The following is a 52,520-nucleotide window of genomic DNA, read 5'->3' as shown; positions in this document are numbered from 1 at the left end:
CATGCCAGCCACGTCTCTGCTCCAAGGCATCCCAACCATGTCAGCCACGTCTTTGCGCCAAGGCATGCCAACCATGCCAGCCGCACCGCATGTGCCAATGGCATGCCGTGCCAGCCACACCTCCGCGCCAAGGGATGCCAACCATGCCAGCCGCGCCACTGTGCCAATGGAAAACCATTCCAGCCATGTCGGCCCCGCTACATGTCGCTAGCTACCAAAACGATGGGTTGCAACAATCAACGACCACCCTTCCATCTGAGATGCAGATCTTAGTCGTCCAAGGTCGTCAGCCAACGCATGGTAACCTTTATCCTAACGCCAAAACCCTAGTTTTTTCCATGCCTAAACCGCACCAAGACATGCCGACCATGCAACATGTGCCAATGGCATGCCTTGCCAGCCACCTTGCCGCGCCTAAACCATACCATGTCGGCCTTCCCCTAACGGCTGCCAAAACGAAGGCGTGCGACAATGAACGACCACCCTTCCATCTTGGATGCAAATCTTAGTCGTCCAAGGTCACCAACCAACGAATGGTAATCTTTGGCCCAACGCCTAAATCCTAGATTAGGCCACGCCTAAACCGCGCCAAGGCATGCCGACCATGCCACATGTGCCAATGGCATATCGTGACAGCTACCTTGCTGCGCCTAAACCTTACCATGTCGGCCTTCCCTTCACGGCTTCCAAAACGAAGGCTTGCAAAAATCGACGACCACATTTTCATCTAAGACGCAAATCTTAGCCGTCCAAGGTTACCAGCTAACGCAGGGAAACCTTTTGGCTCGACGCCAAGCCCTAGTTTTGGTCGCGCCCAAACAAGGCCAAAACCCTAGATTTTGGCCAAGCCTAAACTAGGCCATATTAAATCCATGCCGGCCATGCTTTCATGCCACTGGATACCAAATGAAGGATTGCAATAATCAACGGCTACCCTTCCTCTCAAGATTCAAAATCTCGACCGTCAAAGGTCACCCCCGAGCCGGCAAGTCTCCCAATCTCAACTTGCCAAAAAACAGCAACATGTTACATGTTTTCCACGAAAACACTCGAGACATCAACACATGTCACAAACTGGGGGATGCTCATTGGGTATTAGTTTTGCGGTTTACAGCGTATGGCGTACACTACGCCCGTTACAAGACAGTGTCATAAGGACGAGGCGGTTAGTAAATACAGGGAGTAATGGTAAAACGCTTTCTTTTATGGAACATAAATTCCAGGCGTTACCGGTTACCACCTCCTCCCATTTACTCATATGTTTTCCATTTCTTACGAGACCAAAGTACGTTTCACTTCGACTTGTATAAATAGGTCTTACCTATTTCCACCGAACAACAAGTTCAGGTCAGGAGGATACAACACTCAGAAAATATTTTATAGCTTTCCATATGTTATCTTCCCACTCTCTAATACAAGTCGTGAAACAACTACTCTTCCAGAATCAACTATTATGGTCTCAACACTCTCTTCGCTTCCCTCCCCAAAATCAACCCTTCTCCTTCACTTTCTGACCGAAGCAAGTCTGGAACGGCCATTTATTGGTTTAGTCCGGATTTGTACAGATTGATCTCTCGAATCTAAAGTACTCCCTTGCAGTACATTGTTTAGGGTTTAAACTCGTTTCTCACCCACACACCCGAAATTACCAAAATCAGCAGAAATTGTTTTCACCCTCAGACAATTGGCGACCATAGTGGGAGATTGATCTTTCGGTTACAATGTCAATTTTCAATCCTCGATCTCATATTTCGACCCAGACGTCAGGATGGTATAATCCAAACGACCCGCCCAGGGATCGACGACTCAGTTACCAGACAGCACGGTTACCAGTCATGACACGACAAGGGATGACTGGGGACTTTCCACAGTCACGACGATGTTTCCCACAAAACTCGGTCTTACACCCGGGAGATTCCTTTTCATCAGAAGATCCGAAAAACCGAGGAAGTCTTGCTAGACAAAATACATGGTCTACAACTTTAAATCTTCATGGGGGAGATAAAAAAACGATAGCCATATTTTTCCCGTGTTTCATGCTTTCTACTATAGCACAACATTCACAATTCCATGACTTCCCTGGGGTACTCATGCCACTTATATTCATAACCAAAAACATCAATATTCTAAAACAGTTCATTCCAAATATTAATCCAAAACCCTCAGGGGTAATACTTGTCTATCAACCCAAAAATCCAGAAAATCAAAACCATAAACCAAGCGCTTTATTTTCCTTTCAAAAAAAAATAGTCACCTACCCGTACGTGCCTACTTTGTATAATAATGATTATACGTCACTATTCATGAGGTAGCCGACGTTACTACGGTGATATTCGAAGATGAATTGTTTATGCCGAAGTGTTTCTACAAGTTTATGAAAGGCATACCCACGGCTAGGGTTTACACCAGTTCAGAAGAACAATATTTCTACAGATTTATGGAAGTCATACCTATGGCTAGGGTTTGCACCAACACAAGAAAACAAGAAAAAAAATTGAAAGAGAAACGTTGTAGTACATAGCTGGAATATGTTTTCCCACTTTATTGCTACCGTGCTACCGCTAACACCAGGATTTGAGAACAAAGATACGAGATACAAAGGAGAGCCAACCCCTTTCATACGCATAACACCAGGATGTGAGAACAAAGATATGAGCTACGTATGGAAAGAGGCAACTAACAAGTCCGTGCCACGCCAAGCCAGCACCGTGCCAAGCCAACAGTCTGCCCCATGCCCAGCTGACAGTCCGCGCCATACCAAATCCAAGCCAGCGTTCATGCCAAGCCAGCGTCCACGCCAAGCTAGCGCCCATTCCAAGTCGATCCAGTGCTAATAAATTGCATCTTTCCAGCACCATCAGCTTGCATCCTTCCATCGCTAACATCTTTCATCTTTACAATAGCTTGCATCTTTCCAGCGCCAGCTGCTTGCATCCTTTCCAGTGCTAACAACTTGCATCTTTACAGAAGCTTGCATCTTCCCTGCGCCAGCAGCTTGCATCCTTCCAGCATTGCTCTTTAATGCCCAGTAGAAGGGAATTAGAAATCTAATTTAATTACACGAAAATATCAGGAATGACTTGTCCAAAATCGAAGCAAAGAAAAATCAGCAACCCCCCTGAGTTCACAAAGACTCTTTTACCTGTCAGGAGATGCATGATTTCTGGTGACTTCGCCCGCAAAATCTTGCAGTCTATGATGAAACATTTATGTGAGATTCTATATTTCCCCAAGGCGCAATGTGAAGGCATATTTGCATCCCTCAACCGCACTGCATCAGGGAAGCAGCTGTTTCCAACCAGAAAAGACTTTACCAAACCCCAACCTCTCCTGGAAAACACGATTGATAGGTGAAACTGGTGACTCCTGACCATTGTTCGCTTGAAGGGTGTCCAGTTTGACAACACACTGATTAACGCAGCCGCTCCGCTTCAACATCCTCCAGCAGCTACTCCGCTTCAACGATCACTCCGACAGCCGCTCCGTTTCAGCGTTCTCTCCATAAGCTTCTCCAGGATCCGAAGACGAGGCTTCAGCGTTCGTCTTCTTAAGTTTCAACATCTTATCCAAAAGCCGAAGCTGGTTCAACGATATTTCTTCCTGCAAAGCATGAAACAGGGGAAAAATATGGCTATCGGTTTTTTATCTCCCCTGTGAAGATTTGAATTAGTAGACCATGTATTTTTTCTAGCAAGACTTACTCGGTTTTTCGGATCTCCTGATGAAAAGGAATCTCCCGGGTGTAAGACCGAGTTTTATGGGAAGCACCACCGGGTCGTGTCATGACTGGTAACCGGGCCTTCTGGTAACTGAGTCGTCGATCCATGGGAGGGTCGTTTGGATTCTACCGTCTTGACGTCTGGGTCGAAATATGAGATCGAGTATTGAAATTTGACAATGTAACCGAAAGATCCATCTCCCACTGTGGTCGCCAATTGTTTGAGGGTGAAAACGGTTTCTGCTGATTTCGGTAATTTCGGGTGTGTGGGTGAGAAACGAGTCTAAACCCTAAACAATGTACTACAAGGGAGTACTTTAGATTCAGGAGATCAATCTGTACAAATCCGGCCTAAACCAAGAAATGACCGTTCCAGGCTTGCTTCGGTCACAAAAAGGAGGAGAAGGGTTGGTTTTCGGGAGGGAAGCTAAGAGAGTATTGAGACCAGAATAGTTGATCATGGAAGAGTAGTTGTTTTGTGACTTGGATCAGAAAGTGGGAAGCTAACAGATGGGAAAGCTAGTAAACGTTTTCAGAGTGTTGTATGCTCCTGACCAGAACTTGTTGTTCGGTGGAAATAGGTAAGACCTATTTATACAAGTCGAAGTGAAACGTACTATGGTCTCGTAAGAAATGGAAAACAGATGAGTAAGTGGGAGGAGGTGGTAACCGGTAACGCCTGTAATTGATGTTCCATAAAACAAAGTGTTTTATCATTACTCCCTATATTTACTAACCGCCTCATCCTTATGACACTATCTTGTGACGGGCGTAGTATACGCCGCACGCTGTAAACCGCCAAACCAATACCCAATGAGCATCCCCCGGTTTGTGACATGTGTTGATGTCTCGAGTGTTTTCGTGGAAAACATGTAGCATGTTGCTGTTGTTTGGCAAGTTGAGATTGGAAGACTTGACGGCTCGGTGGTGACCTTTGACGGTCGAGATTTTGCATCTTGAGAGGAAGGGTATCCGTTGATTATTGAAAACCTTCGTTTGGTATCTAATGGCATGAAAGAATGGACGACATGACTTTAATTTGGCCTAGTTTAGGCGTGGCCAAAAGCTATGGTTTTGGAATTGTTTGGGCGCGACCAAAACTAGGGATTGGCGTCGAGCCAAAAGATTGCCTTGCATTAGATGGTAACCTTGGACAGCTAAGATCTGCGTCTTAGATGGAAATGTGGCCGATAATTGTTGCAATCCTTCGTTTTGGAAGCCGTGAAGGGAAGGCCAGCGTGGTGTGGTTTAGGCGCAGCAAGGTGGCATGGTCGGCATGCCTTGGCGCGGTTTAGGCGTGGGCAAAACTAGGGTTTTGGCGTTGGGCCAAAGGTTACCATGTGTTGGTTGGTGACCTTAGAAGTTTAAGATTTGCATCTAAGATGGAAGGGTGGTCGTTGATTATCACACGCCTTCTTTTTGGCAGCCGTGAGGGGAAGGCCGGCATGGTATGGTTTAGGCGCGGCAAGGTGGATGGCAAGGCATGCCATTGGCACATGTGGCATGGTCGGAATGCCTTGATGCGATTTAGGTGTGGCCAAAACTAGGGCTTTGGCGTTGGGACAAAGGTTACCATGCATTGGCTGGCGACCTTGGACGGCTAAGATATGCATCTAAGATGGAAGTGTGGTCGTTGATTATCGCACACCTTCGTTTTAGAAACCGTAAAGAGAAGGCCGACAAGGTATATGGTTTAAGCGCGACATGGTGGCTGGCACGGCATGCCATTGGAACATGTGGCATGGTCGGCATGCCTTGCAGCGATTTAGGCGTGGCCAAAACTAGGGTTTTGGCGTTGGGCCAAAGGTTACCATTCGTTGGCTGGCGACCTTGGACGGCTAAGATCTGCATCTAATATGGAAGGTTGGTCGTTGATTGTCGCACGCCTTCGTTTTGGCAGCCGTGAGGGGAAGGCCGACATGGTATGGTTTAGGCGCGGAAAGGTGGCTGGCACGACATGCCATTGGCACATGTGGCATGGTCGGCATGCCTTGGCGCGGTTTAGGCATGGCCAAAACTAGGGTTTTGGCGTTCGGCCAAATGTTACCATGCGTTGGCTGGCGACCTTGGATGGCTAAGATCTGCATCTCAGGTGGAAGGGTGGCGGTTGATTGTTGCAACCCTTCGTTTTGGCAGCCAGCGGCATGTAGCGGGGTCGTCATGGCTTTGGCATGAAATCGTGGCTAGCATGGTTTGCCATTGGCACGGTGGCACGGCTGGCATGGTTGGCATGCCTTGGCGCGGAGGTGTGGCTGGCACAGCATGCCATTGGCACATGTGCTGCGGCTGGCATGCCTTGGCACGGAGATGTGGCTGGAACGGCATGCCATTGGCACATGCGGCTGACATGGTTGGCATGCCTTGGCGCGGAGACGTGGCTGGCATGGTTTTCCATTGGCACGGTGGTGCGGCTGGCATGGTTGGCATGGCTTGGCGCGGAGATATGGCTGGCACGGCATGTCATTGGCACATGCGGCTGGCATGCCTTGGCGAGGAGACGTGGCTGGCATGGTTTGCCATTGGCACGGTGGTGTAAGAATTTAGGGTTTGGTGTACAAAGGTGATGTCACTCAATACTAAGGGTTTTACCGTGGAACATGACACATATATATGTAAAAAAAAAGGTATTCTGGTAATTCTTACGTAGGCGTGTTGAATAATTCAATAAATGCGCTAGTGGTCCTAGTGACGTCATGTCAGATGTAAGGTTTTACGATTTTAACCCTAAGCTAAAAACCACCATCAACAGGATGACATCTTATAGATCCCTTATTTTCGGAATCACTGTGCATTACAATCGCTCATGTACATTCACTCAGCTTCGCACATTTTACACTTCGCACAGATCTTCACACTTTACTCATGATTATGATGACATCATCAAATACATCACCTTCATTTTACTATAAGCGATGATATTCGCTTAGATTTCATGACCTTTACTTCGCATACATAATGAATGTGCGATATTTCAATCCTACATTCTGCCTCTTCTCATTTCGTTATTTTTATATAGTGAACGATATGAGAAATCTCCATCCTAAAGTATCGCACATGTTCAACTTTCGTATGTTGCTTTGCCGACACATTTTCGGAATTTGAGTTTTCTTAATTTACGCGTGTTTTCTTGACTAATCATTATATGACACGTCCTTATAATCGCTTCTTCCTATCCATTTACTCTTCGCATTAAATGAGATAAAACTCGAAAATCGAGAGTGAATCTTCTTCGTGATCTTTTTATATATCTTTTTTCGTCTTCTTCTTTTTTCTTTTTACTTCCTCTTTCTTTTTCACCTGTTACTGCAATTTTCATCATCATCCATTCTTTTTTACAGTCATTCATCTCTTCCTTATCTTTTTTATCTTTTTTGATCATAATCTTACTGATTTGATCTTGATCAAGAATTTTTTACTTTTAAACCCATCATTCTCATTCTTATAATGGCTCCTGCTGGCAAAAAGATGGAGATAGAATTCACCAGACTCAAGAAAGAATTTGATACTAGAGGTTATTCGCTTTCCCTTCCTTCTGATTATGATTATTCATCCAAACTCAATCTCGAGTTAATAAATTTTGAACAATGGACTAATCAGAAGATTATCGTATCGTTAGGGCATCTTCTGAATAATCTTCTTATCCCACTGTATAATCCAGAAATTCTTTTGTTCAATGGAATTCTGGATGATGATCGATTCGCACGGGGAATATTTCAGTTAAGTGGTGATGCAATTAGACTAGCTTTGGAGTATTCACGTCGCGCAACAGGATTAGGAACTTCTTATGCTTATGAGGTGTGAAATGAATTGTTCCGCGACAAAGCTATCAACCCTGTTGATTATACTCTTGATAATTTCTTCAAACATTACTATGCTGCGATCATGAATAATGAATCAACCAAGTGGGCCATTCGCTTAAGAAGAAAACATGGCATTTCTGAAGACGAGAAGATTAGGCGAGATGTAGATTGGAATGAAAAATCCAATAGTACTGCTCGCCGGTCTAATGACACATGCTGGATTAATTTCCCTGTAGTCTTAGAAGGTCCTTTTGTGTCAGGCAGAGCTGCTGATGGTAGAGATCTTCCCTTGCCTGAGAAACTTTCTGCTTATCAGCCTTGGAAATTGTTTATGTCCGAAGATGAGAATAAGAAAGCGGTATGAGATCTTCGCAGAAGTATTCTAAACTTCGCATGACTTTGTTTTCTTTTATTCTTATTTTCCTACCCCTTCAATTCTAGGTTGTTAGGTCAAAGACCATGGCTAAGAGGACCAAGATTTCGCACGATGCATCATCTTTGCAGAATATCGAGGTAAGGAACATTCTTTCTAATTTTAACAATATTATTTCCTTTATTCCTTATCTTGGTTATTCGCGCAGGTTGAAACTTTGGGAGTTATAACTATGGGTAACGCTAAGAATCAACCCAAGAAACCTGTGTCTAAATCTTCATCCAGGAAACGTAAAGAACTTGACCCTTCTTCAAGTCCTGAATCCGAAGATGGTGATTTTCTTGTTTCTGAAGATCCATCGACCTCCTCCTCCATGAAAGATTTATCCAGTCTTTTCTCTGATACCATGTAAGCTATTAATAATGATGAATTACAATGGACCTTTGAAATGGTTTCTAAATTCTGCGATGCTCCCATTTTGGATGATCCATCTCTTCGCGGAGCTGCTTCTGCAATAAACCCAAGTTTCCAATATGCACTAGGTTCTATGGTAATAATCATTCTTTGCATTTACTTTAATATTATTTTTATTCTTTCTCATAGTTATATAATGCTCTCCTTATATATTCGCATGTATCTCATTTATCTTATGTAGTTTCCTCAGATTACCAAAGGAAGCTTCTCAAGCTGAAGGGAGAAAATACCAAACTTAAGGCTGAAATACTTCCAACTCAGAACGTATTCGTGAAATCCGAGAAAGAAATGATGAACTCATTGGTACGTAATTTTAATTATTGTCGTTCTCTTTGCTTTATATGATAATTGACACTTCTTATTTTTCGGTTTTCGCAGACATTTATAACCTTTCTGATGAGGCATCTAATTTTCCCGACGAGGAAATTATTTTAGAACACCTCAATTCTTCTTTAAACAATTACCCCACTAAAGGAATTGAGAATCTTAGTTTGGAATAATTAAGACCGAAGTACACTGCTCTTAGGATGGATCATAGACCTCTATTGACTACACTCATTAACTTCAGACGTCGTCTTCATGAGAATAAAGAAACATTTCAAATTTTGGAGGCAAGGAAGAACAAACTCATTAGTGAAAATATGAGGTTGCTCTCAAGGGTGCGAAGGCACTAGGAAAAATTCCAAGAATCTATCCTTAAAGTTCAAGTTGAACGTGACTTAGCTTTGAGCGAAAAGAACGTACTCGTTGAAGAAAGAGATTTAATTCGTTCTCAACTTCTTATATAAAGTGAAGCTGAGTTTATTTAGGATGCTAGGGTTCTGAATGATGCTAGGAAGGGTTTAGCCGTAAATGTGAGCCTTGAATCTGAACATTCTGCACTGGTTAAAGACATTATTTCCAATCACGAAGGTCATTTGTTGCTCTGTCATACTTGTCATTTCCTGAGGATGATATCTTTTTTAACTCTAACTTGCTTATTTTTCTTCGCAGAGAAAGAGAATAATTATCTTAGGAAGATTGAAGAATTAAAGACACAATTATCTGCTCGTAATGCCAAGTATCAGCAGTTAAAGAAGAACTATATCGTCATTGTTTCAAATAATGGGAAGGATGCCACTCGTGCTCGTGATGCTGCTGTTAAGAAAGTGTGCATTGATAATGATATTCCTCTCTCAAAGTATATATTCGCAGACTTTCCCCCAAATGAAGATGTTCCTGATATTGAGGATAGTGAGGAAGAATATGAAGAATATGAAGAAGAAGAAGTAAGTGATTTTGGGGCTGAGCGAAATGATGAAGATAATTCAGGCACAAATTAATTATTTTCTGCTTGCTGTAAATTCTTTTTCAGTCCCTTGTATATCTTCTCACTTTTTGGAATTTCTACTTCAATGTACACCTTTTAAATATTAATTTTTGCTCCTTTAATATATGTTCCCTTTATACATATTTCTCGCATATGCATGAGACTCTCAAATGGGGAAAATAACATTCTTTTTATGCTTACATTCCCATTCTTGCCTCTGTTAGATGACACATATTGATAGGCTGATGACCAAAATGTCGTTCTCTGCCTTAATTTATTATGCGAAGTTATTCGCAGCACACTTATTTAGCTGCAAAAAAAAGTTAGCATATATTTTATTTCTCTCATGAGGTCTTATTTTTCCTTTCTAATTAAAAGTCTTATTTTGCCCCAAAATTTTCTTTGCTTTTGTGCGACGAAATCGCAGGAAGTCTTTACACTATAATGTATTGACCTATTGATCTCGCCTTATCTTTTTCTTGTATTATTACCTCTTCAGGTTTCTTATGTGCGTAAATATGAAAAGCCTTAATATTCCCGTGAGTAAAAATCCTCACGACATTGACGTATTTTGACACAATTCAGCTCCCTAATGGAGGGTTCCGTCCTTATCTTCCTCCTGGTTTCCCCTTCAAGGAAGCTTACCTCTACCGGGTTAAGGTTGGCTCCTCCCATACGGTAATACAATAACCAGTTGATTTCGCAGTCTTTTTTCCCTCCACCGATAGGGTTTATGGTTACGAGACTGCACCCTAAATGGGGTATCTTCGGACCGAGTGCATCATAGTCAGAACTTGTCAAGAGTGGCACCGTACGCTCCAGACGCCCCGGGCACTCTTGACTCAACCGTGTACCTCGGTGCCCTGATCAAGTTTCTGAACTCCTTAGGAAAGATCTTATTACCCCAATCTTTCGATTTAGGTGTATTTCCTGGATGGGCATTTTCGTTTTTCTCACCCCAAATCTCCATGACTCAAGTTCCAGGGTCGATGTAGCTTTCCCTTGAGTCATGCTTACCAGGTTTTCCCCGTCTATGACGTGAGATAGGTTTTACTTTTTGCCTCTTGCATTTATGCAAACTAAGTTGCACGACACATTCGGATGCCTACCCTCCCTAGTTAGAGTTTTTACTTCTATTTCCTTCTATTAAGGTCTTACATTTGCCTTCACTTGATATGATAACATCATATGAAAATAGAATTTTTCATTACATTATTATTCTTGAGTTATACAACTCTAGTACACAGAATTCCTATGAATTTGTTACTCATGGAGACAAAACATTTGCGTTGTTCATTCTACTCATTTTCTTCACTCACCTCTTGCATCTCTTTAAGTTCGCAGATGCTTCTCAGAACATTATTTCGCATGATTTCATTAATTTCTACCGTGCGAGAAGCTTCGCACATTTCTTGAGAACATAACTTCTGCCTTTGCGTTCTTTCTCCTTCTTTAGAAGTACTCTTTCTGGTTCGTTTAGTATTATTATTCACAGAAGGTTCTGCCTCAGTACCTTGCTTATCTGCTTTTCCAATTGTAGACACCACATCTACCATTAATCTTTCACCTCTTTGACTATTTTTAACATTCTTCTTCCAATTTCTTCGCTTGCATTCTCGCTCTTCACACTTGTCAATATCAATTTCCAGACAGTTTCTACTCTCATTAGTATCTCCTCTTATTATACCAAGACCTTGAGGTAAAGGAAATTTTATGCATTGATGAAATGTCCAAGACACACCCAAGATACTGTGCATCCATGGTCTCCTAATCAGAGCATTATAAGGTGACTCAACGTCGACAACACATAATAAAATTTATATTGGAAGACTTTGTAGAGGAATTCGCATTGTCACTTCTCCCTTTGGCTTATTCGCAGCACCATTAAAGCCGTAAATTTTATAAGTTGAAGGAATTAATTCGTCATCTCTTCCACCCATAGTCTTGTATGTATGATAAAAGAGGATATGAACAGAAATCCGATGATCTATGAGTATTCTGTTTATAGACCAAGTATTCGCTCCATCTTCTTCATCATCTTCTACTTTTTCTTTCGGGTTAATCCCTAACCTCACCACTAGTGGACATTCATGTAGTTCTCCTGCTCTTGGTGTTTCTTCCGCACTGAATGAAATAGTTTGCTTTTTCCATTCCTTAAGTGGTGATACCTTCGCAAGGTTAAATATTTTTCTTCCATCATCGTCTCTCGCATGCACCCGACTTAAGATGTTGTCGTGAAAGTCTTCTATATTCTTGAACGAATGTATAATCGAATTACAGTATAGGTTTTTCTCCTTCGCACCAACTTCAATTACATATGTATTGTTTCCTTTCTCCTCACCATATGCATTTCCTCCTGGTAGTGGTGGTGGTGGTAAATTATGTGGTTGCTTTGCTAAGAAGTGATCCAATTTTCCTTGTTCGATCATTCGTAGTATGATTTTCCTAACATTTCTACAATTACTTGTTGTGTGACCATGAAAGCGATGATATCCACAGAATTCTTTGCTTCTTCTCCCAGATGGTGGCTCATCTCCCACATTATGTGGTTCAGGAATTTCTTCCATTAATATAACAACTTCCATATTTTGTCTACTGCGGTATTCAACTTTGGCAAGTTTATTTGTTCCCAGACCACCTTTCCAGTTCCTTGTCTTTTATTATAATATGGTTGTTGACATCCGTAACCTTCTGGTGGATTGTCCATTCTCTGAATCTTATTATTTCATCCACGATATTGAAATTGTTTTTCTTTGTATTCTCTTTCGGATTCTTCTTGATTTGCACTACCCATTGCTACCAGCTTTTGTTCCACCTCCTTAATGCTCTTTCCTTGACTTCCTTTAGATGTACTCGCAACAGAAATTTTCGTTCTTGGCAGTAAAATTACGTTCTCATTATTCGCATTGGGTATCGCAACCGGGTAAAATTACATAGCTCTCTGCTTCTCATCAAGTGCTATATATTCCTCTTGAGATTCGCGCAGCTCTGACATTGTTATGGTGTCTTTTATTCTGAAGATCTGTGTATATAATAAATATATAGGAAAAAGAGCATTGATAAAAACCGGTATAAGATTTCGTTCATCTACCCTTCTTTCCATTTCACTACACATGGTTCTCCAACGTGTGGTTAGATGACGCAAACTCTCATTGATCCTTCTGCGAAGTCCAAAGGTTGTCTCAATCCCGGGTCTCGACATATTATTACTGATATGTTGTCCCAAAAAGACATTCTGTAAATGACGAAATGATCTAATGGTTCCTACTGGCAACCCTTCAAACCATATCAAGGCTTCCCCAGTCAAGCTGGCAGGGAAATACTTACACAACACTGCATCATTTTCTTCCCATTACAACAGAGATCGACTGTAAGATTTAATGTGTTGTACTGCACATGTACTTCCATCAAATATACTTGTGAATACTGGTAAATTTCATTTAGGTGGTATTACTGCACTTTGAATTTTCCTCGAAAAGGGTGTTTTCCCAGATTCCTCCACTGCTTCTTCTATATGTCTCCTTCTACCATTCCTTTGCGTAGTCATTATTTCTCTTAGCTATGCCATTTCTCTAAGAATTTCTTCACTCATAGTTTGATCTAAATCTTGTCACATAGGTCTTTTTAATCTCGCTTGCCTCAACCAATTCTCATGATTATTCTGTCGCATGGCTTCTTGGATCTCTCTTTCTTCAGATTCTTCTCTTTTTCGCCTACGCCTTTCTCTTTCATCTCTCATACGTTCTCGGAAAACATTATTTCTTTGCGTGCATACTGATCTCTCAATATTTCTCTGCCATGCAATAGAATTATCCCTTATTCTGGATCATTATCTGAATCATAGAGTGCGCGATGTCGTTCGCCTAGATTTTGACGTCTGTTGTTCCTTTGACCTTCTTTTCGGTGATGATGCTCACGCGATTGCTCATATCGGTCATATTCCATGTGTCTCTCCTCGCATTTATCTTGTAAATTATCACCTACCTGTGAGTCCTCATCAATATTTTCTAATGGTGGTTCTCTCCTAGCACCTCTTTGATTAGATTGACTTCGTCTTGATGAACTTCTGCTTTTCCTAGATCTTGATCATGTAGCGCTTCTTGATCTATGCTCTTGTAATCTGAGGTTCTCTTCTCTTAGATCTTCATTTTTACGTATCAAGTTCGCACGCTCTTCCTCTTCTCTTCGCCGTTGTGCAATCAATCTTTGTCTAAGTTCTGCAATTGTCATATTTTCTTTAGTTCCTTCAATCCTTCCTTACTCTCCAGTTCTTTGTTCCTCTTCTTCGATTGAATTCGTTCTTGTAGTATGGATACTCACTCGATCATAATCAATATCATTATTCTGCTCTTGTGTACGCTGAGGTCTAATTGGAGTTGCATTTCTTTGATTTTCTCTTTCTTCTTCCTTTGGTTGTTCAGGAATTTCACCTATTTTTCTTTTAGCAATTCTTTTACTCCTCCTAGCTATCGCCGTTTGTTTAGCAGTAGATCCGATTCGTACCATCTCCACTTTTTTGTATTAAAAAATGAAAGACTACTTTAAAAAGAATTAAAAGGTTCTAATGATGAAAATATCAATTTCTTAACAAAAATGTTAGGCCTAGAATTCTGTAAACATGGTTTCTAAACGAATTTACCAACAGGATATATCACTCATCCCTGTTTCTAGCGCCAGATGTAGTTGCAGGAAATCTTACAACCATACTTGTATAAGAATCAGAGCAATATACTAAGAAATCATGGTGAAGATCATTCGTTTATTCATTGAAATTTTAAGTTGGATACAAGATAATACAAAGGTTTTACTTGCTCTCCAAATAAACTTTTTCTATCCTAATTTCTTGTCTAACACACACACTAAGAGATCTCTCCTTACATGACAGCCCTTCCATTTATATAGGATACTTACATAGTGGATGACAGCTAATAGATCCCCTATTTTCGGAATCACTGTGCGTTACAATCGCTCATGTACATTCACTCAGCTTCGCACACTTTACACTTCACACAGATCTTCACACTTTACTCGTGATTATGCTGACATCATCAAATACGTCACCTTCATTTTACTATATGCGATGATCTTCGCTTAGATTTCATGACCTTTACTTCGCATACATAATGAATGTGCGATATTTCACTCCTACAAAAGTCTCTAAGATTCTAAGGAGTGGAATGAAAGAAGATGTACATGATAATATTAAAAATTGATCGACTGAACTACTCGAACAGATGTATCTTGAGTTTATACCGTTTAACCCACAAGTCTACCCTGCAAAGAACATTGGCACAGTCAAATATATCAGCAAGTTTGATAATTGCCCGTTATAGGCAAAAATCTATATCTGTGTAAGTATTCATTAAAATATCACACAGAGGGATACATATTTAACCACCTGCAATCAATTCCGACTCCAGCACCGCTGACAATTGTCAAACTCCACAACTGTATTTGATAGAGAAAGCAACTTACTAGGTCAGCACGAAGCAACCAATTTATATAGTTTAGTAGTTTATGATCATTTTTGACCTGTTGAGTGCAATAATAAAAAACAATGAAAAGTCAAATAAATAAAAGTTATTGATACTTAGCTCCTTTGTAATGGAAGTGATGGATTTGACGAAACGAACAAGCCCCAAGATCTCCACAACAATAACATGGTAAAACTTTGAAAAACAAAATGAGTCACGTGTTCGACACGCTATCCTTAAGACATTAGCGCCCGACTACATCCAAAAGTGATGCTATAGCCCTCACAGGATGGATATCTCACGGATAAAATACCCTACTACACCTACTACTAGCATATGTATTAGATGCTCAACTTGAACTTGGAAACTCCGAAAAAACCGTAAACGCATAAGAAAACACTATAAAAATGTTTTCCCATTTCCCATAGATTTTACAAAAGTAGAGAATTTGTTACATAATGGAAGAATACAACTTAAGAAGGGGAACTCTCTGATGTGGGACTAAAAACTTTATATAGTCTTTTAAAAATACTAAAAAGTTGGAAGTCCACAATGTGGAACTAATAAGTTTCATTCACAAAAGAAAAATGATTATTTTTAAAAAAAAAGTTAAACATGTTGTTTTTCCAACAATCCCCCACATGATTGAAAACCTCGGTAAACATGAAAACACAAATAGATCTTGGTAAATCAACACCCAGTTCCACAATACGACCTGACCGAAAAGACGGATCGTCTGTGTTTTGACATCATACTAGTCAGTTCAGCGTCCTCTCTCTCACACAAATGTGTGTTGACCCTAGGGTCAAACTATGGATTGTGTAAATCATAATAGTATAGAGAGCTTTCATCTTCAGTTTCTCATAGGTGAGACTAAAGGTTTCTTTCACCAAAGTGAAAATGCATGAACTAATGAATCCTTAGTGACCCTTAGGTCCTAAGTTCCAGTAATATCAAAACCGTCAAAACAACATGAAACTCATTTTCTCAAAATGAATTAAATTTCGATAAAAAACGAAAATGACATTAAAATGCAGGAAATACCATTTTAGGAAGAGGTGTCCATGAGGTTTTGAACCTTTGGTTAGTGAGACATTACCAGAACTACTTGCTAGAAATAGTGAACGCCTTGAACTGCTAGATTTTGATGTAATTCGCGATAACAACCACACATGATATCTCCAAGGTTGCTGCCAAGATCGTGTCGTTGTATCCGTTTTGGCCCTGGACATATCCAGTTTCTCATAATGCTCTAGAGAATTTGCTCATATTCTCATAGGAAGCGACCACTTTCTCATTCAGATAGGTGAATTCCATCAAGAGTGTTTACTGCTACACCCCACTTTAATCTTAAACTGAAACTATAGAACTCATTAAGATTTTTTTAAAAGTTATCCTCCATATGCAGTCACACTATCACGTCTACACCATAGGGAAAGGACAGAGAATAAAATTCTCTGATAATGTTTACCTTTACCCACCACAAATTAGTTGTCTCATTTGAAACCTTGATCTTGGGATCTCCAGTCATCAAGGTTGAGTATCCTTCATGACAAGTTTAATTTATGAGCTTAAGCCCCATCCCTGACGATGAATTTCTAACTATCTCTTTGATAAACCTTTCGTCAAAGGTTGCGCGATATTCTCCTTGGACTTTACCCAATCAATGGAAATAACGCCGATTGAGATTAGTTATTTTTAACTTTATCTATTAGAGTTTGGCTAACACAATGTATATATATAGATGGCACATGCCTATGCTAGAGAGGAATGTCTTCTAAAAAGCATCTTAGGCACCCGGGCCCCTCTCGTGCTTTATTAAATGCAACACTCTCAGATTCCAAATTGAATTGAGCAATATATTTATGTTTGGAAATCTTCCAAAAACAAACCCTCTTGCTAGAGTGAAAACATATTCACTCGTAGACTTAGACTCCTCTAAGTCCACTATCCAGTTTGCATCACAAATTCCATCAAGGAAAGCAAGATACCTATCATAAATCAAACAAAAGGTCATAGAGTATTTTAGGTACCGTAATACTCTACTAAGTGCATCTAAATGCTCCTACTCTGGATTACAAGTATACCTACTTAACTTACCCGCACTATAGGAAATGTCTTGGCTCTTACAGTTCATTAAATTCATCAGACATCCTATAACTCTTGAGTATTCAAGTTGTGATACTCCATTTCCCTTATTCTTCTAGAGTCTACTAGAAGGATCGTACGGAGTACAAGCATTCTTACAATCCAATCGATTGCATCTCTTAAGAACAGTTTCAACATAATGAGAACGACTAAGACTATAAATTTTTGATTATCTTCTAATCCTCATCCCTAAGATTACATCAACATGTCCTAAGTCTTTCAAGTCAATGTTCTCATTCAGCGCATGTTTTAAGTGGAATTAATCACATCTATGTTTGTCTCAAGTATAAGAATATCATCAAAATACAATCATATAATCACATATGCATCCTTATCACGTTACTTGTAAATATACTTGTCATATTCGTTAACTTGAATCCACTACTCATTATCACATGATCAAATTTCCATGTCACTATCTACGTGCTTATTTGAAAACCATACAAGATTTGTTCAAGTACAAACATTATCTTCATAACCTTTAACTACCAAGTCCTCAGGCTGGTCTATGTAAATTTCTTTATCTAATTAACGGTTTTAGAAAAGCTGTCTTAACATCTATCTGATGTATCTCTAGGTTTTTTATGGAAGCAATAGCGATTACGTGAATAATAATCAAGGAAATACACACCTTCATTAAGTTTCTAGCCATTAGTTACCAACCTAGACTTATAGTTTTCCACAGTTCAACATACCTTACGTTTCCTCTTAAAGACTCATTTACATCCTATGGTCTTACTCCCTGGAGGTAAACTAGCAAGCACCCAAGCCTGGTTCTGACAGACTGAGTCCATTTCACTAAATGAAGCTTCTTACCAGAATGTGGTTTCAGTAAATGTTATGTCTTCTTTACGAGTCTGGATCTCAGACTAAGATAAGCATATTATGAAGTCAGGTCTATAATAATTCTCAATTCTAATCCTTTTATTTCTCCTAGGATCAACTCTACTTCATCTTCCTTTGAAGGTAAATTCTGACTACTTGAAAATACATCCAGGGGATCAACAACACATGTAAATAAGATACATGTTTCAATAAAAACATGTTCAAATAACCCAACATCCCTAGACTCCATAAAAGTATTCATACCAATGTCAGAAAAAACATACTCACAACCAAAAACCTATATGCAGTAGGTATTTATGATATATTATCTAAACACCCTCACACTTTGACGTATGCATAAGAAGGTTGTCTATCTTTCCATAATCATATGAATTTTTATCTGATCCTTTAAAGGTTATATTCAGGATATAACAAAATTAGAGGACGAACACCCCCCCCACCCCCACCCCCACACACACAAGTTGGCGGTTAATCCTTTAATCAACATGGCATAAATCATCTCCTTAATGATTATGTTCTTACGTTCAACTATACCATTAGACTATGGTGAATAAGGAGGTGCGATCTCATGAATAATTCCCTTTAACAAGTAAAGTTATCCTATATATATATTTCATACTCGCCATCACGTTAAGACCTAACCCTTTTAGTGGTAACGTATACTTGGCTTTCAATTTTAAGTTTATACTCTTAAGGATTCTAAGGCATCATCCTTACTCCTAAGAAAGTATAATACAAGATAGTACCTCGTACAGTCATCTACGAATATTATAAACCACCTTTTACCACATTAGTTTGGGTTGATTTCATGTCAACTAGGTCTAACTGAATTAATTCTAAGGTCTTAGAATTACTATGGACAATTTTGCTAAAAGGTTTTATAGAATAATTTGATTCTGCAAAGATTTAACTTTTGTGTTCAATATCCAAACTAAATTTAGGTACGCAGCCTACGCTAGCAAGTTTATGCATTGACTTATAAGTTTAAGGTTCCAAGTCTATCATGCAAACATTCAATCACACAAAAGAAAACACATGAATCAACTATGTTCACTTCATCATTTTTTTTCGTTAAGCTTATACAGACCTAAGTCTTATAACCCTTGCCTAAAAAACCACTGGCCTTAGTTACAACAAGTTTTCCAGATTCAATTAATATCTTAAATCTTTTACCATCTACAACAGAACAAGATACAAGATTCTTGCATATGCCTGGAACATGAAAATGTGAGAATATTACAGATATGAGCTTATGCTCGACCTTTCCTTTTTATGCAACCTCTGTCACAGATGAGTTACTCATATAGAGTTTCTCGACATCCCTTATCCTCTGATAGGAGGTGAACATGTCTCTCACATTCGTTTTTAAAATAACTTCCGACATCATGGCACTGATCTCGTTCTAGTTTGTTTCAACTTAATTAACATTAATGTTCTACTAATTAAGGTTTTTATGTTGCCTACAAATTACTGCCGTATGGCCGGGAATTTTACAAACATAAGAATCACCCTTAATTATAGTAATGCTAGATTCAAGTTTAGGAAACATACCTTTCTAAACAATCACATTTGTCAGTTTTGGAAGACTGGTGTTCATCCACATGCGCCTGTTAGCCATGTCCATTTTCTTGTCACAATCTTCATTTATACTCTGACTTGGGAGACAGTAATTTCCCAATCACCTAAAGCACCACATCTCATAAACCTTAGTTCCGATCGGAAGTAAAATATGAGTTTTGAAAATAACATCTGTATCTACAAACTTCGTTTGAATCACCATTTCAAAAAACTCATGGTTACCCCATAAAAACTATTTTAGTTAACAACAAATTTATGCTCGTTAGAATTTTTCAGGAACGTTTCTCTGTTTTGTAAAACATCAAAAAAAATACTTTTACAACTCCAAAAATTCTGAGATTATACGTGGGTAAGTATCAAGATGTCTACTACATTAGGTCAAAAGGGTTCATTGAAATTCCTTCTAGGATAAGAGATAAATTCGAAACTCTACAGCTGACTAAAAATTCGTTTTTTGTTTTTTCACTCCACAATATCCATGATTATTACAAACTCTAATGTCTTAAGATTGTTGGGTGCAATTATAAAAAACAATGAAAAGTCAAATAAATAAAAGTTATTGATACTTAGCTCTTTTGTAATGGAAATGATGGATTTGACGAAACGAGCAAGCCCCGAGATCTCCGCAATAGTAACATGGTAAAACTTTGAAAAACAGAGTGAGTCACATGTTTGACACACTGTCCTGAAGACATTAGATCCCGACTACACCAAAAAGTGATGCTATAGCCCTCACAGGATGGATATCTCCAGGATAAAACACCCTACTACACCTACTACTAGCATATGTAGTAGATGCTCAACTCGAGCTTGGAAACTCCCAAAAAATCCTTAAGGAAAACCACAAACACATAGGAAATCAATATAAAAATATTTTCCATTTGGTGGTCTGTCTAAAATATGGAGAAACTCATTTCTCATAGATTTTACAAAAGTAGAGAATTTATTTACATAATGGAAGAATACAACTTAAGAAGAGGAACTCCCTGATGTGGGACTAAAAACTTAATATAGCCTTTTAAAACTACTAAAAAGTGGAAAGTCCATGATGTGGGACTAATAAGATTCATTTCACAAAAGAAAAACAATTATTTGCTTTGTTTAATTAAAAAAACGTTAAACATGTTGTTTTTCCACGATATATGCGAAATGGATAGATACGAGAAAGTTATTTGTTGGTCAAGAATGATTGAACGTAGATGAATGCAGAAACTATTTGAAGGACCTTGGATTTTACAATTTTAAATGTAAAATCGATGATCAACACGGTCAAACAGAGTTATTCGGTTGACTGGACACCAAATTGGACAAAATTAGGACCCAAACACATTATGGGCACCAAAGTCAGAATATCCTAAGTTTATTACAATATGGAAAGTTGAATCAATTAACTTTGTGTCTTCTCCGTCCTTTCGGCAACGGATTTTTTACGTACAAAAGAATAAGCAAAAACAGAAAAACTCTGCACATTGACATCCCGGACCCAGCTGTCCCACACTTGTCAAATTCGATTGGGAGAAATTAAAGCCCAGATGTATGGGCACCATTGTTCGCCCTAATTGGTACAAACATTTCACTTTCCAAACCAATCGTACAGACATTTCAATGGTTCTCTTTTGTTTGCATATATACAACTAATTAATTTGATTAGTTAGTTAAAGTTTAATTAACAAATCAATTATGCTTTGATTTCGTTTTGCGCCGTAATATATCTTCGTCTGTCGGAACAAAGTTATTGATTAACTTTTACGATTCCATTTCTAATTGGTTGTTCAGGCTATTTAGTTGACTAATGCTAATTATATATGTAATCAAAGAACAAATTTTCCTTTCTTTTGTACCAGAGCTTTATATTTTCTATTAGTGAGTGAGTTGATATATTTTCTATTAGTGAGTTGATATATTCTCCTCTAGCTACCTCCCCATGTACCAAATGCATGAACGTTAATTGTTGACAAATGCCTAAGCTTTAATTCCTCAGACTTGTGAACCCAAGCACTAGCTTGTTTATTATAAATACTTTTTCTTATTAGTCATTGATTCGAACCGTTAAACAAATTTTTAGCTTGTCTAATGCATATAATACATGATCACTGATTACGCTTTAGTTAAATGGTCGACACGATAATAGATAAGCTTTCGCTAATTGGTGGACATGATAATACGGATATGTAAGCACTTTTAACGTGTAACTATATAATCATATATCTATGCATTTTCTACGCAGAATAAATTTGATTAGTTAACAATTTAACATCAAAGTCACGACTGAGTGGGGCAATTAATTTCAGGGCCAACGCTAGTAAAAATATTGTATCAGAAAACATAGTTAGCTAGCACAACTAGCTGACTCATTTTATTTTGTTTATTATGGTTTCCCTGGTATATCATCTTGGAAATGCATACTTCTGCTTCATGCTGTGAACCTTCAAACATGGAGTACTGACTGTAGTATGTATGTCTGTGCTGTAGACAGCATCTGAATATAGATAAGAGATAATAAAGATGAGATTGGAAACCAAACAGTAGTTACGATATCTTGTTTTTAGTGGTGGTGGTGATGCTGGTTTGTCAGTGGGGACTGACTGAAAAAGAAAAGTAGACTTACTTTTTATCGGAGACTTATTAGAAGTAACAGAAATTTAGAATTACTAGACACCTTGACATGAGGAAACGATCATTAATGAGACAGCGGGTTGGGATTTACAAGATCAAATAGTAAGAGACATAGTCTGAATGAGTTATCTAGATATATAGATCATGTTTTTATTACTTTTCTATATCTTAACTAGCTACTTTACTTTACTTTAGAATATGAATATCGTAGTAGAATAAACCAATATGATAGAGATTGGATCAATCAGAGATCAGAGAGAGAGGGAGAGAGATAGACAGTGAGCGAGAAAGAGAGAGGTACTTGGGATCCCTATATAAAGGATCAACAGGCCTTCAGTTTTTTTTTCACACACAGAAAAAATCCTCTTATACATCAGTTGGTCAGGGATAGATTTCCGTATAGAGTTAACAGAGATATTTGATGATCGAAGGGAACTAGCTAGCAAGCTATCTTCAGTTCAAAGGTGTCCGGCGTACACAGTACAGGTAATAATAATTGATATGCATGGGTTTATACGGTGACAGAAGAGAGCGAGCACACATGGTTTTCTTGCATGAATGATGCTTGAAACACTGCGTGCTTACTCTCTATCTGTCACCCACACCACCTAATCTTAACTCTCTCTCTCTGTTCTAGATCTCTGTATTTTTTTTTAATGATTTTTTCTACTTAACTGGTTTATCATCTCTCTCTCTCTAACGGGTTGTTCTCTTATTATTTAACCCAGTATACTTAGCAATAAATTTTTTGTGCTTTAGGGTGTATGTTTCCTGTTTCACTAGTTATATGTACTGATCTGAGTAGCTAGGGTATACTAAAAGTTCATATTTATTCACGACATGACAATTGATTTATCTTAACCCTAGTTAGACACCCAAATTATATCCTGGCTGATTTGATCCTCAAACCCTATATCTTTATGTTATTTTTTTCATAAAATATATTTTTTTGTTATTTTTGAAATATATATTTTATGTCGGTGAAAGATATTTCAGTTAAGTCAAAAGATGGTCACTTGGTACCGTCGACTCCACGTCCCATATTGAATGAGACTATTGAAGAAGGCAAGAACGAGTGGGAGCAATAAGGCTAGCAGGCATCAGTTTTCCAGAGTCAGCAGCGAAACTGCTGACCAGCATCAAAAGACTAAGAATAGCTTATAGACGACCGGACAAGCGCAACGCCACTACATCAAATCAATCCTCCTTCACATGTATGGAGCAAGACTACATGTCCCCACGCAAGCTTCTTTCATGGTGTGAGCGGCAGCGGTTATCAAGCTTCGAGTAGATGAAAACGGAACAATATATTGAGGCATTAACATAGATGCCTATTCTATACGGAGCTAGAGAGATGAAACAGCTGATCATATCTTTAGCATTAGATGAAAGATTACTGCTTGTATATGGAGGCTCGTTCCTTCTTAGGCGCCCTAACTAGTTGAAAGTTGAATGCGAAATAATCAGAGTAGAGCTATACAGAAATCATCTTGCTGTGGTATGTGATGCCCTAATTGATGAGCTAGGTAGGACATTTACCAACTAATTCTTTTTATAGTTCATGATTTTCATGTAATAGTATCACTGTGTGTGTGAATATCCTAAACAAATCTTATATATTGTACTCCTACATACTAACAAAGTCTTGTTTGTAAGGCTAGATAAAAAGATATTATGGAGGTTCCCCAACACCCAAAAGAATAGTCTAATTCTCCACTTGTAGGGAACCAAGTTGGGAATTAAATTGTGGGCGTATGGTGGCTGTATGTTTTCCAATTTTTCTTAAAAATGTATAACAATTTTTCTTGAGGTTTGGTCTCGTGATTGGCCTCAAAAAGTGTGTTTTTTCCTTTGGCAATGTGTTCTAAACAGGCTGCCTACTTTGGATAATCTCCATCAAAGGAATTCTGCCCTCGTCTCAGGCGGAGGAAACACCATTCCTAATATTTGTTGTCTTTGTAAGCTTTATCCAGAGACGAATGTTCAAATTCAATTGTCTTGGGGTTTTTAATTAAGGGATTATAAAATGGCCCATAACATTTTACATCAGTTTAAACACCAAATTGCCAACAACCGAACATGGCAACATTACTTTTGCCTCGCAATTTTACTTTGTTTTTCTTTGGAAAGACATGGTATTTTTCTTCAACACTCTTAATGAGGATAGCAATTTTGTTTCTAGTTTGTCTTATACTTTTGATATTCGGATTATCGGGTACCCCTTCCTGTAAATTGATACCCCTATTAGCAACCATGTTTTTTTTTTCTTTTTTAAAAAATAACTTCATAAATGAGAAAAAAAAATGGCTGCTAATTAATAACGAATGAAAAAAAAAAAAAACTAGGGCTAGTAACAGCGGTTACAACTTGCTTGTGTGTGTATCATTCGAAAGGTGAAGAATGTTTTATCATACACCGAATTTGGCCTTAATTGGCATCCCAATTAGCAATCTTGAAAGAAAAAAGTCTGGATTTCTAACCTCGTGTTCAAGGGTCAGACGCCAACCAGAGTCAAGAACTTAAGGGAAACAAAGAAATATGGTAAAACTAAGAGAATTAATCTTTGTAAAATTAATAATAACAATGTGGTTTGGAAGCTAGTTGAGAAGTGGAAGTAACTGACTGCAGTCTCCTAGCTGTTTCTGTCTCTGACCAGCTTGGTTCTTAATTTTTGTGGATCTCTTTTTTTTTTTTTTTTTGCATTTTGCTATCAAGATGATCATTTCTTAATTTAGACATTGGAAACCAGTGGACACTTATTAGAATTTTGTTCCATGTTTAACAGAACATAAGAAGCAAGGGTCGAAATGTTCTAGGAAAATAAAAAGACAAAGTTCGCACAATTCGTAGGACCAAAAAAGCTACATTTACGGCGGGTATGTAATTGATTCGCGGTCTTTGTGATAGATAGCAGTTGATATTTTTAATTGACACATCCCTTGGACGTAAACGATAAATAGTTGGTAATTCATTCATTTTTTTGTGAGAACACTTCTTTAACCTGTTGGAGTTAACATGTCAGCCGGAAAATTCATGTACGGACTTCCTTGTCTCTTGGTAGTTGAAACACAAAATGAAACCAACTGCATTTTTTCAATTTTTTTTTTATCGGTAAAGAATTTGATGCTAGCGAGTTTCGAACTCAGGTCACTGATATCATCACCAATGACTTTACTACTGTACTACAGTGACATCGGCTGCATTTTTTCAAGTTATGTTCGTACTTCCCAATTTGGCAGCAAATCTGGGAGGAAGGGAACAAAAGAATTTTCTGCGATAAGTAAAAATCAACAGCGTGGGTTATTATACAGTGAAGGTGTGTTGTCTCTCTAGGGTAGTCATTATCATTCTAAGCAATTTAAGCTTGTGGACTTCATGCACGATTGGGTTTTTCTAAAATAGTAACTGAGAACTACTTGTGAAGTTGTAAAAGGGGAAAGCCAGTGATCTATGGTTGTACTTCCCTAAACCTGTTCTCAGGATTCCATGTTTCGATAGGCGTTTGTTGTATCTCTGACTGTAACTCAGCCCTTCTTTTTGAGTGAATTTTATCTTTTCCCAAAAAATGTACCTTGCTGATTACATTAAACATTGTGAACCTAAAATTTGTGGCATATATAAGTAAAAAATGAGTTTTTTTCTCACAAAATTGGTTAAAAAAACCAAAATCAACAATTTCTGGGTGAAAAGGTTATTTAAATTTTGATGCTGTTTAAATGGACAAAAATGTAAAAATAGCCAGGATGTAAACAGTTTCATCATACCCATTTTTAAATATTTTTTCTTATTTTTAATTTATATCAGGATGAATCCAGTTTCATCCTTGCTATTTTTTAAGTTTAAGTGAGGATGAATTCAGCTTCATCCTTGCTATTTTTTTGGTGTCCATTTCACCCATAATAAATTTTACTCGTCCATTTGAACCATGTTTTAAAAATATTTGGACAAATGACCCATTTTTTCGTTTTTTTTATGGGAATAAATTCGCCTTTCTCCTACACACGAAGGAGATTTAGGAAAATACAATATGCAGCCCAAATAGTTGCCCAAATCTACGTATGCAAGCGTACCAACCAGTGATTAATTAAAATTTTCCTTCCAGGTGGGCTCAGCATTTTCCAAAAGAATTTCTAATTTATAGAATTAGTTTCGGAAAATTGGTCATTTCTCCAAATATTTTTAAAACATGGTTCAAATGAACGAGTAAAAATTGTTATGGGTAAAATGGACACCAGAAAAATAGCAAGGATGAAACTGGATTCATCCTGACTTAAACTTAAAAAATAACAAGGATGAAACTGGATGCATTCTGATGTAAATCAAAAATAAAAAAAAATATTTAAAAATGGGTAGGATGAAACTGTTTACATCCTAACTATTTTTACATTTTTGTCCATTTAAATAATATCAAAATCTAAATGTCCTTTTCACCCAGGAATTATTGATTTTAATCTTTTTAACTAATTTTGTGAATTATTTTCTCATTTCTAGAATTAATTAAAGTTTAAATTCTCCATGACAAAATGAACGTGCAAGAGAGTTTGACCTAAAAGTAAGGGGTTTAGAAGTCTTATTTGATCAGAGAAATCTCTTTCCTCTGATTAATTCAGCATATCTTTAACATATTTGCCATTATTACACAAATATGGTCGATACGGTTCAAAATCATCCATAACTTTCAGTTTCATTGTGTATTTATTTTCAGATTATTCTTCCACATTCTGCATGCACTTGGAGACTATTTTGGCAGATCTGCGTATTCTCCATCAAGATCCACATCTACCAATCCACCCTCATTTTTCTTTTTCTTTTTCTTATTGTTTTATGAGATTGACTTGGGTCAAGGCTACAAAAGATTATATCCGATGCTATATGGAATTTTTTTTCTTCTTCCTGATCATTTTTTCTTTTGGCGTATAGCTAAAGACTACCCTAGAGAGACAAGTGGCACGCTCAATAGGCCACATGCCTATGTACTTAACACATGCATACAACTCCATGCAATGTGCACAAAGCAACAAAATAACCTGATTTTAGTGGCCTTGTTTTGCTCAAGAGGGTTTCCGGAAGGGAGTTCGAATATGTAGGGTAAATCGGTTAGATGCTTTTTCTTTCTTTCTTTTTAATCTTCATAGGCATCATTAGTGACAGCATCGACATTTCTTGTTTCCTTTTTAATAGTATTGGTCTGATTTGATCTTTGAACAAATAAAGTCTCTAAGATTCTAAGGAACGGAATTAAAGAAGATATACATGATAATATTAAAAACGATCTGATTGAACTACTCGATCAGAATGTATCTGGACCTTATACCAATTAACCCACAAGTCGACCTTACAAAGAACAGTTGCACAGTCAAACATATTGGCAAGTATTGATAGTGCTCGTTATCGGCAATGCCTTCCAAAATCTACGTCTTTTGAAGTTTCCTTTAAAGGATCACACAGAGGGTTTCATACTCAATTCTGACTCCACCACCGGTGGAGAAAACCAAAGGTCAAACTCCACAACTGTATAGAGAAAGCTACTGACTCAGTCAGCACTGAATAAGTCGGTAATTCCTGATCACTATGACCAACCCACTCCTTCCGTGGGATTGGAAAATATCTTGACGGGTGCTTTCTCTAACCATTAGATTCAAACAGCTCTCTCTTCTTTTGCTCTTACTAGCAAAAAAAAAGAAACTAATTCGTAGTTTAAAACAATCCTTAATCTGGTAATTTGGTCAGGTTAATTTCCTGAAGTGATTCATTGAATCGCTGCACTGACCTACCTAGAGATGGGAGCCATATGCGCGCCTATGAAGCCAATAGCTAGTGTACGACTATAAGCTGGCTAGTGAAAAGTTAGCAATACAGGGTTATATCTCCCTCTTGATTTGCATGCCACTAATAATATTGTGAGCACACAAACCTGCGAGGGGGTCCGAACGCTCACAATCAATCATTATCATCTAAAGAGATTGTGATGATGATATCCTGGTGTTGATTCATTGGCTCAAAACCTTCGGGTTTATCATGGCCTCATTTAACAACTCCATGCGAGGCGTTTGCGCATGGGATATAAGTATTAAGGAAAACAAAACATATAAGTAAACATCCATGGAGCTAAATAAATGTAAAGTGCTGAAATATAAATAAGACCAAGGTTTACGTGGTTCAGCACTAAGGCCTACATCCACGGGGTTTGTTGTTTTACTATGTTCTTCATGGTTACATGAATAGTCGAATGACTTTTGGGTTTACATGTTTCTCTCTTCTAAGTGATTAACTTACCCTTGCAATCTCTCTCTCTCTCTCTCTCTCTCCTTCTCTCCCTGATTTTTCCGATCCCCCTTCCTCTTGGTGGAGATTGGGTATTTATAAGGTTAGAACGTGGGACCCATCTCTGAAGACCGTTGGAACCTTATCTTCTTGTGTCCTTGCGTCCATCACGCGGAGGTCTGCGTTTTCCCCTTGATCCCGCAGAAGCATCCTCGCTCGTTCCACAGGTTGGTCGACACGTACACTGCTCAGAGTGTTTAATGCGGGTAGTTGAGGGGTCTGCTCGTGTCAGACAAGTGTCTTCTGCCCCTGTCAGTCCGTGTCAGCTAACTTTCTCTCCACCGTTGATCTTAGCTTCTCTTTTGGGGATGAGATAAAGTAACTCCTCGGGGTTTATTTGGTGTTTCGTGACGCATCATGTGTTTGATGTTTTGGCCTGCATTCTTTCCACGTATCTTTTTATATACACGTGTCTGATAGTGAGATATATGTGTACACAATTTGCCCCTTTTCTTCGGGCTTGAATGACTAATGGGTGCCTTGAAGAAAAACTATCGTCGCATATTCTTCTCACTCCTAATAACTTCTCCTAGATACTTGGGCACGTCTTTTATTCGTGCATTAACTGCTTATGTAACGGGCACGTTTCCCATTCCTCCCTTAATTTCCTTCTCTTTCTTTCGGGTATTTTAAGGATAGAAAGAAAATTTAATTTCATTCTTCCTAAACGCTCTCTCAGTTTTCATTCTTTTTTCAGCCCTTAAATTTTCTGTCTGTCTTCATTGAACCTGTGACCTTAAATTCTCTGTCAGTCTTCATTGCACCTGTGATCTTAAATTCTCTGTCAGTCTTCACTGGACCTGTGATCTTAAATTCTCTCCACCTTAGTATTAATCACGACCGCTTCCCCTGTTTGTTTCTTCTACTGCTGTTTTTGCCGGTAAGTTTTTCTTTTCTTTATTTCCACTGTTTCACGCTGTGTTGATTTGTGAATTCTCTGCTACTGTTGTTCCTTGTTTGTGATGAAGAACTTCTTCTGATGCTTGCATACTAGTTTGCCCCTGTTCTTCATCTTAAATTAAGGAAGCCACTACTTCGAGGGTGTGAATTTTATGAAATTTTGAGCATGTATACTAATTTTAGGGTTTCTGCGTTATCGTGTGTGTATTGCTATGGATGTGGTTTTTTGATCTTTGGTAATGTTTTTTGATTGTGTGTAACTTGTTCTTGATTTTATTCTTTTCGCAGCCATGTCTGACCGTCCGCGGCTTATCAGACTCCTGATTCTGGGCTATCGAGATCTCCTCCGCGTCGAGAGTCTCAAGATGATGTTCGTCGGAGTCGAGTTTCTTCTGGAGAGAAAGCCTCGTCCTCTAGGGAAGAGATTCCTCCGACAATTCCGTCTGGTTCCCGAAGAGTCTTCGATCGCTCAGCGGCTCGTCCTCGTGATGATACTAGGAGTACGCAGGCTCCGCCCCGCGCTGTTGCTTTTGACATTCCTCCTCTACGTTCGTTAGTGCCCGAGCATCATCTGCGGTCTTCTCCAACTTTTAAAGGGAAGAATACGAAGGGTGTAGCTCCTAGGGCTGAATCTTCAAAGAATCCCCCCGTGAAGAGAAAAGCTTCGGAAGCGTTCGTTAGTTCATCCGGCCCCGCCGAGGAGGATGAGGCTGCTCCCTTGATACGCAGTGTCTCTGTTAGTAGGAAAAAAGTAACCTTCAAGCATATCGATCTCGAAATATTCAAGGAAAAGCATGAGATTCAAGCCTTTGGGGTTCGTTTCTATGCCCCTGAGGATGATATTACGTATGAGCTTATCTCCAAGTATGAGTTCGATGAATTTCATTTGTTAACGACGGTTGGAGCATTCGAAGCTGGTCTTATGCTGCCGTTGTACAAATCAGGTGATTCCTTCTACTATGACGTGCTCGCTAGTCGTGAAGGCTCTTCCACCAATACTCACAGCCGTTCTGTATCCCAACTATCGGGGAATTATCTCCGCGCCCTGAAGGAATGCTATCTGCGGAGTAAGGGGGAAACGTCGATGACTTGTTACGTCCCCAATCCCATGGAGAAGGAATGGTATACTCCTGATAATTTCAATAACTCCTTCGGTGATTACGTCAATAGTAGGAATCGCAAGCCGTGGAGTGTCAGCCTTCGGAATCTCCCTCCTCCTCGGGGCGAGATTCGTCTGTTAAATGAGGTCAGCGATGCCAAGCTGAAGTATGTTCCTGGCACGGAGGCGTCTAGTCGTCGGAAACTCTTCCCCGCGCGAGAGAGGATCAAGCGCGATCATGACTACGAGTGGCACGCCACCGTTATCGAGATAGTTGGTCCGTGGGCTTACGGTTGGATTCCTGGTCCCCGCGGTTGGCGGGCTACCGAGAATAGTAAGCCGCGCGGTCTCCTCCTGTTCGCTATGGAGATTTCTGTCCCTGGCGTCTGAACTTTGCGGGTATGAATTTTCCTTATGCCCTTGACGTCGTAGAGGGAGACGAGGAGGAAGGTTCTGGTGCTATACTCCCACCGAAGAATACCTCAGCTGCTCAGGTACGCGGATTCTAGCTGCACTTCTTTTTTAGAACTTCCATCAGTCGGGAAAAATAATTCTTTTTGTGGTGTTGGTTTCAGGTGTTGAAAAAGAAAAAGATTAGGCCGAAGCAGTCTTCTACTACTGTGATGGGCGAGGTTGAATCCCAAGAAGAAGTTACTAGTCCAGTGAACGAAGAGTTTGCTGAGGATGAGATTACAGATGGGGAGGAACGTACTTGTACCTCCCCTATCAATGTCGAAGAAGAGGTCTTCGCTGGTCATGCTGGTGATGAAGGAAGGAACAAAGCCGTGGTGGCTGATGACGTTGTTATCGGGGATGTTTCCGTCCCTGCTGGTGATGCCGCGGATACCTTCCCGCTTCTCAAGAATTTTCTTTTGATCGTATGTACTGCACGGGGGAGTTCTTTGACGAAGACCTCGATTTTCCCGAGGACTTCTCTTTACTTTCCCCCAATGATGATTGGGATGTGCTAGGTGGTGATGGTAATGGAGACGCTACTTTAGAAGATGCTGGTGCGGAGGAGCCTGCTGTGCATGTAGGCGCGGAGGAGCATGCCAACATTTGTGCTGAGGGGGTCGTGTCAGAGAAGGGAAAATCTGTCATTGATGCGCCTGCTGATAATCTTCCCCAGTCGCCGACGTCTGAGGGTGAGGACGCCATCATGGATTGGTTCAAGGAAAAGAATCTTCTATTTGTCTCTCATCCCGCTCCTGTTATTGCTGGGGAAAAGGAATCAACCGCCTATACCCGTCTCATGATGGAGATGTCTTCTAAGGCGCGGGTGTCTGAAGCCTGGGGAAAAAGGTTGACTGTTCCCGAAGCTACCCTTGTGCCGGAGCCTCCTACTTCCGTTGCCGATATGATGGCCATCGCTGACGGGTATCAATATGGCTTTCCGCAGCAGCGTGTGCTGGAGGTAAATTTTCGTACATACTTCTACGTGACGATCAAATGCTTCGGTGAAATAATGTTTTGTCATCTTGATGTGTAGATGATGAGGAGTGAGCATTGTAACCACGTGTTGTATCAGTTCTTCAAAGCGAAATCTCTGAAGCTCGAAGCTAAGCTTCGTCACCGAGAAAAGGAATTATCTGCGGCTGAGGTGGAAATAGAAGAATTGAAGAAAAGCCTTAAGGGGAAAGAAAAGCTGGGTGAAGCAGAGGCCGGTCTTCGTTCAGAACTTGTTGCTGTGCGCGCTGAGTTAGAGCAAACTCGTAGCTAAGTTTCCACTTTCACAGGTTTGGTTCTTTTCCCTCGCCGTATGTCGTCATTCTTCTATTTCTTAGTTGTTCTGTCTGAGTCTCCCCACCCTATCTCCAGTGGGTGGCGTCCCCGAGCTGATATGGCTTCGAAACGAAAGAGCTCGGCAAAAATCTCGTATTAGAGATTTGGTTGAGAAAATTAAGAGTGAAGCTAAGAAATGGGATGCTCGGGCTGAGGTATGGCGCGCGCGGCATGTTCAGATGGTCGACATGCAAAATCTGTACAACCATGATCGTGCTTTATTTAATGGCACACTGCTGTGGACCCGTGATAATCTTCGGGAAGCCCGTGAGCGTACTTCCTTGTTGGAATCTAGGATTCAGCTGCTGGAAGAAGAATTACAGACGGCTCGATCCATTCCTCTTTCAGGGGTCCAGGATAATATGCTCTATCTTGCCAGAAAAAGAGATGATGCTCGTGCTGAAGTCTACGCTCTCAGCAATGCTCTTTCCGCGTCCCGTGCCGACGTAGCTCGTCATGCTGAGTCTGAGAGGAATCTTGAAGTGTGCATGTACAGACTCAGCAAAGGGGTCTCAGAGATAAATAAAGAGGTCGACCACCTTCGTCATATGGACTCGATGAAGCAGGTAGAATTAGATGCTTGTCAATTTACTCTCACCAACCTTCAACTAGACTATAAGAAATTATCCGCGGAATATGACCATCTTGATGAAGCGCGAGATGCGGTTGTTAATGAGTATGAAGAGGCTTCGGCTTGTGTCGAAGGTATAATCCCATTTCATCGAGTGTGACCATGTTTTTTTCTACGCTAACTCCGTGGTGTTGTCTTTTTCAGAGCTCGAGGGACGCCTTCGCGTCACAAATGAAAAACTTGAAAAGGCTCAATCTTCCTTAGCGCAGCAGGAAGAACAGACCAATCACTTCAAGAATTTAGCAGCAACCCGCGAGGAGGCCGTTGGTGCTGCTTCTAGAGAAGTGAATCGGCTATCTTCGTTATTATCCCAAGCCCAACAGCGGACAACAGTTATTAAGCACAAGGCTCGTTATCACTTGGCTGAGGAGACGAACAAGATGCTGGAGAGGATAGAACTTGGCCTAAGGAACGAACATGGTCTCGTGAAGAACTATCCTCGTCGTCCCGTTCCTTCTGCCTTTCCCAGCTCCTCGGGCCCCTCTTCTGGTGGGAGCGTCCCATTAAGTCTTCGGAATAATCCTGCCGATGGGGCCGCCATCTAGGTAGAGACCGCAGCATTCTGTAGGGTCCGCGGCATCATTATCCTTTCACTTTTTGTAATCATGTAACAAGGATATTTTTTGCTGATAATCCTGTAAAAGGAATATTTTTTGATTGTGTATCCTTGAATTTGGCCTTTCACTTCTTGTAATCATCCTTTATGAAATGAATCCTCTTCTTGATATACCTGCAATGTTGGTTTGTTTTTATTTTAAGCATTTGTGAAAAAACAAAACAAAAGTTTTTAAGTGTTTGGGTGCGATACTGAAGGACGGTACCTTCGTGATCGTCTTGAGACCTTTCACCCCGCTGGCGAATCCTGGGCCAGAGGATTCCCATACGGTGGGGGGCGGGGCAACGTTCTAGGATATGGGATTAAAATATTTACACACCCATTCCGTCGACCCGTTGCCTTAAGATTGGTTGGGTATCTCTTTCTGCTGGGTGCCTTCCCCCTGGTCCTACACTTATGGACACTGATGGGGGAGCCCTGAGAGATTGTAGATTAACTACTTTCCCCAATATTGTCGGTAGATTCCACTGACTTGATAATTTGAAAGCTTGTTTGATTGATAAGTTGAGGCCTGCAATTCCTCTTCCAGAGATAGAAACATGTGGAGCGGTCAGGCTCCCTTCTTCTTCTGGTACACTCCAAGCAGATTCAAGTCTGCGTTGCTCCTATGGGAAGTATGGTTTGAGACACTTAGCATTCCAAGGATTCCGGAGGACCTCGCCTTTTAGATTACGAAGGTAGTAAGAACCATTACCCGCCACGTCGTGTATTATAAAAGGTCCTCCCCATGTAGGTGCTAACTTTCCCCATTTCTTTTCTTGCTGATACCGTGGGATTGTTCTCAACACATACTGTCCCTCTACAAAATTCCGAAGCTTTACCTTTTTGTTGTACTCCCTTGCTAGTCTTCGTTGATAATTTTCCATCTTTTGCAATGCTACTTCCCTTCTTCCTTCCAAGTCGTCCAACCTTTCTAACATCATATCTGTTGTGAGGTTTTTCTCCCAAGCTTCGGTCTTCGTGGTTGGCATGAGGATTTCCGTAGGTATGACTGCTTCAGCTCCATAAGTTAGAAGAAACGGGGATTCCCCGGTGGCGGATCTTCGTGTTGTCCTGTATGCCCATAACACATTGTGCAGTTGTTCGCACCATCTTCCCTTATGCTCGTCTAATTGTTTTTTGAGTATAAGGGCGAGGGTCTTGTTGGTAGATTCCGCTTGTCCGTTGCTTTGAAGGTATATGGGGGTGGACTTGTTCTTTCTTATTTTGAAAGTATCGAAGAGCATGTCTATATTTTTCCCCTGTAATTGCTTGCCGTTATCAGATACAATTTCAGCAGGTATACCAAATCTGCAAATGATGTTCTGGAATATGAAAGTGAACACATCCGCGTCTCTGATCCTGGCCAAGGCCTTAGCCTCCACCCATTTACTGAAGTAGTCCGTGGCTACTATCAAAAATCGTCTCTTAACTGATCCTTCAATGAAAGTCCCGACGATGTCTACGCCCCATTTTGCAAATGGCCACGGGCTATCGACGGAGTTTAACATTTTTGCCGGCGCGTGGATCTTTTTTGCGAAGCGCTGACATTCTTCACATCGTCGGGACATCCTCGCGGCATCTTGTATCATTGTCGGCCAGTAATATCCTTGCGTTTTTGCTTTGTCAGCTAGTGATCTCATGCCGCTATGATTCCCCGCGTCACCATAATGGATATCATTTAGAATTCGATGCCCCTCTTTCCGGGACAAGCATCGTAGTAATGGTCCAAGGAAGGATTTCCTATACAGGACCCCATCCCGAAGATCATATCTTCCCACTTTGGAGAGTATCTTCCTAGCTTGTTTCTGATCCGCAGGTAAGCTTCCTTTTTCGAGAAAGGCATGTATTGTCACCCTCCAGTCATCTTCGTTGCTGAAGTCTTCGTCTTGATTTGCTCTTGACAGGATATCCTCTTCGTCAAAGTCATTATGGATGTCTTCTCCTACCTGGTCTTCGATATTTTCTTCCACCGTATCTTGATTGGTAGCGAAGGAGAATTGAGATGCAATCGAAGGCTCGTATACCCTTGTTATTTTAATAGCTTCGGCATTTTTATCCCTCAGCATGGATGATATATATGCTAGGGCATCCGCGTGCCTGAGGTCCCTTCTGCATAAGTGCCGGAACTTAATGTTCGGGATTTGTGATGCCAATGTTTGGACCAAGGCCATGTAAGCTGAAAGGGTGTCATCGTACACATTATACTCGAGCCCTATTTGCCGTATGACAAGCTGCGAATCACTTGTCAGCCTTACATCGGTTACCCCCATCTCTATTATTATACGTAGGGCATGTACGACAGCTTCGTATTCAACAATGTTGTTGGTATGCTCTTTGAATTCCAATCTAAGTGCCTGTATAATCCTTTCTCCAGTTGGGGTGATAATGACAATGCATATTCCTGCTCCTTCCTTATTTTTAGATCCGTCGACAAAGACTTCCCATTGTCTTTGACTCACAGGTTCGAGGATATCCGTTGGATCCTTGATTTCTTCCTCGGCTTCTGGTATTCCCTTAATCTCTTCGTCGTTGTCAAGGGGGAGGTCTGCTAAGAAATATGCCAGAACTTGGGACTTCCGAGAATGTTGAATTTCATGAATGATGTTGAATTGGTCCAGATGGGTGTTCCATTTGGCTATTCGGCCCACTTTTCCCGTGCTTTTGAGGACTGCTTCCAATGGTGCTTTGCATGGTACCCTGACGAGGTGAGTTAGGAAGTAGGTTCTCAGTTTTTGGGTAGCCCATACCAGTGCGAGGATGAGTTGTTCAATCTTAGTATAATTTCTTTCCGCAGAATTGAGTGTCTTGCTGACGTAATAGATAGGCTGTTCTACCTTTGTATTGGTTTTGACTAATACCGCGCTGACTGTGTCCTCCGTTGCTGCTATGTACAGTGCCAAAACCTCATCAGGGTCTGGCTTCTGCAGGATCGGGATTGAGGCTAGATGTTCTTTGATTTTTTGGAATGCTTCCTCGCATTCAGCGGTCCATTCGAACCTGCTCCCTTTTTTGAGAATATTGAAGAAATGTTTGCATTTGTCCGAAGACCGTGCAATAAATCTGCCCAACGCTTCTATAGACCCATTGAGCTTCTGCACTTCCTTTAGATTCTTTGGGGACGGCATCTCTACTATGGCTTGAATCTTTGCTGGGTCTACCTCGATGCCCCTTTTTGTTACCAGATACCCGAGGAACTTCCCCGAGGTGACACCGAAAGTACATTTCTCCGGATTCACTTTCATGTGATGCTGTCTCATTGCTTCGAAGATATTCCTCAGGTCCTGATGGTGATTTTTACGCAACTTGCTTTTGACGAGCATGTCGTCCACGTAGACTTCTAGGGTTCCTCCAATCCATGACTTGAAGATAACATCGACCATCCTTTGGTATGTTGCCCCTGCGTTTCGAAGTCCGAAAGGCATTCTTTTTACGAAAAATCTAAAACAAAAAAACTCTACATATTGACATACCGGACCCAACTGTCCACACTTGGATCCCTATTCCGTTAATCAGATACGATTTGGAGAAATTAAATCCCATATGTATGGGCACCATTATTCGCCCTCATTGGTACAACATTTTTCTTTCAATCGTTCTCTTTTGTTTGCATATATATACTGATATACAACCAATTAATTAGATTAGCTAGTTAAAGTTGTAAGCTTTTTCCCATTTCCTACACCATTTTTCCTATTTTACGTCCCCTTTACAATTTCAAAAGTTAATTTACTTTTTAATTTTGTTTTCTCCTACATACAACCTGTAAAAGTCAACTCTATGAGACTATGACCATTAACTGTTGACATTTTTATTTGTCTTCTTCTTCTTTCCGGATTAGAAAAAAACTCAGAAGAATCATCAACTTAAAAATCCAGTGAATCATTTTTCAGTCAACTACCGCAACCACGAATCAATTCACATGTTGTTGTTTTTTTAAATTCCAAATCCAGTACAGTCAGATATACAATTAATTCATAAATTGTTATGGGTTTTACGTCCAGACATTGAAATAGTTGGAATCAACCAAGTAATACAACTTTAGGAGTTTTTGATCGATTCCGGGAGAGCGTATCAGCTATCAGCCAGTTTACGTACGTATATTTATCCAATCATGACATGAGTCCACAAAATGATCACGCCACTACTGGTATTTCTCTGATACAAGCCGCACTAATTGGCAAATAGATTCATGTAAAGTCCCAAACATAAACAAGCGTTTTGCATAGTGCAGTGACTATATTGGCTACACTGAAGGGAGAAAGAGTCCATGAATGCAAGTTGCATGATTTTAATCGGGCATTTAATTGATGATTGAAGGTGGTGGTGGATCATGGAGGTGGGCAACAAGATGTACGGTGGTGGAGATGAAAATAAATTAGGGTTTTTGTTTAGCTGTTGGGTGTAAATAGGAAAAATATATATGGTGATACTTAGGATTATCGGGGATAGGAATTTATCAAGGCTGAATTGGGGGTCAGGATACATTTTATATCCACACCAAAAGATATATGGGACTTCCAAAATGATGGTGAAATAACTATTTTACCTTTCTCTAATAACTTCTTCTCGTCCCATTCTTCTTCTCCTCCGCTCCCTCTCTCCCACTGTTTCCCATTCCATTAACGATTTCTGAGAAAAAAAAATTCTCACTGATTCATCGTCGTAAGTGAACTAAAAAAAATTAGATTTTCAACTGCAAAATTGCAGTTACAATTCCAGGGTCGTTAACCACGGTTTTTTATTGCTTAACGATTTTTGATATGCATGTTGAATTGATAAAAAATCGTTAACCATTAGGGTGTCGTAGATAACGACCCTAAACCTGGTTTTCTGCCCTAGAATAGTGTCGTCTAGGGATTTCAAAATCGCTAACGATTCTATATGATACAAAATTTGTTCCCTGTTCAAAAAATAGAAAGGGTCGTCATGTCAAATGGTTGTAGTCGTTAACTATGTTGAAGGGTCGTCATGTGAAGTCGTTAACGATGTTGAAGGGTCGTTTGGTTTTATAAATTTTGCTTGCCGACCCTTGATCTATGAAATGTCTCGCTAGGGTCGTCAGTATATAGGAATGCCTAATTAACGACCCTAAGAGTAACATCTTCAGAGAGTAAAAAGTTTTAGAGTCGTTGGGTTCTAAACATATTAAGTTAACGACTCTATATGACCTAACTAGCTGGAGTCGTCAATTATATCACACTTAGTTGACGATTTTTCATAACCTGCAAAAGTTGCAGGTTTGAGTCGTCAAAAGTTGTGTCAAGTAATTGACGACTCCTTAGAGTCGTTCGTTTATTACCCTCTCGACTTAACGACCCTCACTCTGAGTAGTTGCATAGTGTACATGAATCGACCACTTGGGGGATCATTCAAACAATTTGAAGAGTATAGGAAGTTTACCTGATTGTTTTGAGCTTCGGGTTCTTCATTTTGAGGATTGGTTCCTTCATTTTGAGCAATATGATTCCTCTACTGGAATCCCCCAAAAACTCAACTTCTTCCTCTCCATAACACAAACACACAATTTTTCTTTTATCAAAATTGTATCCCTAAATCTGATTTTAATCTAATTAAACTAATTAACAATTAATTAACTTAATTACCACTAATGATTTGGGGTAGTTTAGCCACTTAAAAAAGTTGGGGATAAGGGATAATTCCCAATTAATATTTCATGACCTTTTTTTTCCTGTAGTTAGGGGTCCCCAATTATTTTTCCAGGGCCCCCAATTCATCCTTGGAATTTATGTGGATGAGAAATAAGAAAAATAGGGATGGGAAATAGGTAAAATCAAGTTTAATTGACAAATCAATTATGCTTTCATTTTGTTTGCGCCGTAATAAATCTTTGTTTGTCGGAACAAAGTTATTGATTAACTTTTACGGTTCCATTTATAATTGATTCTTCAGGCTACTTAGTTGACTAATGCTAAATTTATCAACAACCTAAAAACTTAATACCATCCCTCACTCCAGAATAAAAGTAGCATTGATGGATCTTATCCTCTCTCCTATTGGTTGGTGAGCGTAACTTCGCGTTCTCATTGGCTAATTGAGAAACCATTCGTATTCGTCGGATGAAATTTCGTTAGATATGGTTGATCTGACAATGTGCGGTGTAGATTGGGTGGATTGTTGGGACATACGCGACGAATGACCCTCAATATTGTGAAAATCCAGAAAATAAAGAAAATGATTGAGGAGAATCAAGATGAAGGAGGGAGATGTAGAGACAAGAAGAAAAACCATTGTATTAGTAAGATGAGTAGTTATATTACATAGGTTACAATATATACATATAAAATGGGTAAGTGAATGAACCACACATCCATGGGACATAGGCTCTGTAACACTCCCCCTTGTGTGGTTCAATAACAAAACTGTATACATAATGCTTCACATATAGTGCTTGGAATGTATTTCTTCTTGATGTCCTCTCCTTGATGGCTTGTACCGAAATCAATTGCCTTACTAAAACTTTGACAAGGAAAAACCCAGTGGGATAAAACCTTGGTACAGATCTTCACATGTAGTACTTCACATGTCGTCTCTTACTTTACATGTAGTTCACCACATGCAATACGATCTTCAAGGATCAATGAGTCTAAGTTAATTGTCTCGTTAAAACTTCGTCAGGAAAAACCCAGAGGGACAAAACCTGAACTAAAGAAAAAGAGTGAAATATTAAGCAACTTAGAACATATCTGGACTCGAATATGTTGCCTCATTAAAACGTTGACAAAGAAAACCCATTGGGGAAAAAACCTTGACGAAGGGAAAAGATTACAACGTGACAGATGCAAGTAAAGGTGAAGATCCTCGTGGGGAAGAAAACAGCCTTAACTGAGTCGAACCAACGAATTTCCTAAATCAAGGGATTACTACCATAGACTTTTTTTTTTTTTTACCATGAATTGGTTATGTATATGATTATATAATTACCAAGCAGACTACCATAGATAAAAAATAAAAGAATTTGTGATATACCTGATTTCTCCATTATACAAAACCATTCATAAGTTCATCTCTGATCCTAATTCACTGCAGATTCTTGATTACAGATTCTGCGAGATGAAATGGGGAAGAACAAAAAAGAAAAGAAACTGGGAATTATTTCATTTCTCTCGACCTAAATGGGTTCAAGCTTGACGGAAGTTTTGTATACCTAACCGGCGTTAATAACGTCCAGGCAAGTATTAGGTGTAAACCAAGTGTAAATAATTATTTAGGCACAAAACCTGACAGAAGTATTGTGTACCCACGTTTTACCTGACGGTGTTATAAACGACCAGTTAAATATAGGGTGTAAACATAGTGTGATTCAGATTTTAATGCTCCGACCAATAGAGTCCTGCCACCTGACCTTTTCAGAACTGCTCTAGTTCAAAGCTTTTATCTCATTTAATTTGAGAGGTGTGTCACGCTCACCGTGCAACGTGGGAGCTTATATGACTTAGTGTCTTAAAGGAGGGGAGATTGTTTCTAAACTGGGTCAGGGTCATGCGAATAATTCACATATTTACTTATATGACCCTAGGGCCATTAGAATAAAACATCACAATTTGTAGTCATAAAAATAATTGTCACAGTTCTAAATGGTAATTCCCAATTAATCTCTACTACTACCTTGTTTGTTCTCTAAAATGGGTCTCCTGGCCCTTTCTTTAAACCACCTACGGAGCTTTGCAGGGAAAAGAAAGAGAAAGAATACGCTCATCCTCATTGCTACCGGGGAGGACGTTCTGAGATGCTTAATTTATATGATTATTGTTACTTCTAAGGCAAAAAGAAAGAAGAAAGCTATCGATAAGCAAGAGAGTGATTTACACAAACAAAGAAGAAAAGGAAACAACGAAAGTAAATCAAAACCTTAGCATCATGGGTTCATTGTATATCCATAAAGGTCTTCAATATTCTATGATTTCTTTTTAACCGAACAGTCCATATAACACCGGCAGGTATAAGATTCCAAATGAACTTATAACCAGTTTGAGGTCATGATCAGTTCAAATCTTAGGACTTTCTTAGAAAATATATAATAAAATAAGAATAAGAATAATAACCTTCATGAAGATGGCATCAGAACTAGGAATAGACTTGAACATGTCTCTTGAAATTTTTGTAATAGTTGGAATTTCAGGGTAATCAGCTATAACATGAGGAGATCAAATGTGCTTCGGGAACGCTTTCTAAATTTATGTGACTGCAGTACCAGTACCACCGCAACATCGACTGGTAACATATTTTCATTCACATTAAATTATTAACGGGTGGATCAATTGGTAGCTTAGCAGCTAATTCGGATATAGACATGGCTGTTTTGTGTTTATGAATAGTTTCAGCGTTTTTTTTTTTTTTTTGTACAGTTTTTTTTTTCTCTTTTTCTGCACATTCCATCTTGGATGCTGCATTTTTGTATCCCTATTTTTTGATCAATGCATTCTTCTTTATCGATCAAAAAAAAATAATTTTTCTCTCCAGATTATTGCTTGGTTTTCTTGATCAGTCTTTTTTCCGGAGAAAGTTTATGAGAATGAGATGTTTCTGGAGTATATAACACAAAATTCTTTGCCACGACACGACGGCACACAAAGTGTGGGCTTTCTTTTTGATTCATTTATATGTAGACATTATTTTATGCAAAAGAAACTTTATTTAAGCTTGAATGGTAGTTACAACTTGACTTGCATCCTAAAGCAGTTGGTGGAGAGACGAGCAAGTGCCCACCAGCATCACGTAAGCACCAAAAATGTATGCACTGTTGTAATGCCCCAGCAAAATCATTACTGTCCTTTAATTATTGCGTTTTTTCTTTAATAAATCGAAAAGCAAATTCTTAGGTGCTTGTCAGATACCCTGGTGCAAACTTAAGTTTGTGAATCGGTGTCCCTAAGAGTCAAAACAATCTGAGAATAATGTTTCTGGTAGTAGTAATATTCACTTCACGACCAGTAAATTTGTATTTTGGCTGGATTCGTTGTTCCGTTTGCTTATTAACGTCCCGCCTTCAACTGTTGTTTCGCAGGATAATTGAAATGGAGCTAATTTCCGGCCATCAAACTCCATCTCCAAAACCACTGCCATTATAATATCTGGTAGCCCATTCCTTTGCAAAAGTCAGCCATCATTCCTATGCACGGTCGTATATAGGATATACCTTATTATTGGAGGCATGCGGTTGACAAAAGTATTTGACATACAATCGGTGGAATGCTGGATGCTTAAACTATCTTTGTGGGTTAGGGTGAGTTCTCCCACTATAAATGACAAGAGAAATAGAGAGTTGTGAACAAGAATAGACAACAACAAAGTGCTCTACATCAGGAGAAGAGAATACAAATTTCATAGAGAACAAAGATATATGAAGTCAATACCAGTGCTCACTCACACCGTACCACTTCTCACACTCTACTCCAACAACCAGAATTCCCAAATTTTCTCAACTCTCTTCTCTGTGTAAATCCCTCTTCCTTAATGGGATTGCGGAATATCAAGGATCTCCCAGCAGACATTCTACTAGACATCATAGCTCGTTTACCAACTGAATCAGTATTAGAGAGTAAATTAGTATGTCGACCGTGGAGAAATCTTGTTTCTTCTCATAATCCATCATTCTCTCAAATGCATTTAACTCATCTTAGTCATTCTGCTGCTGTTGACTCTGGTAAGTTGAGTTTTCTTGTTAAGGATAAGAATCAAAAACTTCACTATTTGAATATAGTGATACTCATGATGAGATGCCTGTTCATCGTATTAGAGGGTTCAATTTAGCACCTCCATTTACATCTACTTATTATAAGGTTATCGGTTCTGTTAATGGTTTAGTCTGTCTACATGGATATGGAGATCACACTACTTGTATTTGTAACCCCTTGACTAAAGAATATGTTTTGCTTCCCAATGTTAAGAATAATGATCATAATATTCATTGTTCGACTGGGTTTGGTTATCTTCCTTTAACTAATGAATACAAAGTTGTTGAAGTGTACGAGCTATGGAGAGAACCTGGCTTTACAAAGGTTGCTGTCTACACTCTTGGCAGTGGCAACGGGTGGAGATCTGTTGGGAAGTTTGATAATATGTTTGGTGAAACTTATGTCGAACATAGTGTCTTTGTGAACGAGGCGCTGTATTGGGTGGATTATGTAGGAGGATTGGTTTTTGTTTTTGATTTGGCTGAGGAAAAGTTTCGCAAGTTTTCAACCCCTCCTTTGCCACTTGAAAAGGCCAGGTATGATTTCTCTATAGGGGTTATTGGTGCGGCTTTATATTATGCTATCAGGTATTACTGTCAAATCACGGGATGCATTTGGAGTGACATATGGTTACAAGAAAAGAAGAACGATGAGCCATTGGGTTGGAGTGAAGAGTTTCGTCTTCTCGGAAGAGAACCATTAGCCTTCACTAAGAGTGGTGGTGTTTTATATTTTGATGGTAGCTCTCTTGGTATTTACGATGCAATAGCTTCAACCTCAAAAAAGCTTGTGGATTCTAATGCATTTATACAAATATCGCCTCACAAGAACACCTTAGTGAAGTTGAGAGAATTGGGAGAAGAAGATATAAAATTAATGGATTCAGTTGAAAATGAAGAGTTAGCAAGCCGTGATCATCTAGCAAGATGGTCCTGGATACACTTTTTAGTTTGTAATTTATTTTCATGTTTTGATTTTCTTCCCACTGTTTTCTCTGTCTCTTCTCTCTTTGTTTTTTTTGCTTATGTGTTTCTAATTTATGTATTGTAAATGGTTACACATAAATACAAATTTCTTTTTTTTTGCCGTGTCTTCTTACGGATGGATGATTTTTCTTATAGTTGTAGTTATCCACATATTGCATGCCTGTTTGGTACCGTCCCAGTTCTCTTGTATGGTATTCTACAGTTTCCATTGTTTCTGCAAATGGTAGGCTGTATGTAATGGCCTATAATCTTAGGCCCATCCCGGGCATGAAAAGTTAATTGACGACGAAATGATCGACCAAGCGGCTCAACATTATTTTTTTTGGAAGATAAAGTGGTAGATTACTGCACGGAAAGCTAATATGAAGATTCAGGCTCATTTGGAACAAGCTCAGATTGAGCAGTCCGTCTGACGGCTGAATCTGTGTGATAAGAATCCACTGAAAAAGATACAGAGTTTACATTCATATTACATAATTCTAAAGCCCTGACAGCGTCATAGGCTATTGCAGGAATTAAAAACATTGGTGTTTCAGAAAAACTTAAAACAGTAGAAGTTTGTGTTCTTCCTTTCTTGCCCAAAAGATCTGCTACCTTGTTTCCCTTTCTGTTAAATAGCTTAAAACCTCCAAAAGAAACGAGATTTGTTGCTTGTTTTTTCACTTCGTCTAAGATTGCCTTACTTTGCCAGCTGATTGTAGTGTCCTGTCCTTGTAGATAGTTAATAGTTGATTTGTTATCCCCTCCAACGACGAGATTTTGCAATTCCTTTGTAATGGACCATTATGTTGTCTGCAGCAAAGCTAAAGCTTCTGCTTCTTCAGCTGATGAACTCCTGCATCTTTCCATTTCTTCTCCTTTGAAATCCCATGTCCAATTACGTAAGACAAAGCCAATACCTGCATCAGTTTTAAAAGATATCCAAGAAGCATCACAATTTAATTTCAGGGTTCTAGGATTTGGGAATTCCCAAGTATCCTTAGCATTAGTTATTTGACTGCATTGATGAGTTTTAGTTATGCTTTGTGTTACTGGATGCCAATATTCATAATGTTTTGATATAACTAAAGCTAGCTGGTTAGGTGATCTTTGTTTTTTTTCAAACACCCTCAGACAACGTTCTTTCCATATTAACCAGCATTTAGTTGCTGCTAGTGCCATAGAAATTGAGTTTATGTCACCTTCCTTCCAAACATTGTATATATCTAAGAAAGAGATGTTATGAGAGTTATAGTTAGAAAATACTCTCTGTACTGCAAATGGATGTAATTTCCAAATTGATTTTGCATAACCACAGTCAAAGAATAAATGAAATGTTGATTCTTCTTTTTCATTGCAGAAGACACACTTTTCATCAATTCCCAGCTTCAGTCTTGTTGGTAAGGCATCTTGTAGACATTTCCATATGAACAATTTAATTCTTTGAGAAGTATCCATGCTCCATAGACCTTTCCAAAACTTTTTTGTTTGGACCTGAGTAACAGAAGATTGGTTTTGCAGCTTAGCATATAGTGATTGCAGAAGAGTTGATTAACTCTGATACAAGTGTTATATTGGAGTTTGTTGTGAGAACAGATTTAGGCAAAACCTCTTCTCTTGTTGGTAGCCACCTATCTTCTCAAATATTGATGGATGTACCATCCCCTACTTCCAAAATACTATATCTTTTTAAGTGTTGTATTTCTTGAAGTATGCAGCTCCATATCCATGATGCATTGGATTTCTTCTTGGAAAGAAGAGCACCAGTTGTTTTGAAGTATTTTCCTTTGAGGATTTGGGCCCACATATCATATGGTCTGCTGACTAATGTCCATGCTATTCTTCTTATCATAGCTTGGTTAATTTTGTTAGCTTCCTTGAAACCTAAACCCCCTTGTTCTATTGGTTTACACAGGAAATCAATTGATGTAAATTCCTTTTGAGTTTGTGTGTTTTCCCCAACAGAAATATCGTTGAATGTCATTGATCTCTTTGTTATTTTTTTTGGTAGAACAAAACAGCTCATATAAAAAATTGGCATACTGGATAAGATAGTCTTATTCAACACAATCTTACTATGTTGTGATAAGATTTTCCCTAGCCAGTTTTTTTTATCTTTTGTTCCATTTTTTTATGATACCATCAAATTTTTTTAGCTTTGATCTATCAATAAATAACGGAACTCCTAGGTGGGTGTCTTTGATGTTTATTTTCTTTATTTTTAACAATCTACAGATTATACCTTGGTGTTTGTTGTGTACTTTCTTGCTGAAAAATAAACCCGATTTAGAGAAGTTTATAACCTGTCCCGAGGCAGAGCTGAAAAGATTAATAGTATCAAGAAGGTTTTTGCAGCTGACTAGATCAACTCTATTAAACAGATTCGTCTGCGAAAAATAAGTTGGATATTGGTGTAGCTCCGGAAGTTAGCTTAATTCCCTGAACTTCTTTTAAAGATTGCAGATGACAAAGGAGACAAGAAAGAACCTCCATACAAAGAATGAACAAGTATGGAGACAGTGGATCTCCCTGTCTAATCCCTTTAGAGGGTTTAAATTCATGACAGGGATTTCCATTAAGAAGAACAACAATTGATGAGGAACAAATACACTGAAAAATCAGTTGACACCACTCTTCAGAAAATCTAAAAGCTTTCATAGTGTTTATTAAGAATTTCCAGTTAACTCTGTCGAAGGCTTTCGACATGTCAATCTTAAGACCAATGTTACATTTTTTTTTTACTTTTTCTCATTGAAAGTACTATCTCATGTGCAACCATTATATTATCTGAAATTTGTCTTGATGAGAGGAAGGAAGATTGTAACGGAGAGATTATTTTTTCTAAAGTTTTCTTGAACCTATTTGCCATGGGTTTTGCTATAACTTTATATGGTGTGTTAATAGACCAATAGGTCTCAAATCTGCTGGCTATTTTGGGAATGAGAAATAGAAAAGTTTTGTTTAGGTTTTTGTGCAGATGTTTATTTTTGAATTTTTTTTTTTATTGTTGACACTAGTTGTGACCTTACAATATCCCAATTATGTTTGAAGAAGATAACTGGAAAACCATCGGGTCCCGGCGCTTTGTTTGATTTTACGTTCTTAACTACTCGCCAAATTTCCTACATAGATGGAATGTCAGTTAGAGCTGAGTTTTCCTCAGCAGAAATACAAGGAGTTATGTGTTTAAAGATCTGTGTGTCAGTATCTGAACTAGTTTCAGTGAACGGAACCTGGAAATAAGAAGTTAGCTTCTTCTCGCCAAATTCTGAAATTGGAATCCTTAGCAGTTTTGCATGAGTCATCCAGGGGGATGTATCTTTTGGCAGCACACTGTAAGAAGGCATAAGATTTTGATCTTGTGTTTCTTTTGGTATGATTTAAAGTATTCTTTCAGGCGTGACCACAAGACAAGAGTTAAGAAAGATGAATCCGAGGGGATATTCACAATGTGATAACTATGGAAAATCACGGCAGACCCGAAGCAGGAAAAGATCTATAACAAATGAAAATTATGGTAGGGGAAAAAATAACTCCTTTAAATAAGAAATACAAGGTCTGGGAGTTGTCTGGTGTTAATCCCTTTGTCTTTGCGGAGTGACTCTGATACTTATTATCTCAAGTAATGCAGTGGTGAAGGATAACACAAGTAGCAGTGCAGGTTAATCTTTCATATTATGTTTCCCTCTTTGTAGTCACGTGAGTTATGAGTGACCTGTAATCACACATACTTTCTCTACGTGTGCACTTCAGATAGTGACAGTTAAGTCGGTCATTAAGGATGTACTAATACTTGATCTATTACTCATTCATTCTGCAATGAAAGTCCTGGTTTTGTAATGAGATGAGAATAATAATGTTTGCCATTAATGGAGTGTCATTACGGTATCATACACGGTAGAGTTAGTTTTAACTCTGTATTTTCGATCCTTCTTTTAATCTTCATCTTCTTTTCATCTCTTTTTCAAGTAATCTGAAATCACTGATCAAGATTTTAGTTCAGCAGATTCAGAAATTTCATTCTCAGATCTGCTTTTTTTTTCTCTCATCAGGATTTTTCATTTTAGTTTTCTCGTCATCTTCATCATCGTTGTTCTTCAATCTTGAGGTGTCTCTCTCAATATTTTCTTTGATATCTTCTTTTGCCTCTTTATCGATCTCAGATCTGTGATTGTTTCAAGATTTTTTGATCAATGGAAAATCCAACTTCCAATTCGTTCTCCAACATTCGCCTTAATCAACTAAATAACTTTGTTCATCTTAAGCTTAAAGAATACAATTACATTACCTGGAAGAATTTTATGACTCCGGTGATTCACAAGTTCAAGCTGATGCGATTTCTTGATGGCTCTCATCCCTGTCCTCCACAGTATACAATCAGCGTAATCAAATTAATGGAATTGAGAATCCCTTATACACATATTGGTTAGATGAAGATTCAACCATTATTATGTGGATAAATTCAACAATCTCAGACTCAGTGATTGCTTATTTCTCTCAAGCTACTTCATCACATGAATTATGGAGAAGTATTGAAGAACGCTTTGCAAGAGCATCATCAACTCACTCAATTCAATTATGCACAAAGCTTATCTCAATCACTCAAGGTACTAAGTCATTTTCTGCTTTGATTAACGAAATCAAACTTTTATCCGATCAATTAGCCGCTGCTGGAGAAATTGTTTCAGACAAAGAACTAGTTGTTGTCACATTTAAAGCCTTAAACTCTGATTAAATTCCATTTCCACATCCATGAAGAACATAAATCCTCCAATATCTTGTATTGAGTTACAAAACAACCTGCTTAGTGAAGAGGCTGTAGTTAGTGGTAGAGATTCTACTCTAAAGAATGAATCCAATGCCAAAGCCTTTTTAGCTAGTAACAATATGAACAATTATAGGGGATCTTCTTATCACTATAGAGGTTCTTACAGAGGAAGAGGTTATACTGGTGGTTGTTATCCAAATCCAGCTATTTTCAGCAGACACTCTACTGGTAGAGGCTACTCAGTTCAAGAAAAACCACCACCTTTTCAAATTTTTGATTCTTCAAACCATTTGTCTCCTAACTGTACTAAGAGGCTCAATTTTTCTTATCAAGGAAGAGCACCTCCACCAAATCTCAGTGCAATGTTAGCTGCTGCAGACATTTTTGATGAAGAAGAGTGGATTGCTGATAGTGGAACAAATTGTCACATTACTTCTCAACCTCAACTCCTTCAAAAATCCACCTCATATGATGGTTCTGGGATTATACATAGAGAAAATGGAGCAGGTATGTCTTTTTCTCACACAGGACACTCTAGTAAAATTGTTAATGATCATTCTTTTCAACTCAGTGATGTTCTTGTTGTTCCTCAATTATCTCACAATCTCCTGTCTATTCACAAGTTTACTGCTGATAACAATTGCTATTTAACTCTTGATTCTCATGGTTTTACTATGAAGGCTCAGAACTCTGGGAATACTCTCTTCCAAGGTCCACATAGGGATGGTATTTATCCAATCAAATTCATATCACCTCATCATGCTCTTACTTCTATAATAACTGATAATTTTCTGATTCAAAAAAGATTTGGTCATCCATCATTTCAAACCTTACAAAAACAGTGTAAACTTCTTAATTTCTCAAATATCTCAAATAAACCTTTTGCTTGTGTTGATTGCAAACTATGTAGAAGTCAGAAATTTCCATTTCAACTTTCATGTAATGAATCTAAACAACCTATGAAGTTGTTGCATATGGATCTTTGGGGTCCTTGTTAAATTGAATCAATTTCTGGTAGTCTATATTATGCCAATATTATTGATGACTATACCAAATATTGTTGGATTCTTCCTTTGCATTCCAAATATGATTTTAAACTTGACTTCACTGCTTTTGTAACTAGAATTGAAAAGATTATTTCACACTCAGTGATCACAATAAGAACTGATAATGGAGGTGAATTTTTAAACAACTTTCTAGAACAATTTTGTGCTCAAAAAGGAATTAATCATCAATTCACTTGTTCCCATACCCCAGAACAAAATGGTGTTGCTGAGGTTAAGCACAAGCATCTATTAGCCATTACTAGGACTCTTTTATCTCAATCAGGATTACCTCATACTTATCGGGTTGAGGCTTTACACACCGCAAACTTTCTTATCAATAGGCTTCCCACTAGGTCTTTAAATTTCTCAACTCCTTATCATCATCTTTTTCACAAATTGCATGATTATGCCTTTTTGAAGGTTTTTGGTTGTGCGTGTTATCCATGGGTTAAGCCCTATACATCTAACAAACTTGAGCATAGAAGTAAGCAATGCATATTTCTAGGTTACAGTCTTCAGCATAAAGGCTATCGATGTTTAGATCCACTTACTAGTACTGTTTATGTTTCAAGGCATGTTTCTTTTGATGAAACTTCATTTCCTTATAAACAACTATCTTACTCTCAGTCTCCAAGTGAGCTCTTTCCTACTCCAATTGAGTCAGCAACTGCTCTGACTCCTCCATTTGAGTCAGCTACTTCCATCACTCCTCCACCTGAGTCCATTACTTCACTTCCATCATCCTCCATCACTGTGAATGACCATTCAATGATTACTAGAGGTAAGCATGATATTAAGACTCCAAAATCTTATTATGGCACTTATCATCCTCTGGATGTTGCTCTTCTTACAAAGGTCACCAAAATACCAACATGTATTAATACATATCACAAAGAAGAAGGATGGAGAATTGCCTCTGCTGCAAAATACAAATCTTTAGTTGATGTAGGTACATTTTCTTTGGTTGATCCCACTGATATTGATAATGTCATTGGCTGCAAATGGGTCTTCAGGATCAAATATAAACCAGATGGCAGAATTGATAGATACAAGGTAAGGCTAGTAGGTAAGGTCTATCATCAACAGCAAGGCATTTACTTTTATGAGACCTTCAGTCCAGTTACTAAACCAACAACCATCAGGATCATTCTTTCCATGACAGTGCAGTTTAATTGGAAGATCCATCAACTTGATGTTAGTAATGCTTTTCTTCATAGGGATTTGAAGGAAGTGGTGTATATGTCTCAGCATCCAGGATTTGTTGATGAATCCAAGCCAAATCATGTCTGCCTTCTACACAAAGCTACATATGGACTTAAGCAGGCCCCTAGAGCCTGACATGACAAGCTGAGTGCTGCTCTTCTCTCTTTACCGTTTGTTAACTTTCCATCAGATCCTTCCCTTTTTGTTTACAAGGTGGGAAATCAACTCTCAATTGCATTAGTATATGTTGATGACATCTTGCTGAGCGGTAGCTCTTCCAAGTTTCTTCAAAGTATCATTACTCATCTTCAGCTGCTGTTTCCAATCAAGGATCTGGGTGATCTCCATTTTTTCATGGGACTTGAAGTCAAGAGGAATTCTAATTCACTTTTTCTATCTCAGACCAAATATGCAGTTGATCTACTTCATAAATATCACATGGAGGGTGCCACACCTTGTCAGGCACCTATTGCAGCTTCTGAGAAACTTAATAAAACTGATGGTGACTTATTGGATAATCCAACTGAATTTAGGTCATTAGTTGGTGCTCTTCACTACTTGACCTAGACTATGCCAGAGATTTCTTTTGCTTTTAATGTTGTTTGTCAGCATATGTAACATCCCAAAACTCCACACTTGATTGCAGCCAAGATGATATTAAGATATGTTAAAGGCACTATTGTTTATGGTCTCCACTTTAATAAAGGTGATTCCTTTCTTTTAGGCTTTTTTAATGCTTATTGGGCTGGATTCCCTGGTGATAGGCGCTCTACTGGAGGTTACCGCATCTTTCTAGGCTCCAATGCTATATCCTGGTCATCCAAAAAGCAACCTACTGTTGCTAGGTCCAATACAGAAGATGAAAGCAAGACCTTAGGAAACAGTGAAGCTGAAGTTGTTTGGATTTGCTTTCTTCTCAAGGATTTACATTTTGATCTTATTGGTTCACCTAAACTAGGTTGTGACAACATCAGCTCCATCAGTCTTGCTTCAAACCCTGTTATGCACTTTAAAATGAAACATGTTCATCTTGATTATCACTTTGTCAGGGAACTGGTGCATCCCAAAGCTCTAGATGTTTTCTATGTGCATACTCTTGATCAGTTGGCGGAAATCTTCACCAAAGGCTTACATGGTCCTCGTTTCAAAATGCTTCGTGACAAGCTCACAGTG

General features: G+C 38.9%; 1 protein-coding gene across 2 annotated transcripts; it reads left to right on the top strand.

Annotated features, from left to right (window-relative positions):
• The first annotated feature begins 42,536 nt into the window (after positions 1-42,536).
• On the top strand, positions 42,537-44,448 carry LOC113341800 (F-box/kelch-repeat protein At3g06240-like). Of its 2 annotated transcripts, none has more exons than XM_026586547.1 (2): positions 42,537-42,594; positions 42,696-44,448. In XM_026586547.1, the coding sequence occupies exon 2, from the start codon at positions 43,408-43,410 to the stop codon at positions 44,413-44,415; it is 1,008 nt and encodes a 335-aa protein (XP_026442332.1). In that variant the 5' UTR covers positions 42,537-42,594; positions 42,696-43,407; the 3' UTR covers positions 44,416-44,448. The 2 variants fall into 2 exon arrangements, with proteins under 2 accessions (XP_026442332.1, XP_026442333.1); XM_026586548.1 differs by having other exon boundaries at positions 42,562-42,597.
• Positions 44,449-52,520: the final 8,072 nt, after the last annotated feature.

Source organism: Papaver somniferum, unplaced genomic scaffold (assembly GCF_003573695.1).
Source record: "Papaver somniferum cultivar HN1 unplaced genomic scaffold, ASM357369v1 unplaced-scaffold_31, whole genome shotgun sequence".
NCBI lineage: Eukaryota > Viridiplantae > Streptophyta > Magnoliopsida > Ranunculales > Papaveraceae > Papaver > Papaver somniferum.
The sequence above is the reverse complement of the archived record's forward strand: the minus strand, read 5'-3'. Positions and strand labels throughout refer to the sequence as shown.

What these genes read in the sequence shown, in the direction of transcription:
- LOC113341800 (XM_026586547.1), top strand. Translation starts at nt 43,408, where the DNA reads ATGCCTGTTCATCGTATTAGAGGGTTCAATTTAGCACCTCCATTTACA.